General features: G+C 42.1%; 1 protein-coding gene across 2 annotated transcripts; it reads left to right on the forward strand.

The window, feature by feature from the left end:
- The first annotated feature begins 18,629 nt into the window (after positions 1-18,629).
- Positions 18,630-57,284, forward strand: LOC147458015 (calcineurin B-like protein 1). 2 transcript variants are annotated; one of them, XM_086512767.1, is made up of 11 exons: positions 18,630-19,033; positions 19,552-19,696; positions 20,014-20,096; positions 20,206-20,265; positions 20,365-20,473; positions 20,555-20,607; positions 56,123-56,203; positions 56,298-56,410; positions 56,482-56,536; positions 56,624-56,687; positions 56,924-57,284. In XM_086512767.1, exons 1-11 carry the CDS (start codon positions 18,935-18,937, stop codon positions 56,983-56,985), a joined length of 924 nt encoding a protein of 307 aa, XP_086368893.1. In that variant the 5' UTR covers positions 18,630-18,934; the 3' UTR covers positions 56,986-57,284. The 2 variants fall into 2 exon arrangements, with proteins under 2 accessions (XP_086368893.1, XP_086368892.1); XM_086512766.1 differs by having other exon boundaries at positions 18,654-18,953; positions 56,482-57,284.
- The last annotated feature ends 14,805 nt before the right edge of the window (positions 57,285-72,089 follow it).

Raw genomic sequence — 72,089 nt, forward strand, 5'->3', positions numbered from 1 at the left:
ACAATAAGCATTATCAACGCCTGTACTAATAGTTGAAAAAACAATTTAAGCTATCTATCATGCAGGACACATGCCATCAACTGTACATGTGCATCTTTTTTATAAAAAACTGCATAATGAGCATGCAATTCAATGCACGAGGTGTAGGATAAAAGGTGAATGGTGACCTTCATAGATAGTATATTTGTTTAAACCATTTTTTTAACCATATACAATCATTACGAGAAGTCTCCTCCAAATTTCCTACAAATTTTCCAAGTAAAAAAACTCTTCAAAGCGATAACTAGTACTAGCTAGTATCATCAATTCCTAATAAAAATGTACTTATATAGGTGTAAATTTGTGTGCATACAATTTTGAGGATAAAAATGCTTTACCAAGATTAAAAAATGACATGCAAATCAATACATGATAGCCAATGCCTTGCATATGGGTAGATTTTAACGATGCAATAATGATCCATGAATCTTTCCACCATGATAACCCAGTTTAATGAGATCAGATAGAAAGTTAGATAGCTATATTGCTAAGTCAGTGAAAAGGTCAATGTGATAAATGTGTGTGTGTGTGTGTGTGTTTTACGCACATACTTCCCCAAGGTCATAGATCTTAGAACCATAATCGAGTACAACAAGCAATTTTGCTTACGCGTGAGCTGCTCAATTTTGGCTTTCAAATTATGAGCAAATGGTGTGTGTTGAATACGCACTTTTCCTTGGTTTTTCACCAGCGTTGCCTATTCTTTTTGGGAATGTTGCTCGCTTGCAAAGATTTTTCATGTTGCTCAATTGAACACATTCTCCATCTCTACCCCATGAATCTCAACCTTAAGAGGGCATTTTGATTTCTATAGACCTACTCCAATAAACTCTCCATATCCACCTATATATGCAATTAATTTTCTTACCACGCTACAACAAGCTCCCTTGCAATGGTTCCCTTGCTTGCAACTGAAAACACTGATCGCATCTGCTGGCTTCTGATTTTTGGTTCTCTACACCTTAGGCTTGAGCCTTAGCCAAGCTTGAGATTGTTGCACACACAAGGAAGCGAGAGGATATCTCCAAAGCTCTAATACTAGTTGAAGAGCACTAAGCAGAAGCAAATTACTTCTCTAACTGACATGGCTAGGAGAGAGTGAGGAGGAGGTAAGAGTACGGACAGAGAACAAAATGAAAATTAGGTTTTGGGCCTTATACAATGTGTTCACACACATTCTTGGGTGCCCAAGTTTACAAACCATACAAGTTAAATGTAACATTTGATGGTCTAGTAACTTGTGTGTAGTGGAAAAAAACATAGACATTGTGAGCATTTCATTAGAATAGAATTCTAATGAGCATAGCAAGAGTGCTTGGATGGAGAGAGCAACAAAAGCATAACACCTAGTTAGATAGGCATGAACAATACTTCAAAAAGAGAGAGAAATTAAGCTATTCACAACAGTTGAGGATCGGATTTAGATGGAGCCGGTCCCCCTCCAAAAGGCTTTGTATTATAGGTTTCCCCCATCAAGGGAGACATTTTACAATAGAATACTTTGTGTCCTTCAATAACTTGCTGGTGCAATGAAGATTGAAGCTTCAAGCACCAAGCTTACACTTGAAAACACAACATCAACTCCCTCATGGTCTCAGACCCAAGACCTCACACACCTTCGAGATGGTGAGGGCTAGCGGGGTATGAGAGTAGATCGAGAGGAAGAAGGGGTATTCTTACGAGAAAGAAGTATTTCTCCTCACATAATCACTCATAATAGCTTAGCATAGCTTAGTAATTAGCATGGTAGAGGAGATGAGCATGCATTGAAGCTTGGCTCTTGGTTGGATTTGCATCCCAAAGCCAAGAGTTGTTGGTGTAGGCCTCCCTTCTCAAAAGCTTGGAGAAGATGATAAGATTTCCATTAAAGCTTGGAGAAGGAGATAGTCTTCTTTTCTTCACACATGAGATTGTGTGAGTGTGTGTGCGCTAATTCCTTGCAAAAATCATCCCCCTCTCTCTCTTGGTCGACCCCTCTTACTAATTTCACATGCTGGCCTCCTATTGGCCCCTGCAAAGCTTAGCCAATGACAATTAAGAAGCATAAGTGATAGCCTTGTGACATGTGTCCCCCTTTCCCCTTTTGTGAGAGCTTTAGGTATTTAAATAATGTACTTAAACTCTCATTGGACCTCTTAGTCTTCTAGCCAATAGGAATCAGGCAAGCCATTGGGCTGTTGAATGCTCATTGGACCCCTTGGGAGATTGTCCAATAGTCTTCTAAAGAGCTTAATTTATATTGATTCTTTTGTCAAATGTTTTTAAATGAATTAAAATAAATCTACTCTAGCCTAATTCTCATTGGTCCACCTCTATGGCCATCCAATAAGATTTGAATGCACCTTGGGGGCAACTGGTCTAGGAGCTGACATGTATCCACTATACCCTTTGTGTAAAGGGGGCTTGCAAGAGAGAGTGTGTGTGTGTGTGTGTGTGTGTGTGTGTGTGTGTGTGTGTGTGTGTGTGTGTGTGTGTGTGTGTGTGTTCCTCTCTCAACCCCTACATAAAAGGCTCACCCCCTCAAGGATAGGGATGTGGAAAGACTTTTGAGTCTTCCCACAAGCATCCAATTTACCCTAAGGCTGGACCCTTGGACATAACCTTTAAATTTTGGAACCTTAATATTTTGGAGGTCTTAATGGGCTGAGAACCTTAGGGTCTTTTAAGCCCATTGATGCACATTTCTCTTTTGTAGATGGCCCCCCCTTTGGATCCCTACTGTGACAGGTCTGCCAACTTAACCAATATCCTAGCTTTTTCTCCCCTGGTACTTCCCCATATTAAATGATCAATTTGACATGAGAAAATCATTTAGGAGAATTAGATATTAGTTATTATGACATTAACGACATGTAATTTTTTTATTTTCAAGCTTTTCATGGCAATTGTAAGATCCATACATATGTAAATTGAGCTTTTCTTAATTCCATATGTAAGAAGTTTCATGAGGTTTTGATGTTACATACAAAAGTAGTGTCTCATTTACTAAAATCTATGATTTAAGCAATTTTTGTGGCTCAAGTGTGTTTTGTAACTCATTAAAAGTTTTGCATCTGAGACAGACACAGAGAGAGAGAGAGAGAGAGAGAGAGAGAGAGAGAGAGAGAGAGAGAGAGAGAGAGAGAGAGAGAGAGAGAGAGAGAGATAGGGAGGCGCGGGGGCAGGGCGGGGGGTTGTGCAGTTGAACTTTAAATTTGTGATGATTGATATCCAAAGTTCAATACCTTAAAGGAAAAAAAAATAACATTATATTGTGAATGAAATATCAGCTTTACAATAAAGTATGTTAACATGATAGAGATCGTTGACAAAAGAATTAATTGATAATCGACAAATATTTATGATTATTTCTTTTAATATAGATGCATTATGATTGATACGAGATACTTTGACAAAAAAAATCAACACAAACGTTTTTATAGACATTATGAAAACTTGTATACAAGATACTCTCCATGGCCTCGTTACCGACCAAGTATTTCGTGTACATAGTACTCAAACAAACACTATATATATATGCACATACGATTTATCAGGCGTTCATATGACCAGATCAACAACTTGAACGTCATATGTATGCATAAACACATGCTTCTAACAAACGACACATAGTAGGCACATTACCAACCAAGTGCTCCTCGAATCTAAGACTGCTTAAGTACGAGCATCAAATGGCCATGTTACTGATCGATGCCCATATGTTTCCCTTACGTTGGGAAGGGAAGTTGACTACCATAACAATACTAGTATCGCAACATTACCGACATAGTATCCATACGATAAGCCAATACTTAACACAAGGACATGATATACCGAGGTGATGCCCTCGTTGTAAGCACCATTCCATAGAACGACTAATGCACACATGCAAGTTGTGTGGCTAGTTACCTTGCTATTGTCATGTGCCACGACACAAGGTATGCTATCACACAATACAAACGCATGAGTCGTGTGGTATGGCACTCTCCTATTGCCCTGCATTTGAATGCAAATCCCACTCACACAACCCCCTCACTCTCTCCCTAACTTGCAAAGATCATTGTCCTCTCTCTCTCTCTCTCTCTCTCTCTCTCTCTCTCTCTCTCTCTCTCTCTCTCTCTCTCTCTCTCTCTCTCTCTCTCTCTCTCAACATGAGTCCTCGTGGGCCCCCCTTTTTATTATATTGCAGGCCCGCTTGGGTTTCAAGTTTCGCCAGTAGGCCCGCACGACTTTAATTTTCCCCGACGTATGTATGAGAGAGAGAGAGAGAGAGAGAGAGAGAGAGAGAGAGAGAGAGAGAGAGAGAGAGAGAGAGTATTTAACAATCTAGGGAAAATTTCAAAAGCACGCTAGGATTTTTCTTTCCACTCTCTCTTGTATATACAAACTTGCATCAGAAGCACTCCTTTTAAAGACAAGCTTTTTGAAAAACATATCTATCGTACCATACCATGCTCTTGGTGACTGCTTTAGGCCATATAAATAATTTTTCGATATGCAAACCTTCACTTTTGAATGGGGCAACTCAAACCCTGGTGATTGTTCTACATAAACCTCCTTCTTTTGAGAATTCCATTCAAAATAGGTGATACTACATCTATTTGAAAAACAACTTAACAAAAGATAGCAGCAAGAGCAAGTACAAGGCGAATAGTGGTCATTCAAGCTGTCCAACAAAGGTTTCACTCACGTCAAACCGTTTAATTTGTGAAAACGTTGTGCTACTAGTTTGACTTTGTTTGGTATCGATGACCTTTTTCTTTAGTGGGCCAATGGCCAATCCACTATTTGCCATGAGTCATGCTTTGTTATGCTATCATACTCTGATAGAATTGCTTATGTCCACTTTGGATCATCCATGACCTTTTTTACGGAAGCTAGGTCCTTTACAGAGCCCACAATTTCAGTCATTATAACCATGCTAACGATGTGTTAAGAGGCTTGTGTTTGCTTCTCTAGTCTCTTTGACCTTTGCAAACCATCTACTTCTTTACGAGGATTGAGAACATGAGTCTATATCCTCATTTGAAGCTACATAAAGGATTTCAAAGGAAAAGCACCTCAAGAAGTCTATTTTGGTAAGAAACCTTCATATCCTTGGCTTTGAGCATGCATCGTGCCATCTCTACCACAGTTCCATTGCGACATTCCACAAATCCATTCTATTGTGGTGTGTAAGTAGAAGTAAGGTGACGCTTGATGACATGCTAATTGTAGTAGCTGGTGAACTCATTTGAAATAAATTTTCCTGCTCTATTTGTGTGAAGCTGCTTAACCTTCTTTCCTGTCTCATTTTCTACAAGCTTGTGTAACACTTTAAATTTTCCAAAAGCTTCATGCTTCTCAGTCATTGTTATCTATATGTAGATGAATTAATTGTCGTAATAAGATCATGGAAAGTTCATTCAACGAACTCAAAAGAGTTTGAGTTGTTGAAATTAGGGTTGCAAGAAAACACACACTACTTGGAGAAGACAAAGGAAGCTCGGGACACACAGAGAGTGTTTTACTTAGTGTGCAATGGAAAGATAGATAGCCCTAGAAAGATGGGCATTATACAATGCACGGGGGAAAAACCTAGTGAGGAAAAGAATGCCCCGACGTTCCTAAGTGTGCACACACATCACTACTACATGTATATGGTTACAGATCTCCCTGGGAGTGATGCGGTGAACGAGAGCTGGCACCTAGAGTAGAGGGAAGTGCCATGCCCTCTGAGGACATGATTAGTCCACAAAGGGGAGTAAGCCCAAAGATTTGTGAAAAGCTTCGAACTTGTCATGAGACAATGCCTTTGTGAAAAGATCTGCAAGGTTTTCCTGTGTTGGCACATAAGCCAAGTTGATCTCTACTATTGAGAGCCTCTCCCTGACATAGTGGTAATGCACCTCAATGTGCTTTGTGCGAGCATAAAAAATGGGTTCCTCGCAGTTGTTACTGCGCTTTGACTATCAATGTAGATGGTGTTGGCAGTGTCATGTCCAACACCCAAATCAGCCATAAGGTGTCTGAGCCATACACACTCAACCGTAGCTGTGAAGACTACCATGTACTCAGCCTCACAACTAGAAGTGGTCATAGTAGATTGCTTCTTGCTCAACCATGATATACATGAACTACCAAGCATGAAACCAAAACCGCTTATGGACACTCGCGTGTCAAAACAACCAGCCCAATCTGAGTCTGAAAAGGCATGTAAGTCTGGCAGCAATGATCCCCCCTTGGGATAAAACAAGCCAAGATGTAAAGTGCCACTCAAGTAGTGGAAAATCCTTTTGATAGCTTTCCAATGCTTAGACCTTGGGCTATGCATAAATTTGATGACCTATGCAATTGCAAATTGAATATCCGGCCTCGTGTTGCATCCATAAATGAGGCATCCAACAACAGTTTGGTAAAGAGTGACATATGCAAGATCACCAACATCATGAAGACTCAATTTCAAACCTATTTCCATGGGAGTGGCAATAGGTTTGCAATCCTCAAGTCCAAACTTACATTGCAATGTCTCTATGTAACTTTTTTGACACAATGAAATACCACCATCACACTGCTTAAATTTTATACCCAAGTAATGATGCAACAGCCCCATATCTTTCATCTTGAAAGTAGCATTCAAATGAGCCTGAATTTCAGCAATATGTCTCTCATTTGGTCCAATGATCAGCAAATCATCCACATAAAGAACCACAATGAGAAGTACATCACCCTCACGCTTCACATACAATGTGCTTTCTGTTGGATTGTTACAAAAGCCTCGTTTGACCAAATGAGTGTCAGCCTTCTCATACCAAGCACGAGGAGATTGCTTCAACCCATACAAAGCTTTCTTACATCTACACACTTTATCCTTTTGTCCTTTCTTGACAAAACCGTGAGTCAGTGTTACATAAACTTCCTCAAATATGTCACCATTGAAGAAAGCAGTAACAATGTCGGATTGATGTACATCCCAACCAATTTGAGGTGCCAATGCACATAGAAAATGCACATCATACGACAAGTGGGAGCAAAAGTCTCTTCAAAATCTATGCCTTTTTGTTGTGCATAACCTTTTGCAACAAGTCGAGCCTTATGGCGATCAATCTCACCATTCGGCTTGCATTTCAACTTGTCAACCCACTTCGTACCAATGGCCTTTTTTCCAGGAGGCAAATCACATAAAGTCCATGTTTCATTTTCTATAAGTGCATCATATTCTTATTGCATGGCAACCATCCAAGTTTTTGAATTATGTGCTTCATCATAAGACAGAGGTTTCTCGACATCATGTAGGCTAGACACAGCCAGAGCATAACAATCTGATGCATAAGATGCATGGCAAGAACCTGAATGAGTACAACTAGACAAAGGTGCATCCAATTTACTTCACACAAAGTATGCACCAGCCATTTAGGCATACCTCTAGCCTGCTCATTTTCAACCCTTTCCTCATCAAGTACTCATGTATATCTTCATCAGTAATAGGCTGATCTGTAACATTTTTAGAAACCCCCATAGGTTGTACATTTGCCTCATTGGAATTTACATTTGGACTTCCACCATTGAAAAGAGGCAACAACAAAGTTTCATGAATGTCCTGTGAGCTGACATTACTGTCTCTAGTACATGACAACAAGGGCTGAATAGAATCTTCCACAAACACAACATCCCGTGAGACCAAGATACGCTTTGTTTGCAAATACAACTTGTAACCTTTGCTTTCAGCACTATAACCAACAAAAATATATTTGACAGCCTTATCATCCAATTTTTTGCACTGTTTTTGTGGCACCAAAGCATATGCCAAATATCCAAAAACACACATGTGCTCAATAGAAGGCTTTATATCATGCCATGCTTCATATGGAGTAATAGAATGCAAAGCTTTCATAGGACACATGTTAAGTACATAACTGGCACACACGATGGCTTCAAGCCAAAACGAATGCGGCAAAGCTTGACTTTTGACCATACATCATGCCATTTTTGTAAGTGACTTGTTTTTCCTCTCAGCAACACCATTTTGCTGAGGCGTATAAGGCACTATACATTGGTGTTTGATCACGACTAGACAAAAATGCATTAAATTCATGAGACATATAATCCCCCCCTCGATTGAAACGGAGAGTGCCCATAGTACATTTCGAGACATTTTCAGCCATAGCCAAAAATTGTTTGAAGCACATAAATACTTCGGACTTCGCTTTAAGCGGAAATACCCATGCATACCTGGAGTAATCATCTATGAAGTCACAAAGTAAAGGTAATTGCCCAAGGACGGAGTTTGCATGGGCCCACAAAACATCACTATGCACAAGCTGCAACCTGCATGTGGCCCTAATTGAACCATCCTTTGAAAACTTTGAGTGCTGCATCTTACCCAAAATACAGCCTTCACAAAGATGTTTGACAGGTGCTTCAAGAGGCGGCCAAAAAGCAACCATACCAATTTTTTGCAAACGCAGCAAAATTCACACGTCCAAAACGTGCATGCCAAAGTTTTGCATCTGAAATAGCCTTAGAATCCACAACTGCATTTGCAAAATTCTACTCACACTTGTCATACAAAGTGAGCTTCCCGCTGCATAAAATGCAAGATGCAACAATTTCATCACCAAAATTGAGATCAGGTACTGTACATGTATCATCCACAAACTTGACTACAAGCGCAAGTCTAGCAAGTCCAGATACAGACAAAAGATTCTTCTTGATCCCAGGTACATAAAGTGCATTTACAAGTGTGAAAGAACTGCCATTTGCAATAGTAAGCACAATCTTTCCAATTTCCTGAACTAGATAAGAGGCATTGTTGGCACAATTGAATTCCCATGAGGGACAGACACAAGAGAGGTGAACAAATCACGATGTGAGGTAATGTGCTTTGTAGCACCACTATCAAAATACCACACGTGAATCTGCAACAACTGACATGCATGCATCATGGACAATAGGATTATACTGCACTAAAAGCCCATTCTACATCAACATCAGCATGATAGTCTCCTTTCACAGAAGAGTCAACAATCGCTGCATTTGTAGTGGAACCAGCCTCTTTCTTCTTAGCCTCTTTGGCCTTCAACTTAGGACATTGCTTGATCAAGTGATCATTAGCTTTACAGTAATGGCAATGCATCTTATTTTTGCCCTTATCCCCAGAATCCCCAGACGAATTGTTGGCATTGGAAACATGTGTTTTTCCACTCCTAGAAGGACCATGAGAAGTGGTTGCATTGCTATTACCACCTTTTCTTTGAGCAGCAATAAAAGCATGTTCAATTCCACACTGTCTAGTCCTGTTTTTTTTGGAAAGTGACTCTTGCAGCATCAATGTGCACAATGCATTGAACTTGACAACTTCAGGATTTCCTTGGGTCATGAGTCTCGAAGTACTAGCAAAAGTCTGGTAAGAATCTGGCCAGGCATCAAGAACAGTCTGCACAAGGGAACTATCTGAAATGACTTCTTCTACAGAAATAAGTTGTTCATTGATATCCTTGACACCAGCAAGTAAAGTGTCCATGTCATCTTCCTCATGCATAATCTTCGACTCCAGCTCTTTACAAAACAATGAAATTTTTGCCTCATTATGACTTGCATAAAGACCAACCAAAATATCCCAAGCCTGTTTTGCAGATTTTGTTGAACGAATTTGAGGAGTGATAGTGCGCTTCACAGACAATGCAATCAATGCATGAACCTGCACATCTTTTACATCCCAACGAGCTTATTCTGTTGTAGGCAAAACGACTCAAACATCAGCAAGTCTTACAGCAAGACCTGCAACATCCTCAACATCACCTGTATCCTCAGAACCAGGATGTACACCAATGCCCTCCTTGCACAATGTTCCAAACGCCCTTCGACACAATAGGCCGAAATGAGCCCGAATCAAAAATCTGAGCAAACGCTCGCCAAAGCTCACTGAAATCGGAGAAAGTGAGCAAGCGTGTGTTGGAGCTACTGGCGACTAAGCCCGGGAGGATGCAACACCTGCTCTGATAGCAATTGTTAGAATTAGGGTTGTAGGAAAACACACAGCTTGGAGAAGAGAAGGAAGCTCAAGGCACCCAACAGAGAGTGTTTTACTTAGTGTGGAATGGAAAGGTAGATAGCCCTAGAATGATGGGTGTATATACAGTGCACGGGGGAAAAAACCTCCTAGTGAGGAAAAAAATGCCCCGGCCGTCCTAAGTGTGTTCACACACATCACTACCACCCATGTATAAGGTAACATGAGTTTCAAGTGTGAAATGATAGACTTGGGACTTTTACATTATTTCTTGGGGATTGAAGTTTGGCAATCCACAAAGGCCGTCCTCATCTCTTAGCCAATAGAAACACTAAAAGCATTTGAAAAGATGAATTATAAATGTGTGAGCACTCCAATGGAGGTGAATGTGAAACTCTCGAAGGAGGATTCTTCTCCCTTAGTTGACATCAAGAAGCATAGGAAGCTTGTGTTTTCTTGTAATACAAGACCAGACACTTATTTTGCAATTGGTATTTTGAGCAGGTTTTCTAATTATCCTAGGGAATCTCATTGGAAGGCCAATATGCAAGCTCTAAGGTATATTAAAGTTACTTTGTGTTATGACATTTTCTATGGCATTGGCACAAATACCCCTCAAATACCCTTAGTGGGTAATGTGACTCTAATGGGCAAGAGATTGTGATTCTAGAAAGTCAATTTCTAGATATTGTTTCTCACTTGGTTCCGGAGTGTCTTCTTGGATTAGCAAGAAGCAGTCAGCCATCACACTTTCTTAAACAAAAACAAAGTATGATGCTACTTGTTTTTCAGTGTGTGAAATAGCTTGGCTCAAGAGAATTCTTGTGGACTTAGGTATTCTTGTCGATTCAACAATAAAACTTCAATGTGACAACCAAAGTTGCATGGAAATTGCCAAGAACCCTGTCTTCCATGTATGCACACAGAATATTGAGGTTCAATAACATCATGTTTGAGAGATTATTGAGGATGAGATTGTGGAGCTTGAGTCTTGTCCTATTGTAGATAAATGTATCTTCACCAAAGCTCTTGGGAAAGACCAGCTAAAGGAAAAACTTTGCTATACAATCATCTTTTTATTTTTACATGGACTTGTGGTTCATTTTATGTGATTGTTTTTATCTAAACTTGGAATCTTTTATGCTATGGGCCTCTCTTTCATTGTTTTGTGAGTTTTGTGAATGTATTTAGAAGGTACAATCAAAGTTAATCAGGATCACGCACATGATGATTGAAGAAGGATAAGAAAAAGAGAAACGAAAATTTGAAATACCATATAAGACAATTGTAAGTCTTTCTTCCTCAAATTTAATGAGATTTTGTATTCAAAATGGTAGCAAATGTGCATACCTTATACCTTGCTTAGTCCATTGGTCACATGTACACAGATTCTCCAGCTTAGGCAGCGTACACTTTTCGTGTAGATTCACCGGTTTTAATTAACACCGACTTATGTCAATGTAGATCCGTTGGTTTAGGAAGCATTGGTGCATATTTGTCAGTTTAAACAACATGACCATAAATACAAATCCACCAATTTAATAAAAATAATCATAAATATTTCGTTTTATGTAGCACAAGTGCACATTTATCAGTTTAGGTAGCACGCCCAATTGGTATCAATTTGCCAGTTTAAGCAACACTGATCACAAAATCATACTACAATGGATAGCCACCATTACTCTTAGTGTGATTTTGGACACTCGGATAGAAATGATTTGGATTATATGGACTTAGTTTATGATAATGTTTATGGTTTTAGATTTGTCATTGATGGAACTTGGTTATTGAACGAGGGGTTGTGACTAACGATATCCTGCTACGTTAAGATATGACACATATTGCTTATTCTCATGGTATGGGACACTAGAATATGCACTATGTGGATGACGAAAGGCGTAAGTAAATTATTTTGTTTGAGTTTGTGAGATTTTATCTTGATACATGATGTTTTTTATATATAATTTTAACCAATATTTACAAATTCATAATATAGCAAATGAGGACAATTGCTTCCTTAAGGTAGATATATGTGATGAGATTTAGTTATGATGTTTAACCGGTTATTTGTTGTAGAAAGCAGCAGAAACCATTGGACTACTTAACAGACTTTATGGGTATCTTGTTAATGTGAGCTCTTTATGAGCAATAACTATTTTCCTGTCCGAGTGGAGAGTTGTAATCACTTTCAAGCATTGGCTTAAATCTATAAATAAATACATACACAAGAGAAATACTTACTCTTGCACGGGGGAGATTGTACACAATGCTTTGTGTCTCTCTTCTTCTCTCCTCTTCCCTTCCCTCTCCATATATGTGTAGCACTTTGCTCTAGGACGTGCACATGCATGAACTTGTACTCTCTCTTGATCTTTATCTCTCTCCAATCAATCTTGCCTTGGATTAAGTGTGTATATGATCTTTCAGGTATGCAGATCTATGGTTCTCTTACTCATGGTATGTTATCTTGTATTTTTTGCAAGGACTTTGCGATGCCGTTTTGTAGCCTTTCTATTGCATGGTTCACAAAAAATTTGCCTAGAGAAGATTATGCACAAACCCCATGCACCTCCTTATGCAAGGCACCGTGGAATTCAAGCCACAATCCAAGCAATATAAACATATTTCTATTGGCCTATTATGTGACATGACCTTCAGGACTATGTAGAGCAATGCATAGAATGACAAAAGGTCAAGCATGATAAACACAAGGGCCCTAGATTGTTGCAATCTTTGCCAATCCCAAAAGGTCCATGGGAGACTATTTCTATGGACTTTATCTTTGTCTTACCAAGGTCCATAGATGAAAATATGGACATTTGGACAATGGTTGATTGATTTAGTAAACATACTCATTTTATTTATGTTAAAAAAACTATTAAAATGCATCACATGACTACTTTTTTCATTTCCTAAATTTTAGGTACCATGGTATGCCAAGTTCAATAGTCTTTGATAGAGATCCACATATGACGAGTCTCTTTTGGAGAGGGCTAATTGAAAACAGGGACACACATCTTGATTTCTTTTAAGCATATCATCCTCAAATGGATGGCCAAAGTGAAATCGCAAATTTGACTATTCTTGATCTTTACAAAAACTATTTGGTGAGAAGAACCAACATAATCAACGAGAAAAATAATTACCTTTGGTAGACTTTGCATACAATAGCACATTGCATACTTCTACAGACAAGTCTCCATTTGAGATAATTGAAGGCTTCCCCAAGCCTCTAGATATCTTAAAAAAGCATTAAAAGATATTTGCACCTGATGAAAATGTGCATGACATTAAGATAGCTTTTCAAAAGGATAAAATAAGCTAATCAAGCATCATAATAGAAGCAAAAAAGAGCTAGTGATAAGTTAGAATGCCTTAGAGTTTAAGCAAAAAGAATGGGGTTTTCTTAAATTTCCTAAGGCCAAATTATATCAAAAGACGGGTGAGAATTGGCGAGGAGCTAACAAGGCAAACCCACAAGACATCAAAACTTCTACCATTCTCTATTTTGGAATGAATCAATGGTATAATAGCTTATATATATACCCAAGTTTCATGAACACTGATATATACATAGTGCATTTCATGTGGATCTACTTAAGTCTTTGAGCATACACCTCCAATGGAGCCCATTGAAGAAGATCCTCTAGAGTTTGAGAAAAAGAGGAGATTTCTACAACTTGAGGCTATCCATAAACATGAATACAATTTTTTGTGAGGTGGAAAGGTGATATGTAGGTATTTGATTAAGTTTAGAGATTATCCACTTGAAGATGCTAAATAGATGCAAGAACCAGCTAAAGGATTCTCTTCCTTTATTGCAAGACTACAAGTTCCTTCATAGCTACAATGTAACTAACATATTAATATGCAAAATATTCAATGATTTAATGCAATGCTTACTTTTTCTCAATGTGCCTCAAAAGGTTCTTTGTGTACACTAATGTTTTCAAGAAATAAATTTTGCGATCACTATATCACCAAAATTGCTTCTACACTTGCTATCTAGTTCAAAGAAAGTATTCTCACTTAAGTGTGGAAATCAGTTAAAAATGGGCTACGTTCTGCTTGATCCATGCATAGTTGTGGGTGACTATGATTTCAAGGGAGGAATATGTCATCAAAATTTAATTTTAATGACTTTTAGGCTTTACCTTAGCCTTTCTCTCTAGTAACGACTATACTGGAGAGAGCACATGTCAAAAGATAATGATACATGCAAGGAAGTGCACTCATGACTAAGGAAGTGTCAAAAATGAATGCCACTTTATAAGTGCATGGAGAATTCTCTTAAGATCTCACAAGAACTCCACGAGATTGAAAACAACAAAATACGGCTAGAAATGGGAGATGGAGTGGGTAGAAGGGTATGATGTCTTAGAACATTAATATGCCTCTTCAAAGATCCCAAAAGAGACCAAACCTCCACGTTCATACTCCCATACTTTGGACTCTTTCACTTTCTCTTAGAAATTCAAAGTTATTATTTTTGAAGTGGGAGGGGGGAAAGTAGTCTTCACTAAATCAGACATAACTCCCTCATACAAGGTTGAACTGAAAAAGTTTGTTTGAAAAAAAACTAGATCTTTTTAACCCCTACAACTTTGTAGAAGAAACCAAAAGCTAATTTTGCAATTACAAAAGTCATTTAATGGGATTTTTAGAGACTATCTAAAGTTTCAGGAGTGTCTCTAGTATTCTTTATACTACTATGCAATGGAGCTTATTATTGTCAGCCTCATAATCAAATCCCTATGGATTCCATTCCTTTTCTCTGGTATATACTTATATTGAGCATTCATTCGATGCTTTGAAGAAAACGAGAATGACATATGACTATCAAGGAAGTCGCTAAGTTGCTTGGGTCATGAAGATCTTAGCTTCCACGGTTCTATGTACATTCAAGCTTCTCTTTGTGTAAAGAGCTCCAAGAGCATGAGTAATGAAAAGCCTTTTGAGGTGGGGTTGGCCTTATGAAATTAGGCCCTCATGGTCTTCTCCTTCATTTTGGTTATAAGCATGCTACTTTGAATATGTATGTGGAAATGATGCTTGGCTATGCACCTAAAAATGTAACTTATGCTGCTAAGGTGAGCCTAAGAGAAAGCTAATTAATAGGTTTAATGTCTGGTTGTACATCTATACTATGTTGAACACCCTGCTCAAGAGCTAACCCGGGAGGCAAATCATCATGAAATACATCTTCATTATCGTGTAAAATTTAATAAGATTCATCACTTTGAAAAAAAGAATCAGACATAAAACTTTTATCTTCATGTGCAAATAAGAGAGACACACAATAATACAAATAAATTTCTCTATTCATTTTCTTATCGCAATAACCGTAGCTTGACTATACATTTGAGAAGAAAAGAGGATACATAACACTCTCCAAATGCAAAACGTGGTTTCGATCAGCTTCGAGCTGAATTTTATGTAAATAATCTACATTTAAGAGTAGGCCGTCCAAGGTCATATATCCATTCATGTCTAAGAACCACATTAGCTCTTGACATGTTCATAACCTGAAAATTAATGTCACCTTGAACCTCCCACGGAACATCCTTAAAAATAGTACCCCAAAAAATCTGATAAACTAAAAATTTAATGTCACTTTGAACCTCCAACAGAACATCCTTAAAAATAGTATCCCAAACATCGGAGTCTTGCAGGGTGCTTGTCTGATAAACATTTGAAACACAAATTGCCTTGAATTCATGATTAGAGGAGCACCCAAAGGATGATGCTACCTTCACAAGTGCCTAAGGAATTTTTGCGGGACTAAGACATGATTTGTCGGGATTAGAAATGGTTAAAAACGGGTTTTGGAGCTTCCAAAGATGGGCAAGATGGCCGAACGGATTGGGAATGTGACAAGGAGGTGGATAGCTTGGAGGACAAAGGCAACAACAATAGGATGGATAGTGAGGAAGGGTCAAGATGGAGGTGGACCCAATTGTGTGTATTGCAAGCAAACTAATTAGGCCAAAAAAGCATGCCTTTTGGCCTAAAATAGGACTCACTTGCATGCATATGCTTCGTAAAACTAGACGAGTCAATTTTTTTAACCATAGTGAGTTGATTTGAGCTTAATTTGACAAACCAAATAGCTCACCTTAAAGCTCTTGCTCTCTACTTTTTTTGCATACAAGATTTTATAGCTATTTATTGTTGTCAGGTCATATACGGGATACATAGGTTACTATGTCTATCTCATTCGATCTTTCTTCCTTTTCTCAATCTGTTCTAAATATTCATAGGTCTCTTGGTTGTTTGAGAAATTGAGATTGAGAATTCTGCCAAGCAACACAATTTTTTTGCACATGCTATGCACCCGATTAAGGAACGAAGTTTGCCTACTTTGATAAATTTATAAGTAAATAAATAGAAATTTATAACTATATTGGTTTCTATTTAGGAATTAATCGTTCTTTTGCAGGCCTTTGCTTACTTCGTTGTCGGTCCCTCCCTCACTCTTTCCATACTACATGTACAAAATGGCATTGTTGTATTTCACCATCCTTCCCTATGGAGTACTACAATGGTGCCTCTTGATTGGAGTGTGATGTTATGCAAGCATAACAAAAGCACCTTTTGCACACAATAAAGATACTTTATAAATAACCAAAGGCAAAAATAGCGTGGGGAAAAAGAGAAAGCAGAACAGACCAACAAATATGTACTCTATGCCTGTATATGTCATAATTGAGGGAGACCAGTAATTTCTTCTTTCAATTTATTAAAAATTAATCACTTTAGAGTGGATTATCACCAATAAAGTCGGTGACTTTATTTTCCTTGAATCGGGATGTCCATGATATGCTCGGCAAAAGGCATATTAACCCTAAGTCTCCTCAGAGAATTAATAACACAAGTTTCTTTTTTTTTTTGGGGGGGGGGGGGGGTCGGACTATCGGCTCCCTATATGTCTGTCTTTATCTCTCTCTCTCTCTCTCTCTCTCTCTCTCTCTCTCTCTCTCTCTCTCTCTCTCTCTCTTTTTCTATGCATATCAGTTCATATGTAAATGAGAGATTGACCTAGCGACGTTTTCGTGTTTATTGCCAATTGTTTTATACACATAGAATAATCTACTTAATTAATTTAAAATTTCGTTGCATAACCATTAACCCCATAAAAATATTGAGTATTCCTCAAAACTTTTAAAATGTAACTGCATTTAGTGTATCTTTTGGCAAAACAATTTTAAATTGGAAATGTAAATGCATTTAGTATCTTTTGGCAAAACAATTTTAAATTGGAAATGTAAATGCATTTAGTATCTTTTGGCATGACAATTTTAAATTTCAACCTTCATTTGATGACCAAAATAAAAAAAGCGTCTATATTGAAATATGCAAGTTTCTGAAAAACAATTTTGATGTTGGCTTGTGGGAAATTGGAGGTTCCTATTTCAATAGTTGGGTGCTCTAAGGCTATGTTCAAACAGGATAGCCGTAGAGGTTTTCTACTTGATGTGGGTGACACGAAAGCTCACTTGCCTACCATTCCCCTACCCCCTAGGCAGAAGAAAGAAGTCACAACTTCACAATAGCATGCATGGGCAACGTGCTAGCAAGGTGTCAAGTCTTCCTCCAACCAACCAATGGTGGTGACCTCCCTTCTTCTGTTGTATGCAACTTGGGAACCCACCCTAACTAGGGTAAAGGGGCCAACATAAGGCCACCTAAGAGAGGGAGCCTAGATCTTCGATCTCCGAGCTCAACTGTAACCAGTGAGTAGCTCATTTGATTCGCCTCATTGAGTGTTTTCTAAAAAAATTGATCTCAACTTTTTTGACGATCGGAGCCAAAAGTTACAATTCCATTTGTGCATTCCCGTGTAACAAACATAGGTGTGAAAAAGAAGACACACCAACCCCAAAAGAGAGATATGGGTCCCAACAAGGCTTAAAGTCACCCATTGCCCAATGAAAATGTTTAATTTCAAAATTCAAATAAAATGGACGGTTGAGCATCTTTTTGAATTGCACAAAGTGAGTCAAACTTTGTTATTTATTATTGTAGGTGACGTTCCTCGGGACTAAGTGGCATGGGCATGGGAGGGTGGGATCTACGGCAGGGGCATTGTGAACCATAGATCTGGAATGCGGGTACTCTATGTTACTTTTGTAATCTAAGGCAAAAAGTAATATATGGTACCCGCATTTCGAAAGTAATCTAAGGTATCCTATTTTACTGGCGTGGGGTTTAAACCCATGACCTCACCCATGAGAGGGAGGCGCATGCCCTAACCACTTCGTCATGCGCGCGTTCTGAAACGTGGAGGCCCTAATTTACTTAAAACATGTATGCAAAACGACGGACGTCGAAAATAATCTAAAGTACCTAAATTATTTTTTATTACAAAAAATAATATAGAATACCTTAAATTACTTTGGTGCCCTAGATTATTTTTAGCGTCGCCACTCCACAATGCCCTCGTCGTAAATCCCACTCTCCCATGCCCAACATTGTCCATGCCACTTAGTCCCGAAGGGTGTCGTTGTCCTTTCTTTGGTGTGAATAGAGGTCGCTGCATGCAACTTGGAGATGAGCGATAGAAACAAACTTCCAAAGTACCCTCGACCTCAGTTTACAAAGGTCCTAGGTTGGAACTTGGGGCCCTGCCCTAGAGACTCGAGAGTGACATGTGTTAGGACCGTATTTTATGATACAGGATACCGACCGACTTACGTGCTTGAAGTTGAAATAGGACAATGTACATTGTCGCCATAGCCGAGAGAGAGAGAGAGAGAGAGAGAGAGAGAGGGCAAACACACTTGTAGCTTTGCTTCTTATATCCCCAATTCTTCATCAGCGTATCTCCATTGTCGGCCGGAAGTGCATTTTGAGCTTCTAACAATCTGTGTCAATAGCCAGGCCAGCCTCCTCGTGCGAATAAAAGGCTTTGCATCTCTTATCGTCATGGGGAAACGTGAATCAGGTTGGTCGGGTGTATCTGCGGTTGATTGTCTCTGTGTCTACAAAGCTTATTCCGGACACATAAAGTATACGAAGCATACGGTATAAGTAGCTTATTTCGGAAGCGCTAGCCAGTCTTTTGATGAGTTTGACTGTATGATTGCTACGAGATTGCCTCCAACGCATATGAACTAACCGGCTCAGATACATTTTTCGCTGAATCTAGGCCACTTCATCTACTGGCCTATGGCGAATTTCTGTGAATTAGGGGCTACACACCTTTGAAATAAGGCAGGCCTTATTATTTGGCCGCCTCATGAGCAGGCAGTTTAGCTTTATACCTACAGTTGTTTAAGTCTGGATATGATGCCCTTGGTGTAGGAGTAGTGCAGAGTAATCTCTGTGTAATCGTAACTTACCGGGGCTTGCCTTCTGTCAAGCAGAAGTGGTTTATGAAAGCAATGGTGAAGGTCTGCTTACAGGAGCGATACTTTTAACATCAACTTTTCTGTTCTATCATTTGGATGACTGCAAAAATGGACATGTCACTGTTAATGAGAGAGCCTTCTTGTCAATGAGGGTTGGGGTAGACTGTTCACTTGAATATTTTCCTTTTGAAGGTATCCAAGCTTGAAGAGTATCTGGAGAAGCCTTATGGTTGGCTGGAGTGTGTCACTGATATTCACATGGGGTGCTGTAAATCCAAATTTTCAAAGCGACCACAAGGGTACGAAAGCCCTGCAGATCTTGCAGCAGTCACCACATGTAAGTGATATAATAATCAAAGGTCTATGAAGGTCCAAAGTTTACGTGGGCAAGCAATAAAAGTGATTACCATCCTAGTTGACCATGTTCATTATTATATTTAAAGAAGCCCATTCTGCCAGAAGAATGTAATGATCCGTTGTGCATGGTGATCACTCCAGCACAGTTAGTAATGAAAATTAACTCTTGATTTTCTCCATGAATTTTATTTTTTTTGTATATTTTTGCTCTATGATTCTCTTTTGTTCTTCCTGCATCGGCACATTTCAGGATTGTTTCTGTTCTGATTTTTTACCTGGTTTCAACCTTGCTTGCAGTCAGTGTGAGTGAAGTTGAGGCTTTGTATGAACTCTTCAAGAAGATTAGTAGTTCTGTCATTGATGATGGCCTAATACACAAGGTAATGTCTCTGCTTTGATAAAAGTTAAAGTATTTTGTCTTCTTTTTATTGAAAGGGGTTTCTCTCATGTTCTTATCTCTTAATCAATTTTTACGGTAGTGATGTTCAGGAGGAGTTCCAGCTTGCTCTGTTTCAAAACAGTAAAAGAGAGAGTTTGTTTGCTGACAGGGTAATTTTTCCTTTTGTTATTGAGAGTCATGTCATACTTGTTAGAGGACAGAAATATAATCGTAACTGAAAATTGTTTACCTTTTACTTACATTTGCAGGTTTTTGATGTATTCGATTTCAAGAGAAATGGCGTTATAGAGTTTGGGGAGTTTGTCAGAGCCCTTAGTGTCTTTCATCCAAACACAGACGTGCATAAGAAGATTGATTGTAAGATGTTACTTGTGTAAGATGAACATTTTGATAAACCTTTTCTGTATGTTAACTTGTGTAAGTTCTTGAAACCTGCAGTTGCGTTCAAGCTTTATGACTTGAGAAACACCGGCTGTATTGAACGTGAAGAGGTAGGCGTCTTATTCTTCTGGTTCATCTGTTGTCTCATTTTCTTCTTTCTTTTGAGTGAAATGAGTTCTGCTATGCTTTTGGCCATGGCTTCTTTGACCTCTTCTTGAAATTTCAGTGGAAGGGTTTTGACAGTTTTAAGCAAGAAGTCTAGAAACTTTTCAGGGTCAACACCAAATTTCTGAAGAAATCTCATTATAGCATTCAGGTTCTATAGTGTCAAGCAGTACTTGAAAAAAACTTTTCCCAAAAAATTTGGCAAACCTACACATGAGAAATGTTGAATTGGCTAAATTTGAAGGTTTTAACACTTAATTTCTCTATATTTTGTAGGCTTCTCTCCTTCAAACTTAAAATTTAGAGGTGAATCTCAAAATTTGTAGGTGGGATGACACTAAACCTAGGTTTTTTTCAAGCATTGTCAAGCGTATCCTTCTCAAATGCTCGCTTTTTTTCCAAAGAGGCTCATGTGCTGGATAAGTTCTTTGTGTTTGATATGTTACATTCGTTACATTGTCATGAGGACAAATTACCAAAAATGATGAAGGCTTACCATTGCTATGGAAGAGAATGTTTACACAACCCAAAAACACTGTAGGAACCTCTTTATTATGTGGAGCACTTCGATGGTTTTCTTTTCTGTGGGAACTTCTCTATTAGAGACCAAGCGGCATTCAATCCGTCTCGAATCATTGAAGTAGCATATCTTATTGCTAAAGTAACAAACGAGAGTTGTTTGGGTTTCGGGCAGCAGGTTAGATGCTTCTCTGTGCCCCCACATATCATTTAGTCTGCCTTGCACGATCAGAGCCCTTCTCTAAACGTCTCCCTAGGTTTCCTTCCGGTGCACATTGTAGATAGGGAAGAGGAGGTAAGTGTTTTACCTAGTACAATGTTCTATGGATTATGGTTCTAGATTGTTAGAATATCGAGAAGGGACGCCAGTCTTTGGGGCCAGTACATCTAGGCGTAGAACTCCGCTGTGCCGTGTCGTCTCTCACTCTCAGTTTTGTTCAGTTGTTCCAGTTTCTCTCATGTTTGTTACATTAGATCATTGGCTTGGGGTGTCCAAGTCTATCACAACGGATGTCTTGATCCATGAAATCTTAAATTCATATCTTTTCTCACATTTCAAGCTCACATGCCAATGACCATCCCAAACAAGACAATACATTCACAGAGCATGCATTTCACAAATAAAACATTGAGTTCACACTGAATACCGAAGTACATTCATTGTGGTCATCTCATCTAGTGCAGAACTTTTGATAAACCTAGATATTTGTGTAGGCATCTCCTTCTGGAAGTCTTCATTCATTCGCAATTGTTTCCAATAATCTCATCGAGATAGAAATCTCGATGCATTAGAATGACATTCACTTAGCCATCACATCCAGATCTCGCTGATCTCTAACAGAATGTTTAGATGCGCTAAATTCATTAGAACATTCATCAAACAAAATGCTAGACATTTTGTTACAGACTTGGGCATCCCAAGTCGGAAATCGGGCACGACTGTTACGGGGACGTGGCAACTGTTAACTACGTCACGAGGACGTGGCAACTGCTAACTTTAGTTGTTGGTTTCTTTCCAATGGGTTTTGTTTTATTTTTGAGACCCTCTTCTTGAAGTAGCAAACGGTCGGACATTGTATGGCCAATGTAAACGGTAGTTTCACCCGCAGATGGGTAGTGGTCAGCACTGGAATTTGTATGGTAAGAGGATGTCTAGGCTCAGAGCAAGATCATATAGGTGCCCCCGTCGCACTTAGCAAGTTGGTGGATACTAGGAAGTGAACTCAATAAAGGCCTAGAGTCAAGGTGTGACTACCAACAGAAAGTATCCGACAGTTGGGCCACATTGCACTTTTGAATGCGGTCCCAATGAGGATAGATGGTCAGATGACCACAAGGAGCCCAACGGAATCATTTCTTAAAATTTAGGGAATTGCTATTTTGGGCCACGAAATGTGTTCGCGTCATTACCTCCAGTATGACTAGGGGAACACTTTATAACTCTGCCGCGAAGTCAACTGGGCGATCAGTCGTGAGATTTTTAAGCAGCGAACTCGAAACGGGAAAATGCTTGTAAATGCGCCAAGTGGCAAAATTTCATGAACTTGCCTCTTCCAGAAAAATGGACGCTGAATTTTTAAGTTGGGAAGAGCCTCCTTTTGCATTTTGTCACAGGTTAAGAGCTATGGAGTGCTTCCTTTCCCCCTCATGTACAGTTCGGTGCCAGGAGTGATGCCTTGCACGCTATGCACTACTCTCTTCCCCCCCCTACGAGCAGTATGTTATGCCCCACTAGTGGGATTTTCATTTGACCAATGTATAGTTATGTGGGTTCATGCACGATTGCCGAGGCAAGAGCCTCTTGCACAGGTATTGGATTAGCTAGCAGCTAATCCCTTGCAGCAGGTACAGGTGAATTCGGAGAGGTTTCACGTCAGAAATCTCGTCCGATTCAAAGGGCAAGTAGCCCTACAGGTGCGGGAGCTCGAGGTCTTGCTATAGATGGGACCGGCACGGGAAACGGAGCCCAAAACAGGGAATTACAGCCTGCTGTGTATTTTTGCAGGTTTAGGGTTTCGGCCCTAAACGGACCCTAATACCCCCAGGAGGTTCGGGGAGGCGAGGGGACCGTTGTATAGGTGAACTGGCGCATTTTCGGGGCAGAAAACAGAGAATTCAGCGTGCTGCAGATTCTCGCCAGGTTTTGCAAAGTGTCCGTATGCGTCGGGAAAGTCACCTATTGCGTGGGGATACTGACTGTGAAGCGTCCTAGTACAGTTATGCTGCCGAATCGGGCCAGAACAGGTGTTTTTTAGCCTAGATTACGCGGGGCAGCTTGTAGGAGATCACAGGTTTTATTCCCTCTGTTAAAGAATAAAGAAATACCGAAAGGAGCGCCAATTTTGGGGCTTGCAGGTTGTCAGCGTCTACTCGGAGCATTCTAGCTTCCGAGCCGTGTGTGTACTTAGGTGTTAATCCCCGTTACAGGTTACCTTTGCGAAGTACTCTGTGTGTGTCTAAAGTAAAGAATTTCGGGTGGAAGCCAACGCCTACTGCTCTACGGGCCGGTTTCATGGTTCCATTGCCGGGATATCAATCACTTTTTCCTTAAAGAGTGAGCCTGGATTGTTTTGGGTAAAGACAGAGAGTGCGGGGAACGTGGGGATTACACTATGGCCGACAAGGGGAAGGGCATTATGGAAGAGGGTTCCTCTTTAAAGGATAGGCAGGAGATCCCTATGGTTTTTGAGATTGGCGAGAGCTCACGGCCACGTCAGTCTGTACCTCTTGTCAATGTGAATGTCCCCTCAGTAGTACAGGGCTTTATGACTGGGCAACTTGAGGATGATGCGTTCAAGACTCAGTTAGTTGCCACAGTGAATGTCTTTTCATAGCTGTTGCAGAATCCAAGGTTTATGGAGTTCTTGCAAGCGCCACCAGTGCAACAGCAAAATAGGCAACCTACACCGCGTACGGAGCTTGTTGATGCTCAAGCCCAGGTACTTCATGAGGCTCAGGAGGAAAGGGAACACTCGCATGTTGCGGAGTCAGGGGCTCCAAAACAGGTTCCTCGTGTGCTTGAACAGGTGGCTAGAGCGCCTATTCCATAGGTTATGCCAGTTCAGCCCGCCACCTTTCAGAGCCAGCATGCTGTCTTGAATGGACAGGTAATTGGATACCACGCTATGCACTCAGTTTTTCCACCGCCCACGGTACATCTTGGGTATTTCGGGGGTGGATCAGTGTTCCAAAGTATGGCTGGTTATGCGCCTGGAAGTCAGCCGTACATGGCAGGAACAGTGTTGGGGGGTATGCAAGGCATCATGCCAAACCCCATGTATGGTAGTATTGGCATGCAGCAGGGTTTTCAGAGCAACCACGGCCAGTTCGGGGTGCCACAGGGTCATTTTGGCATGGCTGGTTTTTCTGGACAGCAGCCAGATATCGCACCTCTGACGCAAAATGTGAATGGCCAAGATGTGCCGATCATGCCTACTACAGTGCCCATGTTGCAGACCATCCCTTATGACAACTTGGGGGCACTAGAGAAGCCAAAGGATTACAAAGAAGGTGGTGCAGCTGTAAAGTTCAGTACCTTCAGTGGTTTTGAGGATAAGGCAAAGGCTCTTACCTTCTTCCAGCAGTTTGATACAGCTTATGCGGGAGGGAATTTTACAGAGGCCTCGAAGGTCAGGAAAGCTGCCACTTTCTTAAAGGACAATGCGCTTACATGGTGGACGACATTGTTAATGCAAGGATAGGCACCCGCCACTTGGGTTTACTTCAAGCAAATGTTTGCATCTGCTTGGCTATCAAATGAATTTGAAGCTGACATCATGACAAATTGGCACCAGCTTACTTCAGCTTCGTGCAAGAGCTTGCTGGAGTACAATGGGAGGTTTTGTAAAGCGTTACTCTCAGTGACCTCCTACAGATTTGTGCCATTGACAGAGCAGATAGAGAAGTACTGTTGTGGGTTGCCTAAAGGGCTTCGCGATTACTGTACAAAGAATAGTGGCTACTCTCACTCAGCTTATGGAAGTTGCGAACACTGGTCTTGCCTTGTTGAAAGGAGAGGACAATGGATTTCCGAGCAGCGACAAAGGAGGGCAGCAAAAGAAAAATTCAGCGAAGAAGCCCTTTGTGAAAACGGCTCGTGATGCGTCAAAGGGGCAGAAAAGGCCACCAAAGACAAGGATTCAGCCGGGACTTCTGGAGCACAGGCAAAGAAACAGAAAAAGAAGCCTTTTGTGCGCAAGTCGCTCGAGGAAAAGAAGGTCCTAATGGCTGAGAACAAATGCTTTATATGCGAGCAGCCTGGTCACTTTTCTATCAATTGACCAGCTGACTCAGAGGATAAAGAAGACCAGAAAGGCAAGAAGCCTAAACCCACGGCAGGTTTGGTGCCAGACATGGTGGGTGACAGGCCCAGCACAGATGTTAGTGAGTTATGCAGGTCATGGGGTAAAGTTAGGGATCAGACGACACTCGTCTTCTTTGATCCAGGTGCCAAAGCCAACTTTATCTCACCAGAGTTAGCTATGAAGCTAAGCTGGGCATCAAAGCTGAAGAGATGGGGTACACAGCAGAGGCAAGGTTGGCATGTCCTGGCCACTCAGAGTGTGTTACTCCCATCATTGGAAAACTGCGTCTGCATATCCAGTCATATGTGGACACAGAAGAGTTCTACATCATGCCGTTGGAAGGTTGTGACGCCTTGTTGGGGATCCCGTGGATGTTCCGAGTTCATGGAGTCTTGGATGCCTACAACAAAAAGATCACTGTACAGCATAGGGGCAAAACTCACATCTTGGATGTAAAGCTTAAAGGAGAGTCAAATCCCTATTGTATCTGCTTCTGCTATCACTTCTGTAATGAAGAATCATCTTTTTGTGTACTTGATTTTTGCCTGTGATGTCTCAAATAGTGATCAGTCAAATTTATCTGTGTTAGATAAAGAAAGGTCAGCATTTTGCAAAAGTTTAGTAACTGTTTTTCTGATTCATTACCGCCGCAATTGCCGCCAGAGAGACCTGAGGACCATCAGATAGATTTGGTGGCAGGGTGTAGCCCACCAAATAGACCTCTCTACAGGGTTAGTGCGGTGCAGCAGAAAGAGATTATGGGCCAAGTTGAGGAGTTATTAGAGAAGGGGCTGATTCAGCTTAGTTCTTCACCCTTTTGCTCCCCAGTGCTCCTAGTGCAGAAGAAGGACGGCTCATGGCGCATGTGTATTGATAACCGTGCGTTGAATAAGAATACCATCAAGAATAGGTTTCCTATTCCTAGAATTGATGATATTCTCTATCGTTTAGAGGGTGCTGCAATTTTCAGCAGGATAGACCTTAAGAGTGGCTACCATCAGATTCGTATAAGGCTAGAGGATGTGCACAAGACTGTGTTTAGAACGACATTTGGTCTTTATGAGTTTCTAGTGATGCCGTTTGGGCTAACAAATGCTCCTGCCACATTGAACAGAATGATGGACCGAATTTTCCGCTCGCATCAACAGTTTGTTGGGACGTTCTTCGATGACATGATAGTGTATTCGAAGAATGAAGAGGAGCATAGGCGTCACTTGACCATTGTGTTCGAAGAGCTGCGCAGTCACAGGTTACTTGTCAATCCTAAGAAAAGTGAATTCTTCTTCAAAGAGATCCACTTTCTTGGCCACATAGTCTCAAAGGATGGTGTGAGAATGGATCCCGCAAAGGTCGAAGCTATCAAGACATGGCCAGACTTGAAGACTGTGCACGATGTCAGAAGCTTCTTGGGATTGTGTTCCTACTATAGAAGGTTTATCAGAAATTTTGCAGAGATAGCATCGCCTCTTCACGCTTTGCAAAAGAAAGAGGTCACTTTCAGATGGACCTAAAAAGAGATTTCAGCTTTTAATCTCTTAAAGGAAAAGTTGACTTCAGATCCGGTTATTGTTGCTAGATCTGAGGAAGTCATTTGTGGTCCAGTGTGACGCGTGTGGCAGTAGCATCGGAGCAGTGCTAATGCAAGATGGACGGGTAGTAGCTTATGAAAGCCAAATTTTGCAAGGGCCAGAGAGGACTATGCAAGTCTATGAGAAAGAGCTCTTGGCCGTGATTCATGCGCTTTCTAGCTGGAAGGAACAATATTCTGCTAGTGAAGATTTTGCAAGGATCTTTGAACAGTTACATGAGGGGCAACATCACGAGCACTACCTCCTCAAAGATGGCTTTATGATGATGCATGGCAAACTTTGTGTCACTAGGCCACTGCGACATAAGGTCATGGAAGAGAGTCATGTCCCACTGTATGCAGGGCATCGTGGCATTAATGCAAGAGTTAAAGCGGTAGAGACATTCTTCTATTGGCCTACCGTGAGGAGAGATGTGGATGCCTTTGTGCGAGCATGCATAGTTTGCCAAAAGGTCAAGTTTGACAGGCAAAAGGCACCAGGGTTGTTACAACCACTGCCGATTCCGGATAAGCCATGGGAAAGCATTGCTATGGACTTTATCTTTGATCTTCCAAGGATGCCAACAGGGAATGATGGTATATGGACCATTATCTGCAGGTTCAGCAACCAGGCCCATTTTATCCCTGTCAGGAAGAAGATAAAATCTGATCAGATGGCACGCTTGTTCATGTACAATGTGTTTTAAGTACCATGATATGCTACAATCGATTATCAGTGATCGTGATCCTCGCATGACCAGTTTGTTCTGGAGAGGATTGTTTGAGAACATGGGCACTACGCTGGTTCTCGTCTTCGTTTCATCCACAAACTGATGGACAGTCAAACGAGGCTAATTCTACTGTCTTAGATCTACTGAAATGCTATGTGTCAGATAATAAGGGCAAGTGGGAACAGTATTTGCCTATGCTTGAGTATGCGTACAATAATACGGTGCATTCGTCTACTGGCAAAGCACCTTTTGAGATTGTTGAAGGCGGCAAAAAGGTTCCTCCCATTCTGCATACAAAGGACAAGATCTTTGAGGCAGATCGATATGTTGAGAACATGGATGAGATGTATAAGAAAATTAAAGCTGCCTTGGAGAAGACTCAGGCAAAGCAGAAAAAGGCTGCTAATCGTCATCGTCGTGAATTGCTGTTATTATCTGGTGATTGGGTTATGTTAAGGTTCGAAAAGGCAAGGTTAAAGAAGATGAAGGGCAAGGAACGGCTGTTTCCTAAGCTCAACATGCGTTACTATGGGCCTTTTCAAGTGCTTGACAAGATCAGCGATGTGGCTTACAGGCCGAAATTGCCTGAGGCGTGGAAGATTCATAATGCGTTTCACGTGAGTCTTCTAAGACCCTTCGTGGGTGATGTGCCAGAAGATATGCCAGATGAAGATCAACCACAAGTTGAAGAACTTGATGAGATCCTGGTACTGAGCAAGTTTTGGCACATAAGGACAACAAAGTTAAAGGACAAGTTGCAAGACACTATTTGGTGAAGTTCAAGAACTATCCGCCTATGGATGCAAAGTGGATGGAAGAGCATGAACTATTAGAGTCACCAAATGTATTGCAGCTTTACCTTGAAGCCTTTGGGTTACAGCCTACTTATGCCCCAACCCAACGTGTGCAAAGGAGGGGTAATGATAGAGCTAGTACATCAAATGTACATATGAATTCAGTGTAGTAGATGCAAATGACAAAAGTATGAAAGCCTCATTAAGTCATTTGGAGTGTTGATAGCACAAGATCATCAGTGGCGTGTATTTATGGTATGCAATCAAGGACGTTTGCGATTTCAAGAGGGGGGTATGTCACGGGGACGTGGCAACTGTTAACTATGTCACGAGGACGTGGCAACTGCTAACTTTAGTTGTTGGTTTCTTTCCAATGGGTTTTGTTTTATTTTTGAGACCCTCTTCTTGAAGTAGCAAACGGTCGGACATTGTATGGCCAATGTGAACGGTAGTTTCACCCGCAGATGGGTAGTGGTCGGCACTGGAATTCCTATGGTAAGAGGATGTCTAGGCTCATAGCAAGATCATATAGGTCCCCTCGTCGCACTTAGCTAGTTGGTGGATACTAGGAAGTGAACTCAATAAAGGCCTAGAATCAAGGTGTGACTACCAACAGAAAGTATCCGACAATTGGGCCACATTGCACTTTTGGATGCGGTCCCAATGAGGATAGATGATCAGATGACCACAGGAAGCCCAACGGAATCATTTCCTAAAATTTACGGAATTGCTATTTTGGGCCACAAAATGTGTTCGCGTCATTACCTCCGGTATGACTAGGGGAACACTTTACAACTCTGCCGCGAAGTCAACTGGGCAACCAGTCGGGATTTTTTAAAGCGGCGAACCCGAAACGGGAAAATGCTTATAAATGCGCCAAGTGGCAAAATTTCATGAACTTGCCTCTTTGAGAAAAATGGGCGCTGAATTTTTAAGCCGGGAAGAGCCTCCTTTTGCATTTTGTCACAGGTTAAGAGCTGTGGAGTGTCCCCTCATGTACAGTGCGGTGCAAGGAGTGATGCCTTGCACACTACGCACTGCTCTCTCTCCCCCCTACGAGCAGTATGTTATGCCCCACTAGTGGGATTCTCATTTGACCAATGTACAATTATGTGGGTTCATGCGCGATTGCCGAGGCAAGAGCCTCCTGCACAGGTACTTGATTAGCTAGCGGCTAATCCCCTGCAGGTACATGTGAATTCGGAGAGGTTTCACGTCAAAAATCTCGTCCGATTCAAAGGGCAAGTAGCGCTACAGGTGCGGGAGCTCGAGGTCTTGCTACAAATGCGACCGGCATGCGAAACGGAGCCCAAAACAGGGAATTACAGCCTGCTGTGTATTTTTGCAGGTTTAGGGTTTCGGCCCTAAACGGACCCTAATACCCCCAGGAGGTTCGGGGACGCGAGGGGACCGCTGTACAGGTGAACTAGCGCATTTTCTGGGCAGAAAACAGAGAATTCAGCGTGCTGCAGATTCTCGCCAGGTTTTGCAAAGTGTCCGTATGCGTCGGGAAAGTCACCTATTGCGTGGGGATACTGACTGTGAAGCGTCCTAGTACAATTATGTTGCCGAAATCGGGGCCAGAACAGGTATTTCTTAGCCTAGATTGTATGGGGCAGCTTGTAGGAGATCACAGGTTTTATTCCCTCTGTTAAAGAATAAAGAAGTACCAAAAGGGGTGTCAATTTTGGGGCCTGGGGCCTATAGGTTGTTGACGTCTGCTCGGAGCATTCTAGCTTCCGAGCTGTGTGTGTACTTAGGTGTTAATCCCCATTACAGGTTACCTTTGCAAAGTACTCTGTGTGTGTCTAAAGTAAAGAATTTCGGGTGAAAGCCAACGCCTACCGCCCTACGGGCCGGTTTCAACGACACACGAGAGAATCACTTAAAATAGTTCACAATTTTATCACACTTTTAAATTAGAGAGTCGACACTGCCCGACATAGTTCCGTGTCAAGAGTTAGTGGCCCCAAAATCTGGCGCGCCTTTCGGTAGTTATTTTTATATTAATGCTTGAGCAAAGTTACAACTCCCACGGGCCCTCTCCTCAGAGATGCTCGTCAACACAGAGTGAAAGAGGGGCCTTGGGTTCTTAATTAAAGGCCCTTGGCTCAAAAGCAGTACATAAAAAGCTACATCTCAAAAGCACTAGGCCAAAAGCAACCAACGGAAATCACAAATCCGTACATCCTGCCACATGGCATGTCGGCCAAAACACGGAGGTTTGTACTACTGCCACGTCAGCATGTCGGCGCAATTTTCGATCGTCCGTACAGTTTTGCCACGTCATCAGTTGGTCCTACCCGGGTGGTCATGCCACATCATCAGTTTGTGACATAACCCTCTCTTGAAAGAGTTGTAGTCGTCGTCGATTACGCTTGCAAAATCAGATATAAGCCATAAACAGCTCGGCAAACATTGACTCTTAAGTATTGACGCACTAGATGACACAAATCCAACACTTATACAAAGATGGCAGTCACATCACATCCCATCACATTCTAGTCATATCACATAAAATCCATCCAGATCTAGGACCATGATTCTTGGCAATGTATTTAGCAATCACATCTAGATCCACTCTGGACCTCACGGATGTTGGATTAACTAATTCTTATTGCGATCATGTCCATAGATTCTCAAGACCGAAATGCCGCAATCATTTCGTCAATCATTCCATCTTTCAATCTGCACTCAAGCACAATCACATGTGTGAGTAATTAAAAGTTAGATTTAGTTCCGGGAATCCTAGTTCCATCAATCACACATTGAGTTCATATTGAACAAAGTGTTTCAATCATTCAGTGCTAGTCATCTTATCACTATGTAGCCATCTCATCCTCGGGAACTCTTGATGTGCTCACCACAGTTTCATTCAATCATTCAAAATTCATGAATCTTATCTTGAATCGTGATCTGGTTCATTTTGGAGCTGTCATTGTGTCACAAAATAATTACGTGGCATGTCCTCCCGAAATCTGACAAGTTACAAGTTGTTCCAACTTATAGGGTCCGTTCGATGGGGCCCTAAGACACTAGGGTAATAAAAAGAGAGAGAGAGAGAGAGAGAGAGATCACGTAGAAGATGCTGACGTGGCCCCTGTACGGACGTTCCGTGTATTGCGCTGACTAATGAAGAAATTCCGCGAGTTGCATTGACAGCTTTTGGCGCCAGCTTTTGGACCAGATGCTTTTGGAACTTGAAGCTTTTGAATTGATTGCTTTTGGGGCTCTGCTTTTGGCATCCCTTGTACTCTTTAAAAGAGCCCTTGGGGCCTCACTCTGCAGAGCATCTGGACGCAGAGTCTGAGAGCCAGAGAGTTACAAAGCAACAGTCGAGCGCGGAAGAAAAGGAAGACGAAAGCAGGACTGGGACCAAATTTTGTGGGGATCGCCAACCTTGTTTAGATGAACAAAAATACCAAACTTTGCACAGCATGGGGCAAAGTGCGAGACCAGGAAACCCTTATCTTCTTTGATGGAGAAGCAAAGCCAAACTTCAACTGAATTGGCGACTCGATTTGGAATTACGCCGAAGGAAATGAGGCCACAGGCCGAGCCTGTTCTAGAGACACCCATGTCGGATGTTGCCATTACACCTGTCATTGGCAAACTACGTTTGCATTGTTGAGGTATTTAGGGCACAAGGACTTGCCTTTGGAAGGGTGCGACGTCCTCCAAGGAATCCTTGGTTCCCCAAGAATAGTGTCGTGGTCGGTTATAGGGCAAGGAAGGCCATCGTTAAGAATGAGAAGGGTAAAGATATTGTACTTGATGTAAAACTGAAAGGAGAGTCGGTCCCATTTGATGAAATCCAATCTTGGTTGAGGAAACGGAAGAAATACTTCAATCGGAGCAGATCATTCATCATCAGGAGCAGCCACCCAAGTCCGGAAGATTACACAGAAGTATTTGGTAAAGTTCAAGAATTATTCTACTCTAGGCGCTCAGTGGATGACCGAGCAAGAATTAGCATCTTATCTCGAGATTCTGAAAGGGTATGTACAAGCACTATATTTGAGGAAAATTGTTTAGAAGCTAGAGGGATGTTGCTAAATGGACTATTTTCTTATTTTTCAAAGTAATTTCTTTTTATTGAAATCAAGATATTTAAATGTGAGCACTTGAACCGTAAGATTAGGAATTATAGATCTACTGGAATTATTAAAAGGCCATCAGGAAGTTACCTATGACCCTCCATATGATGGGTGACATTAAGCATCGCGAAGGGGTTGTACCATTAGTTCGGTGGGAGAGACCATGAAACGAATATTCCTTGTGCGTTACGTGATGGGTGATGGGAGCATCGAAAAGGGAATTCTTTTGGCATGGTAGGAAATTTGAAATGCAAAAAGAAATACGCGTAAAGATGCACGCATGGCTTCTGAGAAGCTTTTTTGAAAAGCAGAATATTTTTAAGTGTTTTCTGGGAAAAGCAGATGCTTTCCCGCGAGGAATCTGTGTTTGCATTGCATTTGTGCCTGAGAACTGCATCCAGGGACGCCTAGAATGTGACTGAATAGCATCAATCTATAGCTCACTCAGTTTTATTGAGTTTTGTTCAGGTCCACATTCTATAAAAAAAAGTGATCGGCCATCCACTTAATAAGTGGGCAACCCACTTAAAATATTAAGCAAGGTCTAATAAAAACACCAGCGCTGGCTCCTTAAGGCTGGAAAAAAAAACCTATCGTACGACCTCTCTTTGTTTTTGCTCTCGCCGAAAGCAGTCGCCAGTCCCTCCCTTGTTCTAGTGCTACCTCTCCCCCTGCAAACCCCTATTCTTGCCGGGTGGAGAAGCCTATAAAAGCAACTCTCTCTCTCTCTCTCTCTCTCTCTCTCTCTCTCTCTCTCTCTCTCTCTCTCTCTCTCTCTCTCGCGCGCGCACAGAAGCCCTAGTGCTAGCAACAAGTAGTCCTTCGGTAGGGAGTCTGCAAGCGATCGAGAGAAGCCGGTGCACGAAGTTCGCTTTTCCGTACTCGGAGCGACAAGTACCAATTGAATACGAGTTGTTTCGTGTTTGTGCTTTTGTATGTACTCCATCACGGAGAAGGAGCAATGTAACAAACTTGGACACCCGAAGTCGCCAAGAGAGATTGGCCCCAGAGATTGGCGTCCCTTTCGGTATTTCTTTTTATATTAATCTTTGAGCAAAGTACAACTCCTGCTGGTCTCGCTCTTAGACTCTACGTCCAGATGCTCTGAGAAGTGGGCCCCCCCTTAGGTATTTATTCTTACAAGGGATGCCAAAAGCAAAGCCCGAAAAGCATGTTAACTCAAAAGCAAAAGGCCCAAAAGTAACTAGCGCTGCTCGTGGAAATCCGTACAGTAATGCCACGTCAGTAGCATGAGTTGCGGGTGTCCGTACAACTGCCACGTCAGTAGATCGTAGGCATGATTTTAATGCCTAGATATCCCTCAAGCTCCTCGGTAGTTGTCTATAAGTCGGCACAACTTAGTAGCTGGTCATGCCAGGTGAACAGTTTGTGACATACCACCCTCTTGAAAGAATTGTAATCGCCCTCGATTACGCTTGCAAAACAGAGAGGCCATAAATTATTTCAACAGACGCTAACTCTTAAGTACCGATGCACTAGATACGACACATTTAGCACTTGTACAAAGACGACAGTCACATCATTGCACATGAACATCACTGCACATGACATCATAGGACATCACATGACAAATCAATCACAGAAAAGTTCATTCCAAATCTCAGACCATGACTGCCAGTAACATATTTAGTAACCGCATCTAGATCAACCCCGAGACCCGGATCTCATTGATGTTGGATTAACTAATCCTTATTGCGATCATGTCTATAGGGATTTATGAGACCAAAATGCTGCAGTCATTTCGTCTTTCAGTTCCTGTACTCAAACAATTCAGACGAGAGAGTACAAATCAATTATATTCAATTTCGAGAATTCCGTTTCATAAAGTCATACAACAAAATATTGTCAGCCCAGCAGTATCCCTAAAACCCAAAGTACATCCAGGTAATCTGTGACAAAGGAGCGGAGTGACTCCCCTCTTGTGCAATCCTATGGCACCATATTCAACCCTTATGATCTGCGGGATCTCTCGGAGTAGATGTAGCTAAACCGAATGCTTCAAGGTAAAGTTCCAAATCTGAGGAGTATTTGTTAGGTCCTCCTCCTCCATCCACTTCGCATCTAATACCGGATAGTTCTTGAATTTAACTAAGAACCGCCGAATCACTTTACCTTTCATCTTTCTTTCCTTGTGTGCCAAAATCTATTCAGGAATGAGTATCTCCTCGCTCTCTTCCACTTCGGGTTGCTCATCAAGCTCCCCATCAACTTGCACCTCATCTTTAAAAGGTTTCAAGAGACTCACATGGAATGCATTTGAATCTTCCAAGTATCGCGCAGCTTGAGTCAACAGGGGACATCATTTATCTTTTCTTTAATCTGGAAAGGGCCATAATACCTCATGCTAAGCTTTGGGAAAAGCCGCTCCTTTCCCTTTCGTTTCCTTAGGCATGCCTTCTCAAAACATAAGAGCTCCCAATCGTCTTCCTTTAATTTCAAGTCTCGTCGATGTCGATCTGTTGCCTTCTTATCTCGTTCTTGAGACTTCTCTAAAGCCTCGCGGATTTTGGCAAAAGCAGTGTCCAAGTAGAAGTGTGCTGGTCGGCTTAAAAAATCTTGTCGTTAGTGGTGAGAAAGGGTGGAACCTTATGAGCACCTTCAATTATCTCAAATGGTGCCTTTCCCGTCGAAGAGTGAACCGTGCTATTGTAGGTAAATTCCACCAAAGGCAAAAAACATTCCCATTGAGTCTTTAGATTAGATATGTAAGACCTCAATAAATCCAGAACAACTGAATTCGCGATCTCAGATTGCCCATCTGTCTGCGGGTGGAATGATGACTAGAATTGCAACCGCGTGCCAATGTTCTTTCAAATAGCCCTCCAAAACAAACTCATGAATCGGGGATCTCTGTCGGAGACTATTGTCTTAGGTATGCCATGTAATCGAAATATCTGTGCAAGAACAATCTCGTTAAATGGCCCGGCTTGACTGTTTTCTTCACTGGAATGAAGTGAGCTTACTTGCTAAATCTGTCAATAACATTCCAAATGCCATCCTTCCCACTTTGTGTCTTCGGGAGATCAAAGATGAAATACACTGCATTACTTTCCAAGGGGCGGGTGGGAATGGGTAAAGGTTGTAGTAATCCTTGTACCTTATGCATGTCAAACTTGACCTTGTGGCATACTAAACAACTGCAAACAAAGTCGTCCATATCCTTCTTGATTCTCGGCCAAAAGAAATAACGCTCCACCCCCTTCAAGATGGTGTCGATGCCACGATGACCCATAAATGGTGGACAGTGGCACTCTGACAAAACCTTTTCCCTCAATGGTTGTGTAACACACAACATTGTTTTCTTCATCAAGTAGCCATCCCGTATGGAATATCCTGTCACTATCTTCCCATTTTGTATCCGAGTGAAAACATTGGTAAAATCCGGATCTGTGGCGTAATGATCAACCATATCCTCGAAGCTTCTATGATGGATTGCGGAAATAGCCAAGACAAGGGGCTTCCGAGGCAATGCACCTGCCAGTAAATTTTTTTGTCCTTGAACATGGACAATCTGGAAGTGGAACTGTGAGAAGATGTTAGCCCATCGCATTTGCTTTTCCGAAAGCTGCTTTTGTGACAAGAAGTAGCGTAGACTCTGATGATGAGTAAAGACCGTGAAATCGGCTCCGAGTAGAGAATGTCGCCACTGTGTAAGAGCATGGATCACTGCCAATAGCTCTGATACCACTATAAAAAACTTGGACACCCCAAGTCTAGATTCTGTCGCGACACAAAAGAGTTTCTTAAAATACTTCACAATAACTGAGTCGACACGGCCCGCGTATTTCCCTGCCAAGAGAGATTGGCCCCAAAGACTAGCGCCCCTTTCGGTATTTCTTTTATATTATTCTTTGAGCAAAGTACAACTCCTGTGGGTGCTCGCTCTCAGACTCAGTGTCCAAATGCTGTGAGAAGTGAGACCCCCCTTGGGTTTATTTATTCTTTTAAGGGATGCCAAAAGCAGAGCCCCAAAAGCATGTAAACTCAAAAGCAAAAGGCCCAAAAACAGCTAGCGCTGCTCGCGGAAATCCGTACAGTAATGCCATGTCAGCAGCGTGAATTGCGGACGTTCGTACAACCTGCGACGTTAGCAGTGTGAATCGCGGGCGTCCATATAGCAGCCACGTTAGCAGATTTTGTGCATGATTTTAATGCCTAGGTGTCCCTTAGGCCCCTCGGCGGTTGTCCATAAGTCAACACAACTTAGTAGCTGGCCATGCCACATCATCAATTTGTGACAAGCGAAGAGGCCTTGGCATATGCTCAGAGATTCCGTTCCCACAATCGGGAACAGTCCCAGGGCTTCACACTGTAGGAACAGACTGAAACAGAATTGAGAGCTTGTCTCTCGGGAATTTCCTGCAAGGGAAGGAATATTGAGTCTGATGATTTAGAACGGAGGGGTCGTTCCGGTTCTTGTTCTTGTAAAAAGATTCTCTCTAATAAAGATCCTCTTTAGGAGGAGGGGGACCAGCCCATCTTCTGGTCCCAAATGCTATGTTGATCTTCTCTCTCATCCCTTTTGAGTTGGAAGTTTATTCATTTTCAGCTTGTTGATTATTTGTGTGTGCTCTCGTTTGTGACAAGGGCTGCCTCGTAAAACGCGAAAATCCATACATTGTGCCATGTCAGCATGATGCCGCAAATTCCGACTGTTCGTACGGAAATGCCATGTCAGCACTTTCTACCCAATTTGGATAGTGGCTTGGTCTTTAGTGGGGTTTATGCCCCATTGCCAAGTTTTGCAAGTTGGGTAGGGTTAGGCTTCTAACCCCTTTTGGGCCTCTCGGCCAAAATATTTGGAGGGTTTGCCATTGGTACATATTTGTAGAGATCAAGTAGTGTGTCGCACGTGGACCTGACATGTATTGTCTCATATTTTGAGCTATATGCCTACACATGTGGAGAGCAAGACCGCACCATGGTACATATTTGTAGAGATCAAGTAGTGTGTCGCACGAGGACCCAACATGTGTTGTCTCATATTTTGAGCTATATGCCTACACATGTGCAAAGCAAGACCGCACCATGGTTTCGTGACTTGGGGAGCAGCTGCATGGCTTTTGCAATTTCCAAGTTTACACTAGCTATAGGAGGAGACAATAGCGGCCCGAGAAAATAGAGAAATGGAGGAGGATTTTTCACGAGAAAGAAATGAAAGATAACTTTAAGAGTGGGGTTGGTGTCACATTGCTGACATGTCAACCACTGAAGATCTGACCAACTTACTAAAGACGGCTGAGGGGCCTCAGCCTGAGAAGCAAAAGAAGAAAGCCCAAATTTGCAGAAGATGCCTAAACACCTCAACTGAAGACCACATCTCACCTGAATTGGCGGCTCAACTTGGAATAACACCTGAAGAAATGGGGCCATCGATGGAGGCGGTTTTAGCGGTTACAAGGAGGGACATTGCTATTACACATGTCATAGGAAAACTTTGGTTGCATTGTTAGGGGTATCTAGGGCACACAGACTTCTACATCATGCCTTTGGAGGGGGGTGATGTTTTGGGATCCCTTGGTACCACAAGAAACCACGTCGTGGTCGACTATTGGGCAAGAAAGGCCACATTGAAGAAACACAAAGGCAAAGAAATCAATTGATGTAAAATTAAAGGGGGAGTTTGTCATGAAATCCAGTCTCTTTGTTTACTCAATCTACTTGAATGAAGTTGATGAAAATATGAAGTCAATTTGTTAGAATTGCAAAAAAGAATTCTTGCAAGCTCAAGTTGACTGTTTCTTTGAGAGTTTGCCTAGAGAGCTATCTTCTGAGAGACCTAAAGATCACACGATTGATTTGATTCGCGGCGGTACGCCACCGAACCGGCCACCTTATTGAGCAAGCAGAGCCCAGAATGAGGAAATTGTGAACCAAGTGAAGGAACTTCTCGAAACGGGTCTAGTCCAACCGAGTACATCACCTTATTGTTCATCAGTGCTTCTAGGGTTAAAGAAAGATGGATCATGGAGAATGTGTGTTGGAATTAGGGTTGCAGAGAAACGCACACAGCTTGGAGAAGACGAAGGAAGCTCAAGGCACACAATAGAGTGTATTACTTAGTGTGCAATGGAAAGATAGGTAGCCCTAGAGTGATGGGCGTATATACAATGCACAGGGAAAAAAACCTCCTAAAGAGGGAAAAAATGCCCCAGCGGTCCTAGTGTGTTCACACACATCACTACCACATGTATATGGTAACAAATCCCCCCTGGAGTGATGCGGTGAACGAGAGCTGGCACATGAGTAAAGGGAACTGCCATGCCTTGAGGACATGATCAGTCCACAAAGGGGAGTAAGCCCAAAGCTTTGCGGAAAGCTTCAAGCTTCTCACGAGACAATGCCTTTGTGAAAAGATCTGCAAGGTTGTCCTGTGTTGGCACATAAGCCAAGCTAATCTCTCCTGCTGAGAGCCTCTCCCTGACATAGTGGTAATGCACCTCAATGTGCTTTGTGCGAGCATGAAAAACTGGGTTCCTCGCAACTGCCAATGCGCTCTGACTGTCAGTGTAGATAGTGTTGGCAGTGTCCTATCCAACACCCAAATCAGCCATAAGGCGTCTGAGCCATTCACACTCAACCGTAGCTGTGAAGACTGCCCTGTACTCAGCCTCACAACTCGAAGTGGCCACAGTAGGTTGCTTCTTGCTCAACCATGATATACATGAACTGCCAAGCATGAAACAAAAACCACTTGTGGACACTTGCGTGTCAAAACAACTAGCCCAATCTGAGTCCGAAAAAGCATGTAAGTCTGGCGGCAATGATCCCCCCTTGGGATAAAACAAGCCAAGATGTAAAGTGCCACTAAGGTAGCGGAAAATCCTCTTGACAGCCTGCCAATGCTTAGACCCTGGGCTATGCATAAATTTGCTGACCTGTGAGACTGCAAACTGAATATCCGGCCTCGTGTTGCATACATAAATGAGGCAGCCAACAGCTGTTTGGTAAAGAGTGACATCAGCAGGATCACCAGCATCATGTAGACTCAACTTCAAACCTGTTTCCATGGGAGTGGCAATAGGTTTGCAATCCTCAAGTCCAAACTTACATAGCAATGTCTCTATGTAACTTTTCTGACACAAGGCAATACCACCATCACAATGCTTAAACTGTATACCCAAATAATGATGCAACAGCCCCAAATCTTTCATCTTGAAAGTAGCATTCAAATCAGCCTTAAATTCAGCAATGTGTCTCTCATTTGGTCCAGTGATCAGCAAATCATCGACATAAAGAACCACAATGAGAAGTACATCATCCTCACGCTTTACATACAATGTGCTTTCTGTTGGACTGTTACGAAAGCCTCGTTTAACCAAATGAGTGTCAGCTTTCTCATACCAAGCACGAGGAGATTGCTTCAACCCATACAAAGCCTTCTTACATCTACACACTTTGTCCTCTTGTCCTTTTATGACAAAACCGCGAGGCTGCGTTACATAAACTTCCTCAAATATGTCACCGTTCAAGAAAGCAGTAACAATGTCTAATTGATGTACATCCCAACCAAAATGAGCTGCCAATGCACATAGAAAACGCACAGTATTCATACGACAAGTGAGAGCAAAAGTCTCTTCATAATCTATGCCTTTTTGCTGTGCATAACCTTTTGCAACAAGTCGAGCCTTATGGCGATCGATCTCACCATCCAGCTTGCGTTTCAACTTGTAAACCCACTTCGTACCAATGGCCTTTTTACCAGGAGGCAAATCACATAAAGTCCATGTGTCATTTTCTATAAGTGCATCATATTCTGATTGCATGGCAGCCATCCAATTTTCTGAATTTTGTGCTTCATCAAAAGTCAGAGCCTCCTCAACATCATGTAAGCTACACACAGCCAAAGCATAACAATCTGATGCATAAGATGCATGGCGAGAGTCTGAACGAGTACGACTAGACAAAGGTGCATCCAATTTACTGTCACGCAAAGTGTGCACCAGCCATTTTGGCATACCTCTAGCCTGCTCATTTTCAGCCCTTTCCTCATCAAGTACATCATGTACATCTGCATCAGTAATAGGCTGATCTAGAACATTTTCAGAAACCCCCATAGGCTGTACATTTGCCTCATTGGAACTTACATTCGTTTTTCCACCACTGAAAAGAGGCAACAAAGTGTCATAAATGTCTTGTGAGCTTACATTACTGTCTCTAGTACATGACAACAAGAGTTGAACAGAATCTTCCACAAACACTACATCCCGAGAAACCAGAATACGTTTTGCTTGCGGATGATACAACCTGTAACCTTTGCTTTCAGCACTATAACCAACAAAAATACATTTGACAGCCTTATCATCCAATTTTCTGCGCTGCACTTGTGGCACCAAAGCATATGCCAAACAGCCAAAAACATGCATGTGCTCAATAGAAGGCTTTCTATCATGCCATGCTTCATATGGAGTAATAGACTACAAAGCTTTCGTAGGACACCTGTTAAGTACATAAGTGGCACACATGATGGCCTCAAGCCAAAAAGAATGCGGCAAAGCTTGACTTTTGACCATACATCGTGCCATTTCCGTAAGTGACCTGTTTTTCCTCTCAGCAACACCATTTTGCTGAGGTGTATAAGGCATTGTACATTGGTGTTTTATCCCACTACTAGCCAGAAATGCATTAAATTCATGAGACATATACTCCCCCCCTCGATCTGAACGGAGGGTGCCCATAGTGCATTTCGAGACATTTTCATCCATAGCCAGAAATTGTTTGAAGCACATGAAAACTTCAGACTTCGCTTTAAGCGGAAATACCCATGCATGCCGGGAGTAATCATCAATGAAAGTCACGAAGTACAGGTAATTGCCCAAGGGCGGAGTTTGCATGGGCCCACAAACATCACTATGCACAAGCTGCAACCTGCATGTGGCTCAAACTGAACCATCCTTCGGAAACTTAGAACGCTGCATCTTACCCAAAATATAGCCTTCACAAACATGTTTGACATGTGCTTCAAGAGGTGGCAAAGAAGCAACCATATCAGATTTTTGCAAACGCAGCATGGCAAAATTCAAATGACCAAAACGTGCCTGCCAAAGTTTTGCATCTGAAATAGCCCTTGAATCTGCAACAGCATTTGCAAAATTTTGTCCACACTTGTCATACAAAGTGAGCTTATACAGCCCACGGCACAAAAGCCCAGATGCAACAATTTCATCACCAAAACTGAGATCATGAACTGTGCATCTGTCATCCACAAATTTGACTACAAGTCCAAGTCTAGCAAGTGCGGATACAGACAAGAGATTCTTCTTGATCCCAGGTACATAAAGTGCATCAACAAGTGTGAAGGAACTACCATTAGCAGCAATGAGCACAATCTTTCCAACTCCCCAAATTGGATAAGAGGCGTTGTTGACACAAGTGACTGAATTCCCATGAGGGATAGACTCGAGAGAGGTAAACAATTCACAATGTGAGGTAATGTGCTTTGTAGCACCACTGTCGAAATACCACACATGTGAATATGCAGCAACTGACAAGCATGCATCATGGTCAGCAGGATTGTAAGTACACTCTGCACTAAAAGCCCATTGTGCATCAACATCAGCATTACAGTCTCCTTTTACAGAAGACTCAACAATGGCTGCATTTGTAGTGGAACCAGCATTTGCAGTGGAACCACCCTCTTTTTTCTTAGCCTCTTTTGCCTTCAACTTAGGACACTGCTTGATCAAGTGATCATTAGCTTTACAATAATGGCAACGCATCTTCTTTTTGCCCTTATCACCAGAATTGCCTGACAAAGTGCTGCCAGCAGAAGCATTAGGAACAGAATTTTTGCTACTCGCAGCAGAACCATAAGAAGTGGCTGCATTACTGTTACCACCCTTTCTTTGAGAAGCAATAAAAGCCTGTTCAACTGCACGCTGCCTAGTCCTCTTTTTTCTAGAAAGTGACTCTTGCAACAGCAATGTGCATAATGCATCAAACTTGACAACTTCAGGATTTCCTTGGGTCATAAGTCTCCAAGTACTAGCAAAAGTCTGGTAAGAATCTAGTAAGGCATCAAGAACGGTCTGCACTAGGGAACTGTCTGAAATGACTTCACCTGCAGAAATGAGTTGCTCATTGATATCCTTGACACTAGCAAGGAAAGTGTCCATATCATCTTCCTCATGCATAATCTTCAACTCTAGCTCTTTACGCAACAAAGCAATTTTAGCCTCATTGCGGCTTGCATAAAAACCTGCTAAAATATCCCAAGCCTGTTTTGCAGATTTTGCTGAACGGATGTGAGGAACAATGGTGCGCTTCACAGACAACGCAATCAATGCATGAGCCTGCGCATCCTCAACATCCCAACGAGCTTGTTCTGCCGTAGGCAAAACAACTTTAACAGGAGCAATCCTTGCAGCAAGACCTGCAACATCCTCAACATCGCCTACATCCTCAGAACCAGGACGTACATCAATGCCTTGCACAATGTTCCAGACACCCTTTGACAAAAGAACATGTTGCATCATATAAGCCCACATAGGGTAGTTGTCCCCATCCAACCTGTCCTCAGCAGCAAACATCTTGAACACATCTGTGTTGTTGTTGTCAGCCATGGCAAATGCTGCACCTGATGTGAAAACTGTCCGAAAATAGGAGAAACAGAGCGGGAACAACCTGTGCTATATAGCACAAACCGTAGAAGACTTTAAGGCACCTGTGTTATGCAGAAAACGGCACTGACATAAATTCTGCACAAAATGACGAAATAGCCTGTGCAGTACTGCTTGTAGTGGAAACGGAGGCCGAAATGAGCCCAAATCAAAATTCTGAGCCCAAAATATTTGTCGACCTGCGAACACTCGCCAAAGCTCACTGAAATCGGAGAAAGTGAGCAGGCGTGTGCTGGAGCAGCTGGCGACTAAGCCCGGGAGGACGTGACATGCTCTGATACCAATTGTTGGAATTAGGGTTGCAAAGAAACGCACACAGCTTGGAGAAGACGAAGGAAGCTCAAGGCACACAACAGAGAGTGTATTACTTAGTGTGCAATGGAAAGACAGGTAGCCCTAGAGTGATGGGCGTATATACAATGCACGGGGGAAAAAACCTCCTAAAGAGGGAAAAAATGCCCCGGCGGTCCTAGTGTGTTCATACACATCACTACCACATGTATATGGTAACAATGTGCATTGACTATAGAGCTCTCAATAGAATCACCATCAAGAACAGGTTTCCAATACCAAGGATCGGCGATATAATTGACAGGCTATAGGGTTCTACTTGTTTTAACAAAATCAACTTGAAAAGTGGCTATCATTAGATCAGGATCATTGTTGAAGATGTATACAAGACCGCGTTCAGGACGTCCTTTGGTTTGTACAAATATCTAGTGATGCCTTTTGGTTTCACAAATGCTCCTGCAACGTTCAACAGGATGATGGACTGGATTTTTTGAGAGTACAGGTCACCTTTTCCGATGACATCGTCATATTCTCCAAGAGAAGCGAAGCATTGACACCGTTTTTGACAGGTTTTTGAGGCACTATGGTGGCATTCTTAGTAGAGGGTGTACAGATTGACCCAGCCAAGATAGAACCCATACAGAACTAGCCAGATTTAAAGATGTCCACGAAGTTCAAAGCTTGTGGAGATTGCTTCTCCATTGCATACCCTGACTCAAAAAGGGGTTGCCTTTGCTTGGGCACCCTCGGAAATTGCAACGTGCAAGGCACTCAAGATGACTGGTCCTGTTTTGATTTATTCAAGGAAACGACCTCTCAACCATGCCATATGGATGGTTTCTGTTGCTAATTGGACTATTTTCTTATTTTTAATGATTAATTTTTTTAAGGATATTTTATTATGTGCACTAAGAACTGTTAAAAGATTGTAGCTACAGGAACTGCCATCAGGAACGGACAACTCTGATGTGTCATTTGATGGGTGACGGTAAACATCGCGAAGGAGTTTCCGTAAGTTCGATGGAAAGGGCCGGGTTACGAGTGTCCCTGATGCGTCACATGATGGGCGACGGGTGCATCAGTAAGAGGGCATCCCGTAGGCTAAGAAGGAAATCCGAACTGAGTAAGAAAATACACATAAGAACGCAAGCACAAGAATAAAGATGGGTTCAATGAAGCTTTTTACGAAAAGCAGGAACAATCGCGGGAAGGCAGACGCTTTCCCGCGAGGAATCTATGTTTGCATTGCATTCGTGCATGTGGTTGCATCCAGGGACGCCTGGGAAGTGTTGTTAAATGCATTGGTTTTAACTTATAAGGTTTTATTGAGTTTTTGGGCAGGTTAGACCAATTTTAAAATATGCCGGCCGCCCACTTAATAAGTGGGCAGCCACTTAGAAGATAAAGCAACAAAACCAGCCAGCGAATTCTCTCTCTCTATTTCGGGTAGAACAACGCAAAAAAAAAAAAAAACGGCCGCGATCTCTACACGAGCAGTTATTCGTGCCGTGGCCAGGGAGCTATAAAAGCACCACATGCCCTCACTCACGGGAGATACCAACATCAGCAAGAGAAGACTCTGCCGCAAGAGATCGCGAGACTACGAAGCACGGAAGTCGCTTTTCCCGCGCAAGAGCGACAGGTATCTATTGTGGATTCGCCATACGAATTGTTGTCGCGTGTTTGTGTGGTTTGTTTTGCAGGAATCTCCCGTCTTACGGGAAGGCCCTTCACAGGAAGTACGGCTTCACGCCTAAGTTGTCACAAAGTGATGACGTGGCGGACAACAGAAACCCTGAAATTCCTGCAAACCCTAATTTTTGCAGAAACCCTAAATTCCGGAAATCACGGAGGCGGATTATTAAAATTTTAAAAAAAATAAAAAATTTTGGAAAATGATGAGCGACGCGAATTTTGCTTTTGCTTTTTTTTTTAATAAAAAAAAGAGAAAAGACTCTCTAGGAGAGAGAGAGAACTGATGCTTTTGATTTTAAAAGCTTTTGGGGCTCTGCTTTTGGGCATCCCTTGTAACCTTTAAATTAGTGGTGAGGGCCTCACTTCTCAGGGCATCTGGACGCAGAATCTCAGAGTGAAACCCTAACCGCTCTCTTGTACTTTGATGATTGATTAATATAAAAAGAAATACCGAAAGGGGCGCCAGTCTTTGGGGCCAATATCTCTAGGCACGGAACTCTGCCGGGCCAGTGCAAATCTATTGTGATCTGTGAATTGTTTTGAAGTGGTTATTTGGTGCTGTCGCGGTTGATTCTTGACTTGGAGTGTCCAAGTCTGTTACAGTGGTATCAGAGCACGGCCGATTTCTCTTCTATGGGAAATCCGATCCCCGAATTTTTTTCCGCGGCATCTATGGCTTCAAGCAATGATTAGTCGACTCCCTCTGCATCTGGAGATGTGGGCTGGGATCACAACGAAGTTTCAGGCAGAGAGTATGGCCCGCCTTGGCCTACTTAGGCGGAGCGGCGAGAGATAGAGCGTCGCCAGTTGATGAGCGATGCAACAAAGATGATGCTCAATTTTGCCAAGGACCCGAAGATGGCAAAATATATGAACCAGATCTCTTTGGAAGAGGTACAGATGGAGTGGCAGAGAACCACAACACCACTCCCGAAACCCGCTCTCAAGAAACCTTCTGCCTCCAAGAAATATACGGAGAAGGAACTGGAGAACGTGGTTGATCCACGGATTGCTCAGCTTTTTGACACGCAAAAGAAAGCCAAAAAGCACGGCAAAAAGCAGAAGAAAGGCACTGACTTCCCTGGATATTTAGGTCGTCGGTCGACATTTGACAAGGCAAAGAAATTGAAGAAGCGCGTCAAGTTTGAAGACCTACCCAGTTCTTCTTCTTCTTCTTCTGACAGTTCTTCTAGCTCCTCGGATTCGAGTGAAGAAGACAGAAAAGGTAAAAAGCGAAGCAAGAAGCAACGCTTTGGAAAGGGCAAGAGAAAGGCAAAGAAGGCTAAATCTCGCCCAGAGACTGACAGTTCTACTGAGGACTCGTCTACAGACAGCTCAGATTCCGATGACGGAAAGTTTTATGCGAACAAGAAGAATTTTTACAAAGCCTACCAGTATGACTTTCTCGAAGATAAAAGCAAGAAAGTCCGAGAGTTTAAGGAAGGTGGCCACTCGATCAAGTTTGATACTTTTCAGGATACTCAGATGCTTCGAAGGCTTTGTCTTTTATTCAGCAGTTTGACATCGCTTTCGCGGGAGGACGCTATTCAGAGCACTCCAAGATTCAGAGAGCTACCTCTTACCTTAAGGGGAATGCTCGTACTTGGTGGTCCACGGTTCTTTTAACAAGAGTGCGCCAGTTAAATGGCTGAAATTTAAGAAGCTTTTTATTTCTTCTTGGTTGACGCAAGAATATGAACGAGATGTACGAGCTGCTTGGAACCATCTTCGGATGACCAAGAAAGATACAATCAATGCTTATTGTGAAAGATTCTAGAGCTCTTTTCTACCCGCCTCTTCATTCAAGAAGATCTCGTTCAGAGAACAGATTGAGCGGTTTACCTTGGGTCTACCTACAGAGATCCGAGATCACTGCTTGGAACAGAAGTCAGCTTCTATTCAGGAGTTGATGAGTCATGCGAAGCGGGGCTTTGCCATTCACTCTGGCAGTTTGACCTACCCCACAGATAAGGCCATGACACAACGAGCCGAACAGACTTCTGGGAATGAAAGTAGAATGAAAAAGAGCAACCTAGTGAAAAAAAAAGGATACACGACCCAAGCTTACTCCTGAGGAGAGAGCTCGCTTCATCAGAGAGGGGAAGTGCTTTGGATGCGGGGAACATGGACATATCTCCGCAGAGTGCCCTGATACGGCACAGAAAGAACAGAATGATAAAAACGACGACAGGGCTAAGAGTTCGAGAGCAGTTGAGGAATGTGGCAGAAAAGGCAGATAGAAAAGCAGAATTGGTACCACATGGCGTGGGACCTACACCGAATCTAATGAATGAAAGTACAAACTTTGCCGCTTTCGGGGCAAAGTGAAGGATCAGGAAGCTCTTTTGAAGGAGCCAAGGCCAACTTCTTTTCACTTGGAATTGGCGGCTCGATTTGGAACTATGCCCGACAGACTGACGCCACAGGCGGAGGTAGTTCGACTGGCACCCGGATGGGATGTTGCCATTACACTGAGCATTGGCAAACTTCGTTTGCAATGACAGGGGTGTTCAGGGCACGCGAGTGACGTTCTACTCGGGATCCCTTGGTACCACAAGAACTACGCCGTGGTTGACTACCGGGCCGAGAAAGCGACTTTGATAAATGAAGGGCTTAGAGACCGTATTGAAGCCTAGTACTTCACCGTATTGCTCTCCAGTGTTGTTGGTTTTGAAGAAAGACGGATCTTAGAGAATGTGCATCGATTATAGCACTCTCAACGAAATCACCATCAAGAACAGATTTCCGATTCCTAGGATCGATGATATACTCGACAGGTTACAGGGATCCTCGTGCTTTAGCAGGATTGACTTGAAGAGTGGATATCATCAGATCAGGATAGTACCGAGAGATGTCTACAAGACAGCTTTTCGGACGACTTTTGGGTTATTTGAGTTTTTGGTGATGCCTTTTGGCTTAACCAATGCTCCTGCGACATTTAACCGGATGATGGATAGAATTTTTCGAGAGTACAGGCTATTTGTTGGCACTTTCTTTGACTACATCATTGTTTTCTCGAAGAATGAGGCAGAACACAGAGATCATCTGCTTCAAGTCTTTCAGGCATTACGAGATCACACATTAGTGATTAATGCTAAGAAAAGTGAATTTTTCCTACCAGAGATACACTTTTTGGGACACACTGTGTCAACAGCAGGAGTGCAAATGAACCCGGCCAAGATAGAGACTATCCGTGATTGGCCCGATTTGAGGAATGTCCATGAAGCTAGAAGCTTCTTGGGACTGTGTTCGTACTACAGGCGGTTCATACGAAAATTTGCAGAGGTTGCTTCCCCTTTGCATACCTTGACACAGAAAGGAGTACCTTTTTCGTGGGGACCCACAGAGGTGACTGCCTTTCAGACATTGAAAGAGAAATTCACTACAAGACCAGATTTGACTTTGCCGGACTTGCAGAAGTCATTTGAAGTATTTTGTGATGCTTGTGGTCGTAGTCTGGGTGCGGTCTTGATGCAAGAAGGCCATGTCATAGCTTACGAGAGTCGTTTGTTCTCTAGGCCGGAGATGACAACACAGATTTATGAGAAAGAGCTTTTGGCGGTTATCCATGCTCTTACTCAGTGGCGGCATTACCTACTCGGAGCGGATTTTACTATCTTTACAGACCATCAGAGTTTGCGCTACTTCTTGTCACAAAAGCAGCTTTCGGAAACGCAAATGCGGTGGGTGAACATCTTGTCACAGTTCCACTTCCAGATTGTCCATGTGCAGGGACAGAAGAATGTGGTGGCAGATGCTGTCTCGAAAACCGTTGGTTCTGGCTATTTCCGCGATACATCATAGGAGCTTCGAGGATATGGTCGATCAGTATGCCACAGATACAGATTTTGCAGATATTTTCACACGGATACGGGATGGGGAGACAGTAGCGGGATACTCCCTTCGGGAAGGCTACTTGATGAAAAAGACTATGTTGTGCGTTACACAACCGTTGAGGGAAAAGGTTATGACTGATTGCCATTGTCCACCTTTTACGGGTCACCGTGGCATTGCTACCACCATGAAAGGGGTAGAGAGATATTTCTTTGGGCCGAGACTCAAAAAGGATGTGGAAGAGTTTCTGCGCAGTTGCTCAGTATGCCAGAAGGTCAAGTTTGACAGGCATAAGGCACAGGGATTGTTACAGCCTTTACCCATACCCACCCACCCCTCGGAAAATATTGAAATGGATTTCATTTTTTTTTATCTCCCGAGAATACAGAATGATCACGATGATTTTCCGATTACATGGCATGCCTGAGACGATTGTCTCCCACAGAGACCCCAGATTTATGAGTTTGTTTTGGAAGGCAATTTGGGAGAACATTGGCACGCGGTTGCAGTTCTCGTCATCGTTCCACTTGCAGACTGACGGGCAATCTGAGATTGCCAATTCAGTGATTTTAGATTTATTGAAGTCTTGTATCTCGCATCAGAAGACTCAATGGGAAAAGAACTTACCTTTGGTGGAATTTGCCTACAATAACACGATACACTCTTCGACGGGGAAGACGCCATGAGAGATTGTTGAAACTGCTGCGAAGGTTCCATCCTTCCTGAGCACGAAAGATTAGAAATTTGAAGCAGATGAATATTCGCGAGATTTGGATACGGCTTTTGCCAAGGTTCGTGAGACTTTGCAGGAGTCTCAAGAACGACAGAAAAAGGCAGCGGATCGCCATCGTCGCGACTGGAAACTGAAGGAGGATGATTGGGTGCTCTTACTTTTGAGAAGGCACGCCTAAGAAAGAAAAAGGGAAAGGAGAGGCTTTTTCCAAAGCTTAGTATGTGATACTACGTACCTTTCCAGATTACTGACAAGATAAATGATGTCTCCTTCCGATTGGGACTGCCAGATACTTGGAGGATTCATAATGCATTGCATGTGAGTCTCTTGAAACCTGTTAAGGGTGATGTGCCTGATGATGGGGAGCCTGATGAGCAACCCAAAGTGGAAGAAAACGAGGAGATCCTTGTTCCTGAACAGATTTTGGCACATAATGATACGAAGAAAGGTAAAGTCCGAAGGCGGTTCTTGGTTAAGTTCAAGAACTTTCCTGCATTTGATGCGAAGTGGATGGAGGAGGAGGACCTAGCAGATACTCCTCGGATTGTGAAACTTTACCTCGATGTTTTGGTTTAGCATAGTCTACTCCAAACGGAACCCAGAATTCAGCTTGGCCGGAGATCTGGTGCAGCGGGATGCACAAGAGGGGAGTCACTCCACTCCTTTGTCAACAGATGCCTCTATTTTGATACTAAAGTCACTGATGTCTCTTTGAGCTTCAGGGATACTGAGAGCTGACAGTATTCTGCTGGATGACTTTATGAAATGGAATTCCTTATTATGATACTGATTTGTTCTTGACTTCTTGTTAGTGCAGGAACTGATAGCCGAAATGACTGCAGCATTTTGGTCTGATTGATCTCGAATAGACATGGTTGCAATAGGGGTTAGTCAATCGGACATCGATGAGGTCCCGATTGGACCTAGGTGTGATTGCTAGCTACATTGCCGATAAATCATGGTCTAAGATCCGAATGAATGTTGAATGTCATGTGATGTCTGGTGATGTTCTGTGATGTCGTGTGATGTGACTGCGATTTTGTACATGTGCTAGATGTGTGTTCCTAGTACGTAGGTACTAACAGTCAGTGTCTGCTAAGACGGTTTATGGCTTTTGTCGGTTTTGCAGGTGTAATCGCGGTCGATTACAATGCTTTCAAGAGGGGGGTATGTCACAAAGTGATGACGTGGCGGACAACAGAAACCCTAATTTCTGCCAGAAACCCTAAAATTCCTGCAAACCCTAATTTTTGCCAAAAACCCTAAATTCCGGAAATCGCGGAGGCGGATTATTATTTTAAAAAAATAAAAAATAAAATTTTTTTGATGAATGATGAGCGACGCGAATTTTGCTTTTGCTTTTTTTTTATAAAAAAAAGAGAAAAGACTCTCTAGGAGAGAGAGAGAACTGATGCTTTTGATTTTAAAAGCTTTTGGGGCTCTGCTTTTGGGCATCCCTTGTAACCTTTAAATTAGTGGTGAGGGCCTCACTTCTCAGGGCATCTGGACGCAGAGTCTGAGAGTGAAACCCTAACCGCTCTCTTGTACTTTGATGATTGATTAATATAAAAAGAAATACCGAAAGGGGCGCCAGTCTTTGGGGCCAATATCTCTAGGCACGGAACTCCGCCCGGCCAGTGCAAATCTATTGTGATCTGTGAATTGTTTTGAAGTGGTTATTTGGTGCTGTCGCGGTTGATTCTTGACTTGGAGTGTCCAAGTCTGTTACATAAGTCCCTTACGGGAAGGAACGGCCTTGTGCCCAAGCCCTTTACGGGAAAGCACGACCTTCGGGTCTAAGATTACAGAACGGAGGGGTTTCCTCGGGTTCTCGTGCTTGTATAAGAATTCTCCCTGAATAAAAGAATACTCTTAACGGGGGGGGGACCAGCCCATCTTCTGGTCCCCAATACTGTGTCGATCTTCTCCCTTCTCTCATGTTTTTCAAAGAATTATAATTTTCAGATTTTCTAAGTGCTCGTGTACGCTCCCGTTTTGTGACAGTGGTATCAAAGCTCGGACTCCTCTCTTTCTCTGCAAAGAAGGACCATTCCGGGAAGAACGGGAAGAACCATGTCGAGCCAAGGGAGAAGCGTTGAAGAGGAGCTTCAACAAGTGCATGCTCAGCTTGCTGAGTTGCAACAAATCTTACTGTTGCCAGACGTCCAAAAGATTTTGGGCAGAATGAAGAAAACGAATGGAACTGATGCAGCCAAGCATCCAGACAACACTGTTGGCGTGAGACCACAGGAGGCAAGAGAAGAAGAACGTGCCGAGGTGCACAAAGGATCTACGGATCGGAATGAACGGCCTACTTCAAGGAAAGGCCAGGAAAAAGCGCTCTCTTTGCTAGACGAGAGGAAGGACATCTCTATCTCATCTCCATCTTACTTCTCCTGATTATACTTCTACTTCTCGATCATCTCGTTAGAAGAAGGAAGCAGCTACTACCGCCACTACCATACATCAACCTAAAGATAAGCCTCGATTCAAGAAGCAAGGTCGCAAGTCTCAACATCGCATGAGAGTCTTCAAATCAGGCGACAAGGACATCAAGTTTGAAACCTACAACGGACGGAGAGACATCTCCAAAGCACTGTCCTTCATCAGACAGATTGAAGTCACCTTTACCAATGGGCACTTCACAGAAAAATCCAAATTACGCCATGTGGGGATGCACCTCAAGGAAACGGCAAGTAATTGGTGGTTAGCGAAGATTCTGGAAGGTTCTCAGGCCAGAACTTGGGAGAGCTTCAAATCTGAATTTTATGAACAATTTCTTCCGCTTGACTTCGAGCAGGACATACGGAAGGAATGGGACTGGCTTGCCCAGAAGAAACATGAAAGAGTAACGACCTATGTGGACAAGTATTGGTCGGTTCTTCTGAAGGTCACTCCCTTCATGAAGATTGCCGACGAGGAAAAGAAACGGAAGTTCGAAGCGGGTCTCCAACTGCAGCTTCGAAAGAGTATGAAGGTGTATCCGCATGATACTCTTCAGAGGATGATGGAGTCAGCAATCATTGCTGAGGATTTGCCCTCAACTAGGACGCCCAGAAAGATGGAGCATAGCACTTACCGTGCAAGACAAAGAGGGGTCTACGATGACCAAGGGGGCCAAGGAAGAAAACGTCCTCCATCTAGAGACGATGATCATTCTCAGAAGCCAAAGGGCACTGGCAAGCGAACTAAGTACCTTTCTCCTACTCAACTTCAAACTTTCAGAGAGGAAGGAAGATGCTTCTACTGTGGCGAGAAAGGACATATGAAACCGGATTGCCCGCTAAAGCAGCAACGACAAGAACAAGCCTCTACGAGGTAAGAGAAAGCAAGGAAGGAACCCGCACCACCAAGCTCGAACTCAATTCCAGATGTTCAAGGAAACACAGAAATGGAGAAAGGGAAGCGTCAACTTCTGAAGGGCTGGGGGTCTTTGAACAACCAGCTAGTACTGATTCTTTATGATCCAGGATCCACGGATAACTTCATCTCCCTGAGAATGTCCATAACACTGCTTTCCGCACAACCTTTGGACTATATGAATTCTTGGTAATGCCTTTCGGCTTGACCAATGCTCCTGCGACGTTCAATCGCATGATGGACCGCATTTTCAGCCCGTATCGAGCTTTTACGAGAGTATTCTTTGACGACATACTCATCTTCTCTAAGTCAGAAGAGGAACATCGGAAGCACTTGGACTTAGTGTTTCAAGAATTGCGAAAGCATGAGTTGCATGTGAATGCAAAGAAGAGCGAGTTCTTTCTCTCTGAGATACACTATCTCGGCCATATAGTCTCCCACAATAAAGTGAGTATGGATCCTGCCAAGATCCGAGTGGTAGAAGATTGTCCTATCCCACTACGGTACATGATGTACGTAGCTTTCTAGGATTATGTTCATATTATCGAAGGTTTGTCCGAGGATTTGCTCATGTAGCAGGACCACTTCATGATTTGACAAAGAAGAAGATTCCTTTCAGATGGGGATCGAGACAACAAGGAGCTTTTGATCGGCTCAAGTACTTGCTAAGCCATGATCTTTGCAGCAGATGAGTTTGTCCGGGATTTGGACACCGCCTACGGGCAAGTTAGGAGAGCTATTCTACGCTCTCAGGAAAAGCATAAGAAAGCTGCAGATAAGCACAGAAGGAATCTAGACTTAACAGTCGGACAGTTAGTCTTACTCAAGTTTGAGAAGGCAAGACTTAAGAAACAAGCATCTCAAAAGGGGAAGGTGGTAAAACTTTCTACCCGTTACTATGGGCCGTTTAAGATAACTCAGCAAGTGAATGATGTCACCTTCCGATTAGAGCTACCGCTTAATTGGAAGATCCATAATGCTTTCCATGTCAGTTTACTCCGGCCGTATGTGGGATCGCCTCCAAGCCAGCCTAGTGCTGAGGAACCTCCTGAGGTTGAGGAAATAGAAGAAATACTCCAACCGGAGCAGATAGTAAGTCATCAGGAGCGGCCTCTCAAATCCGGAAAGATAACACGGAAGTATTTGGTTAAGTTTAAGAATTACTCGAATCTAGATGCTCAGTGGATGACGCAGGAGGAATTAGCAGCTTATCTTGAGATACTGGGGGTATATGTCCAAGCACTACAGTTGAGGTCAACTGTTTAGAAGCCAGAGGGATGTTGCTAATTGGACTATTTTCTTATTTTTAATGATTAATTTTTTAAAGGATATTTTATTATGTGCACTAAGAACTGTTAAGAGATTGTAGCTACAGGAACTGCCATCAGGAACGGACAACTCTGATGTGTCATTTGATGGGTGACGGTAAACATCGCGAAGGAGTTTCCGTAAGTTCGGTGGAAAGGGCCGGGTTACGAGTGCCCCTGATGCGTCACATGATGGGTGACGGGTGCATCAGTAAGGGGTCATCCCGTAGGCTAAGGAGGAAATCCGAACTAAATAAGAAAATACGCGTAAGAACGCAAGCACAAGAATAAAGATGGGTTCAATGAAGCTTTTTACGAAAAGCAGGAACAATCGCGGGAAGGCAGACGCTTTCCCGCGAGGAATCTATGTTTGCATTGCATTCGTGCATGTGGTTGCATCCAGGGACGCCTGGGAAGTGTTGTTAAATGCATTGGTTTTAACTTATAAGGTTTTATTGAGTTTTTGGGCAGGTTCAGACCAATTTTAAAATATGCCGGCCGCCCACTTAATAAGTGGGCAGCCACTTAGAAGATAAAGCAACAAAACCAGCCAGCGAATTCTCTCTCCCTATTTCGGGTAGAACAGCGCAAAAAAAAAAAAAACGGCCGTGATCTCTACGCGAGCAGTTATTCGTGCCGTGGCCAGGAAGCTATAAAAGCACCACATGCCCTCACTCATGGGAGGTACCAACATCAGCAAGAGAAGACTCTGCCGCAAGAGATCGCGAGACTACGAAGCACGGAAGTCGCTTTTCCCGCGCAAGAGCGACAGGTATCTATTGTGGATTCGCCATACGAATTGTTGTCGCGTGTTTGTGTGGTTTGTTTTGCAGGAATCTCCCCTCTTACGGAAAGGCCCTTCACGGGAAGTACGGCTTCATGCCTAAGTCCCTTACGGGAAAGTACGGCTTCGCGCCTAAGTCCCTTACGGGAAGGAACGGCCTTGTGCCCAAGCCCTTTACGGGAAAGCACGACCTTCGGATCTAAGATTATAGAACGGAGGGGTTTCCTCCGGTTCTCGTGCTTGTATAAGAATTCTCCCTAAATAAAAGAATACTCTTAACGGGGGGGGACCAGCCCATCTTCTGGTCCCCAATACTGTGTCGATCTTCTCCCTTCTCTCATGTTTTTCAAAGAATTATAATTTTCAGATTTTCTAAGTGCTCGTTTACGCTCCCGTTTTGTGACAGTTTCAATTCAGATAAACGCTTTTCTCATGTTGTTATAGCTATATGAAATCTACATGATCCTCTTATCTCCTTCACAGATGAATTTGGGGATGAGAACTTTTGTCATTTAGCAAACCTTTTTTTCTTGTTGTCAAGAATGGTTTGAACTTGCTTTATGATTGTTGTAGCAAAAAAATGTATTCTAGAAATGTTTCTGGGCTTCTTATGAATTGTGTGTCAAAGGATGAGAGATTCAGTAACTGTGTAGACGATATTTTGCTTTATGGTATCCATGTGGTGAAGCATGAGATTCAAGAAACACCCTTTACTGAACAGTTAGATATTTTTTATGTAATGGTTTTCCTCTTTCAAATTTACAAATATGGGCATCTGATTGGTTTCAGACTGTCTTTGTGCAGGTAAAGATGATGCTAGATGCCATATTAATGGAGTCAGACATGAGGTTAGCCGACGAGGTAGTTGAGGTTATACTCGATAAGGTAAGGTAGTGATAATATTTTTAACTTATCGGCAAATTTTGTGAAGGCTCTCTTATGTGGTTTGCACTGATATACCAATCATGTCTTTTTTCAGACATTTGTGGAGGCAGACATAAACAAAGATGGCAAGATTGACATTGATGAATGGAGACAGTTTGTGTCCCGCAATCCCTCTCTTATGAAGATTATGACCTTGCCCTATCTAAAGTAAGGAACTCCTCTTACACCCATTTACTACATCTGCATTTTGCATTCTAACAAGACTTGGTATTGTTTAGGGATATAACAACGGCATTTCCAAGTTTTATTTTCAACTCTGAGATTGAAGACGGGGTCACTTAGTTTCTGCAGTGGTTAAAGTTTGTGTTGATGGCATCGTGTGTGAAGGGCATAGAAGCAACCTGTGCTGTGCCTTGCCAGCAAAGAGATACCGGCTTGCTACTCTTAAGGGATGCCCATGGTATTGAGGAGGAAGAAGATAAAGGTAGTAAAGATAAGTGCTATGTGAATATCTGTCTACTCTCTGAAATCTACTTGAATGTGATGAATACAATTGTCTGGGTGAATCTGCGGCCTTCAGTCTCAATTGTATAATATGTACTACTGAAGTGACCAGGGTGGTATTCTCCAAAGACGAAGTCCATGTACTGGCATCATGTTGAGTTTCCATCAACGGTGAAGACTCTTATTAAACTGATGTTCAGTAGTGGGGCCTTTCAGGTATCGTGATCTGGCCTTCTACTGATATAGGAAGCAGAATTGGTTGGAATCCATACTCCTAAAGGTCTAAGGTGGAAGGCTTTCTTGGTTCAAAAGCATGACCCTGTATTTCTATTCAAGTTTGATAGCACCTCCTTAGCGCAGGAGGTAATGGATGTATTGCACCTGTGTCCAGTGGATCTGATGCGTGCTCCTATGGCTTAATGTTGTCCTTCATTGAAATGCTATGTCCTTGGCTAACCCCTAGGGATATTAAGAGTGTAGAAAATAAAGAATTTGGGCTTGTAACTCTTCCTATTTATAATTATTTTCCTTGTATTACTATTTGTAACTGTTTATATCAACCGGACAGTTTGTTTTTCATGAGCATTATGCCTGATTGCCATACTCACGTGCAGGTTGTGTATGTGTGTTTTATATTGAATCACACGTCACAAAAAGGAACATCACAGAGGCATTAGACTCTTTGAAAATGTGCTTTGGCGTGGTGGATTTGTGTGTTTGAGCCACGAAAGAACGCTTTCACATGTTCAACAAAAGACATGATTCCAAACCTCAAGATAGTGAGTGCAAAACTATCATTGCTTCAGAATGGCAGGTTTTCTTATTTATTAACTACTCAAAATTACAAAAGAAAATATCGTTGGTCTTCATCTTCAATTTCAGTCAATCATTACTCTGATTATCCATATCAAGCTAAGAAACACCTAGACTGGTACAATCCAAAGTAGGGCATATCTTTTGTGATCTTGAGTGCTAAATGCATAACCTTGGGTCATCCAGAGGGAGTTGTTCAAAAGGTAGTGATTCTCTCCTGATGCATGTTAGAGTTCCAATGCGTTTTCAAGTATTCTTTGTATTTTATCTTTTTTGGTTATATACAGCCATATAAAAGTATTGCAATAACAAGGAAGCTAAATATTTGCACTTGTCAAAACCCAGAGTCACTCGTATTCTTGTCCAAGAAAGACAATTCTTTTAACATTAACCTTTTGAGTCTAGAATGCTTCAAGTCAAATGATATGCATGTATGCATGCCATTATCGTTGTGTGTGTTTGTGTGTGCATGTTTTTATTGCATGGGTGCTACACGAATGCTAAATAAATGTACAAACGTGTGGGATCCTTTTTCAGGTATCATTGGCAATGAGGTAGTAGATCCACTCTTAATGGGTCAATAATCTCATCAATACAAAGCTCTCCGATCACCATCTTAGTGAGTGTTATTTAGATTCTCTCCTCGAAACCTTTATAAGAATAAACAATGGTTTTGTGAACATTGTACTCCACTAGTAGTTTTAAGGCTTTGTTGAGGTAGCATTCTTATACATGTCTGTCACTTTTTTTCAACTAGAGAAAATCCTTCTTGAGTCAAAGTTAAATCGGTAACTCTTCCATCCTAAAACTAGTCAGGTCAAAAGATGCTAAAAATATCAGTCTGTCAAAATTCACAAGCGCTCATATTTTTGTCCGAGAAAAACACAATTCTTTTGTCAAAAATCTGAGTTTAAAATGCTTCTAATCAAATAATACACTTGTATATATGACATAATATTTATGTATATTTTTGTGCGTGCATGCCATTAATAATTGCATTGGTGTCACACGAATGTTAGTATGTGTGTGCATGTGTGTTTGTCCTTTCCTAGGTACTATACTCAATTAGGTAGTAGACCCATTGAGTAGTCCATTATTCTATCAGTATGATGAGTATATAAGTAAATCATGACATCAAACTAATGATTATCGACTTTAGTGAGAGCTGCTTAGTTTCTCTCGTGAAACATGTATATAAGAGCAAACAATAGTTTTGTAAACATTATATTGAGTAAGAGTTTGAAGGCTATGTGAGCTAGTAGTGGACTATCTTTTTGTGAACATTTTCTGTATGTGAGCCAACATTCACATGTTTTCAATTAGAAGAAATCCTTCTTCAGTCAAAGTCAAATTGGTAACCCATTTAAATTCTCTTAATCTAACTACTATCCTTTGTAGTACAAATTATGATCTAAGGTGTTACATATAAAACTAATTTATTTACGATAGGTCATCAAGAGGTAGTGACCTCGTCTTGATGCATGTTGAGGTTGCAACATTTTAAAGTATTTTTTACATTTCATCTTTGTTGATCATAGAGACCCACAAAACGTCTTGCAATAGTAAGAAAGCTACCTATCAAATCCCACAAACACTCATATTCTTGCGCAAGAAAACATAGTTCTTTTGTTCAAAACCTTTATGAGTTTAAAATGCTTCAAGTCAAATGATACATATGTATTTATGACATTATGTTTGTGTGTGTAAGCAACTAGCAAAACAATTAAAACCATTAAACATTCCGTATATTGGAAAAGACGTGACACAACGTTTCTATTTCAATTAGGAGTTGTAATACAATCAGTTTTACAAAAGTGTAGGTTGGGCTCAAATAAAAGGAAACATGCATGTAGGGTCAACGCCTGCCCATATGTCTCCCTAAGCAAGTTTTGCATATGTTATCTTCAACCGTCATGAACAAAACCATGTAGTAGTATTTCCTTCATCAATTGTTGGTGTCAAAATTGCAAGGCACTTTTCATCGATGTCAACTTAGGGCTACCGTTAGTAGGTGCCATAATGCATCTCACCATGTGTGGAAGACATGGTGACTCTATTAGGTTGAATATGGCCCAACAAACAAGTCCTCAAGTAGTCAGTTGTGTGGGTTTACTACCAACACCTTTATGTAGTATTACAATGTCTCCTCCATTGCGGAGTGGGAAAGTGGAAAGGGAGGTAATCTCTATAAACTGTTGTATGAAGTCACGACATATTCTTGTATATAAACTCTTGTATGAAGTCATGACATACTCTCAGAGCTTCGTCGCATGCAATGTGTGTGCAAATGCAGTGCATATGTGGAGAGGGAGAAAAAGAGAGAAAACATAGGATGCGGGTGGAGCAACACAATGTGTGAGAAAGAGCCCCTTATTCTTCTATCTAGCAAAAAATAAGGTGTGTACAAGTGATAGGTGATCAGACGCCTCGGACTTGTCCGACTAGGGTAAGAAGCATATCGTCTTTACCCCAACAATCTCCCACTTAAAGACGAATACATCGATAAATGGTACTACTATAGGACCTAATAGTATGTACAAAAGGTATAGGGAGGAATCTCGTATCAATCCATGCCACTTGGCTCTCTCGAAGTCTATGCATTCGTCGTATAGGCTCTAGTGGTGTATGAAAGCATATATGCCTGCTTGAATCAACATACAGACCCTGTAGGTATCCTGTAATGACTTGTACTACTCCATGATGCATCATGCTAGTGTCAATCATCGTACGATTAACAATTCGAACTGTAAACGCTCCCACTGCAGCTATTATATCGGGTCTCGACACTATGAGGATGTACATGAGATTCCCACAAAGGCTGATGATAAACGCGTAATCTCTACCAGCATAACCATGTCAATGGCATCAACGCCATGTGCAGTGACCTCTATCAATCTATCCGCAATAGATATCTCAATCCCCATTGCATCACCACTAGAACTAGTCCCGCATGGACGTGTCAATCCTGACTCTAGGGCAATCGTCACTCCCTCATCGTCCATAGGGACTATACCCTATAATGACTTGCACTACTCCATGATGCATCATGCTAGTATCAATCATCGCACGATTAACAATCCGAATTGTAAATGCTCCCACTGCATCTATTATATCGGGTCTCGACACTAAGAGGTCGTATATGAGATTCGCAAAAGGTTGATGATAAACACGTAATCTCTACCAACATAACCATGTCAATGGCATCAACGCCATGTGCAGTGACCTCTGTCAATCTATCCGCAATAGATATCTCAACCCCCATTGCATCACCACTAGAACTAGTCACGCATGGACGTGTCAATCCTGACTCTAGGGTAGTCGTTACTCCCTCATCGTCCATAGGGACTGTATCCATATATTCTCGCATCACCATATTAGCCTCTAGTTTAAGCATGTCAAAGAACCCCATATCGCTCATTAAGAGGCATCTCTTTCCTAAGAGGATCAATCCATTGTCTCTTGCTAGAGCATGGCCACTCTAACTCTGCATCTACAGGCACCTCAAATACATGCATAGGATAGACCAAGCCAAGTTTGACTTCTCTTACAATGACTAGCGAACCGCAATGCATCTAGAAAAACTGCTCTCTAAGCAGTATCTGACATCCGCTATCTCTCGATTGTTTCACCTAGATAAAACTATGCACGATCTCAAGAACGTAAAGCACATCTTGTAGCATATAAGATGCACCATTGGATAATGATAAGCATACATCTCCTGCACCCTCTATGTTATATGTTGATCTGTTAGCTAAACGCATACGATTCTTGACCACTATAGTCTCCGAAAGAGGACTCAAAACCATAAACCATAACACTGCTCAATGCCAATGAGTAAAAACACAAAAGTGGCTCCACAAATTCACATACAATGACAATTTGCACTCAACGCACATCAACGAAGTGACCACACGCATAAGCAAGAACTGAAAGAGTTGCGATCCAAAAAATTGATTAATGCGAAAGCAATGCTCTCAAAAGAGCTCACCAGCACTCAAAAGTGCTTGGCGAAATACATGTACCATGGGAATCAACCATGCACCATAAACATATGAAAATTCATCCGCAAAGACCATAGACCGAAGCACAAAATCACTACTAAAGTATCCTATGATAACCTGTGAAAGAATCTCCACCAGTATGCTCAAAAAATCGTGTCTCTCAAGAGACCAATTCGATGGTGTATACATGCCTCCGTGATTCTTTACCCAAATCTACCAAAAAATCCTCAAACCATAAGCTCTACACAAGCTGAAATTGCATCTTCAACTCAAAAATTTATGCACTTAACTTCGAGTACCTGCCATGCTTTCAAAAGTGCATCAAACTTGCACGCGACGCAAAAATAGAAAACTTGAAATTTTTTGCATACAGTCAGTTTGAGCTGAATATTAGCAAAAGGGTGAGGAATTTGCAGAAAGTTTCTTCTGCACAGTTGTAGACCACGTCAAAATGGAGAAACATGGAGGGAAAAATTTTCGTATTTTCTCTTTAGAAGGAGAAAAGTGAATTTGAAAACAATGGTGCCGTGCACACAATTTTTAGGGCAGCACCTTCATCTATACCCTATCTTCCACAATAGCATACATCACTCTCAGCTGAGCTCACAAGCTTCCATTGCATTCTCACAAAGATTTCAACTTTCTTGGTCTCTCCACCATCGAGAGTGAGCAGCCTTGGACCTCTCGACACTATCGTGCTCTCCATGATTGTCATGCGCTTTGATACCAATTGTGAGTGCGCAAATGCGCTGCATGTGCAGAGAGGGAAAATAAGAGAGAGAGAGAGAGAGAGAGAGAGAGAGAGAGAGAGAGAGAGAGAGAGAGAGAGAGAGAGAACACAAGACGTGGGTGAAGTAACTCAACACAACGTGTGAGAGAGAGTCCCTTACTCTTCTATCTAGTAAAGAATAAGGTGTGTACAAGTGATGGACGATCGGACGCCTCTGGCTTGTCCGACTGGGGTAAGAGGCACACCACCTTTACCCAAATACGCAAATATTCCTTAAGTAGAGGAATACTGAGTTTGAGCTTGACCCATGTGTTTTTGTGTGTGCATGCCATTACTGCATGGGTGTTACATGAACATGTGTGTGTGTGTGTGTGTGTGTGTGTGTGTGTGTGTGTGTGTGTGTGTGTGTGTGTGTGTGTGTGTGTGTGTGTGTGAACACTGAAGTTTGAAAGATATCGCTAGATATTGACCTTGGTCATTATTAGACTCCCTTTGTGGTAATCCAAAATGAGTTTTAAGTATTGCCTTGTGTTTCTCTCCTCTTGCTCTTTCATTTAAGTATGTAGATTGTCGGTTTGGATGAAGTTTGCAACTAATTGTGAGCTTAAATCTATTATTTTGATGGCATTTTCAAGTGATAATTTTTCGATAGGAAACTATTCATAAGCCTTAAGTGATTCTAATAGACCACTATGTTTTCTTGGCATGAAAAATGATGGATCGTGATTCATATACCTCTTAGAAATAGGATGATAGAGTCCAGATAGGTTCCATTAGCCCCTGCCTATAGTCTCGCAAGTTTTCACGGCATTTCGAGCATAGTAGGAGCAAGGATTTGTTGTAGACTGATAGAGATGATTTAGTGATTTCTCAAAAGTGTGTCTCTTATCACAATAACTTCATTGAGTATGATAAGATGCGTCTTTGTGTCCCATTCCAGTCGCTTCCCTGAGTATTGACATTAGAGTATGTTAGTGCTAGATAGCTATGCTATAGATTTCCATCACGACGGTCCACTAACGTTGATGCCACTTTTGGGGATCCGATCCTACAATGGGTAAGTGACCTTGTAATCGTATTTAATTTGACTAAAAAGCTACCATAAAATTATCCCATTTTTTTCTAGCAACATAGTTGCAAAACAAAGTTTTGTCACTTGGTAGAGTCTAACAGCTAAGGAGTTTCTAAAGCTGTCATTTGGTAGCAAAGAGTGTTATGATTGAGTGATTTCAAAGAATTTAAGTCATTTATTTTCTCATTGTTTCAGAGTGTTGTACGCACCACCATCACTAATCGTACTTTCACACTTTGTTCATTTTATTGCATGTTATCATTTTTAGTTCATAGGTGTAGGATTAGTAGTCGAAAAACTATCACTTTGGATGTACAAGTTAGAGAAAAATTGTTGGGAAACCGAATTTGAGTTAATAAAACCATAACTCTCTGAAATCCAAAGAAGCGTTGGTAAATAGGCCAAACAATGATCAATAGAAAAATATCATAAAATTAGTTTCCAAAGACCCTATAAAGGAAAAGTGAAAAATTACAATGCAGATTATGAGGGAACATGGATTGTGATCCATATACATCCATCCAGGAAGCCAGGGAAAGTGGGCAGACATTGAAACTATAAGACTTGCTAATACAAGAACCAACCCTTTGAGTGCAAAAAGACTATAAAATTCTCTTCAAATCAAGGAATTTAAAGGGCTAGCTTGAAAACTACAGTACACAAGCAAAATACAAAGGAAATCTAAAAATTTGGTATCCAAACCAGTCATAACTAAAGACAAAGGAAATTTCAAAATTTGGTATCCAAGCTAACCATAAGTTGAGAATACAAGAAAAATACAAAGGAAATCTAAACATTTTGTATCCAAACCAGCCATAAACTTGGGATTAGCACCAAATAACCTCTTCTTAACTGATGCGAAATTCTGAAGACCAAACCCTGCAAACCATGAATTGCGATCCATAGTGAACCCTGGCAGAAAGAGTGATATGTTTTGTGAGAGGCTCAAGGGGTCCAACAAAGGAGATTCACCAATAAAAAGAAGGTCAAGAATTCAAAGGAAAGGACCTAGGAAGTACAAGTGGAAATAGCTTGAAGACAAAGAGAGCTAGAAACAAACTAGGTTTTTGGTACTAAGGAGTAGGAACATGGATCGCGATCCATGGTACGTGGAAAACTAGAAATTTGGTTGTGCAAAAAGTGTTCACATACAAAGGGAAGTCACTAAGTGAAATATTAAGGCAAAATCTTACAAGGTTGGATTGCATGATCCATCATTTTCATCAAATTGTGTCAAGATTGATACCATGAGTAGGCCTAGTGATAAGAAACCCATTGGTGCATTCAAATTTGAATTTGGTTTAGTACAAATGTGTCAACCACTCTCAATAGAGTTTCAAAACCATGAATTGATAGTTTGCACGTCTGCTAAAAATTTAGTATAAATAGCAGGGAACTTAAGAACCCTAAGTGTTGGTGGGATTCAAGGAATTCAGCGGAGTTGTATCCCCAAGAAGGAGGCAATCAAAACCACAACATCCAAGTAACAGGTTGGGATTCTGCATTAATTCCTTGCTACAAAATTTTCATGGTTTTAAGGTTAGGATGGTTTTACTAGTTTGTTCTAGGCAACGAGACAAGGTTAGCATTGTGTCCATATAAGAGAGTCTCAGCCAAGGGGATGTAGACAATTAGGGACCATTTTGGAAGAAAGTCTATTATATACTTCATTTAACAAACCCTACCAAATCACGTTGGAAAGATCAGTCTGTGAGATTTAGGAGTGAAGACGAGATCATTGGAACCTCAAGTGCCAAATCTAAGATAAAACTCATGCAATTACAACATCTTTTTGACAGTGATCAAGGTGACAAGACCTACAAAGACCTGATGGAGTGTTATTGTATCAAAGTGGATGATAGACCCAATGAGTTTGGAGACTTTGTGCTCGTGGACTATAATGGAGACAGATGTGATGATGATGGAATGCAATATACGGGTTTTTTAATTCCTAAATTTTTGATAAGTGAGGCATGACGGGCACCAAGGTAAAGGTAGATAACGAACTAGAAGAGAAAACTCCCCTAATCCATAAGCCAAATATTACATTCATCCAAGAGCAACGAGGCCATGAGATTTCATACAATTATATCTATATGGGCCTCTAGGTTCATAAATGGGGATTTTTTTTAAAAAACTACCAATGCTTAGAACCCAATCCAGGGAACTATCAAACCATAAAACCTGTATGCATTCACATACTTGCATATCAAGGGAGTGCAAATCCTCTTGGTAGACAAGTATGGGAGGGAATATAGCATGGTGGTTGACCCAAAAGAGTTAGAGATACACTTGAATAGGATCTCCAATCTCTTCCTACTACCTTCAGCAAAGCATGAGCCCACCAGGTAGATCTGACCCTAATCCACAAGATTTAGAGGTTGAAACCACGATGAGAATGGGCTCAATGAGCCGAGGGAGCATACACATGTTTCAAGGGCTCAACCTACATGATCAATGGGATCACAAACCTCCAGAACAGTTGTCCATGGGAAACAACATACTAATCCTATAAGATAAACAAGGTCACCTACTATTACAATGGGATTATGAGGACCACATTTTGAGAATAGAGATCAAGACCGTGTAATGAGGAGGATTCCATTGGGATTCTTGAGCACAGGAAATAGGGAGATATACCCTAATAAAAGATTTAGGAATGATTAGATAGATGGTTGGACCATGAAAAACAAGACTATCTCAAGTCGCCAAATGCATAAGCAGAAAGTATGGTGGATTGGGGGATCCTCACGTACATGTATCTCTATTTATGCAAGTCCTAAGGGCAGAGCAAACGCATGATTTTCATATCCAATATAGGGATTCGCATTGACATTGGCATCCTTGACCTATTTCACTATTAAATCAATACGCCTTTGCTAGTATAGAAAACCTATCACATAACAATTTTTAAAACGGGAAATCAAGCATAACATTGTTTCATAGATATATGCATTCAAGTAGAGGGATAACAAAAAGGTGAAATCAAAGGTCCCACATCAAGACATACTGGTAGTGTTGTCCATTGAGGATCTTAGAACCCAAACACTTAAAAAATAGCTTCATTTGAAAAAAATTGCTTCTCTGGAAGAAGTGACAAAAGAAGCTTGTATCTTGTCGACAACTGCAAAGCATATGGTGAAGTAACAAAGGAAACCGACACCTTGACCACTGGTCATAGAGAGAGAGAGAGAGAGAGAGAGAGAGAGAGAGAGAGAGAGAGAGAGAGAGAGAGAGAGAGAGAGAGAGAGAGAGAGAGAGCACAAGCAACATGAGGCAAAACGGCAAAAAATTGAATCGGAACCACAATTGGAAGAGGAATAAAATGCCCCACCTTAGACTGTTAGTGAGTCCAAAATTCAACTTGACAAACACATGGTTGCAAACACCACAAATGACAATAGGTATCCCAGAGATCAAGGAACCATGGCTGAATGAATTAAGGGAAGCGATTACAAATGAAAATTAGGGAAGCATGACCTACCAATCCACCCCAATATTTGAGATAAACATGGAGCATAGCATCAAAGTTTGAATATATCGTCCCTTTACAATGACATTGGATCAACTGCAATTGAGGATAGCAAACCGTGCACCTTGAAGACCTTACCCTCTTACACAGGAGAACATGAAGCCAAATTAGAATTGAAAGTTGTGACATCACAATGGAAAGTAATTCCTAAAATGACTTCAGGAGTTTGCAAGAATTGATGTCTACTCCCAACTAGTGTACCATAAGCTTGTATAATTGATAAAAATTAGACCACGTGTATGGGCTGAAGTCAATAAGAACTTGGAAAAAATGTTCCTTCAAAACCATGGATGCCAAACCAAAGGAAACAAAATGTGGAAAACAAAAGAGCGCCGAGCCAGTGCCTAAAACAGAGTGAGATATTATTGTGAATAAGAAGAAGGGAACATCACCTTGCCAGTGGAATACAAAAATGTCAAAAAGACAGCTATTCTCGATAGTAGTAGGTGTAGCCACAGCTACAAAAGAAATTTGGAAATTTTGAGAAAAACCAGCTCTTAAAAAAAACACATGAAATTATAGTTGGAAAATGGCTATGTTGAAGGACCATGGGAATATTGGAGCAACTTGTATTGAATGTGAGCATATGTTTGCAGTAGTAATTTATTTTTATTTATTTATTTTGGGGGGGGGGGGATTGATATCACTTTTGGAAGTCCATTTATGAGATGACTTAAATGTAAGAAATGTAGAACAAAATAGGATCTTGTAGCAAGGAGAATAGAGAGAGATACAATGCAAAGTAGATTAGTGTCAAATCAAAATTTAGATTAGCACTATTACAAAGTGATGGAGTTGGTGCAACCAGAGTTGGTTGAGGCTAGAAGTGGTGCCAAATAGTGCTATGGGTATCCACATGTGCATGACCAAGTGCTAGATCAGGTATGCAGGCCATGGGCAGGCAAGCGGTGGTTGAAATGTATGATTGATGCAATTTTTAAGGCCAAAAAGGCTCCAAAAGGGTTGATTGGGTTGGCGGTTCTAGCTTTCCAAAGGGCTGAGTGGATGCTCTCAAATGTGATGTTTGAAGTGCTTTATGAGCCGATCTAGACGGCTCCTTGATCGAAGCTACAGGGTGGAAGATATGGTGGCTCAAAGATGGAGTGCATTACAGATCCCTGATGGACAAGGCAAGTGGGGACATGTGGCCGAAGGAGGGTTGAATCTAGTTTGAGTGGATAAATGTGAAGTGCTCATGTTGTAGAGCATGCCAATCTTTTTGGATCATCAATCGGAGCTAGAATGAGCAAGATATGGCCAATTGAAAGTTTATCGAGGGCAAGTTATGTGCCAGATTGATTGCATCTGTAGACTTTCCATCTAGTGTGTTTTTGAGTTTGACTAGGTTCTAGAAGATAGTGATCATCATGTGGAGTTGATAGGGTTTAATGTCTTGTCAATAGGAGTCACAAGCACAAGATCTGCCAAGTTGAAGCTGGATGCAATTGACGGTGCGGTGTGGACCGAGGAATTTTGCCCATTTTCATGGCCTTGGTTGGCAGGCTTAAGAGAGAGGAGATGAGACGATAATTGTGGAGTTTGGAGTCCAGGTTGGTGGCTTCCATTGGGCCTTTACTATAAGGAAATTGGGCAGGTGAGTGGGCAAGTGAGTGGTAAACCAGGGAAATTTGAAGTTGGAGCCAGAAGGGTTTTCCCTTGGAGGCATTGGGAAGGAAGTTTTTTTTGAGTTTGAAGGCTTGAACGCTACCGAGCTACAACGTGGCGATCGAAAGTCCCATATGCCCAGGCAAGGGTTTGATGGGCAGTCTATATAGGCTAGAGCATGAGCCTTTAAAGGTGTATCAACGGGAGAGGAGGGGCTCTTGTTGCTTGTGGTTGTAGGCATCCGTACCAGGTGCCACATGGCAGCGGCGGCGACGGGTGGTTTTGGACGGTGTTGTGGTGCCGGTGGCATAAGCGGCCATTATGGGCTATTGGCGATAGATGCTAATGTGGCAGTAGCGTCCATAAGGGCCCCGTCCCCATGACCATTGGGCCTCAATTTTTAATTGAAGGAGGGGTGAGCACTAGCGCTAGCCCTCGGGATCTTGTGGCACACACACACACACACACACACAGTCGACCAAGCAATGTCAAACTCGTCCAAGTTGCTAACTGAAGCACCGACAAGGACCAATGAAAATGGGGATTCTAAAAATGGCTGAGGAAGCTCCCTAAAAACCTTTCATAATTTTGAAGCGTCCTTCTTGGACTAAAGAGGGTCTTTTGGAGGCCACTCTTGCGGAAGTGTGTACCTGCAAAGCCAAGAGCATTGTGGAGCCATTGGTGTAGTAGGGAGCCAACGAGGGCTTGCCCCCATGGAGTCTTTTGCGAGTGAATCCTCGAATGTGTGTTGTTTGTCAAGCCGGTCATGGTTTTGGCACTCGTGCCAATGTAATGGTCTTTCTAATGGGGTGAAGCCTACATTGCCCCGTTTTGGTGCCGATTCTCCCCTTTGCCCCTTCTCTTTCTCTTGTTCTTGTTTTATGTCCGCATTATCGATTGTGTGGAAGTGTGTGCCCCCCTGAACGGACGGTTCTTCTGTGTGGAGAGAGTGAGTTAGAGTGTTGGTGTGTGTATTGAGAAGGTCGAAATGGACAATGGTGGAGTGTGAGTGTCAGTGCTGGCGGAGGTGTGGGCCCGCAAACCACTTTGTGGTGCAAAGAGAGTGGAATTGATTTATGGTGTGTGTTGGAAGTGATGAGACGAGCATTGGCAGTGTGTTCAAGTTGAATAGCGATCTTGCTCAGTGGGTGTCCGTTGAGAGGTGTGCAAGCGGTGGCCTAGTAATGTGTGTTGTATCTTTGGAAGGTGTTTCTGAGAGTATAGGGGTGATGTGAATGCTTGGAGCTATAGAGAGGCATTTGTGTGTGTGCTAGGTGTGTTCCCCATTCCCCCTCTCCATCCCTCAAGGTAGATCTTAGATGGCGATATAGACAACTAGAGCTACTAGCATGAATACAAGGGGCTGGTTATCCTTCAATATAGGATGCCATGGTTCATGGATATAACCTCCTTATATAGTGCTAAGGGTGGGTGGTGGTAGATAAGTGTGTGTGTGTGTGTGTGGCATGTGCAGTATTGACTATGCCAATCCACCAGCCACCGACCTGAGTACTATTGGCATATACATATGGCCTAGTATCACAAGGAATATTCTAGGAATATGCCAACCACCGACCACCGACCTAAGTACTAATGGCATATACATATGGCCTAGAATCACAAGGAATATTCTAGGAATATTCCTTGTGAGGGAATATTCTAGGAATTTTTTTGAGGGAATATTCTCTCAAAAAAAAATTCCTAGGGGCCGCTAGACCTCTAGAAGGCCTCTAGACCCCCAAGTTGGGGCTGCTCGCCATTCCTGAAACCCCAAGGTTGGACTCCCAAATTTACTCCATACCATTCACAATCATAGATAAAGATCTCATCTGCAAAGATCTTACCTAAAGAAACATTAGTTTAACAAGTTGTTCCATCGCAAACAACGGATATTGAAGAAACAACAAAGACACCATTGCTGCTATAGCTACAAATCAAAAAGAAGATCTGCAAGAATGCCCATTTGATATACTAGATATCTCTAACATAAAGACAAAATAAGAACACCAGGCTGATGTAGTTACACTTGAGCAAGCTACCATGCTTGAAGACACGCTTGCAAAGAAGCAATCCATAGCAAATCAAAAGAGAGCATGAAAAACCTTGCACAAATAAAAGAAGCTGATACAACAAAAGATGCAAGGCCCGCTAAAGGCTGTGGGAATTAGGGTTACAGAGAAACACATACAGCTTGGAGAAGATGAAGGAAGCTCAAGGCACACAATAGAGAGTGTGTTACTTAGTGTGCAATGGAAAGATAGATAGCCCTAGAGTGATGGGCGTATATACAATGCTCGGCGGGAAAAACCTCCTAAAGAGGGGAAAAATGCCCCGCGGTCCTAGTGTGTTCACACACATCACTACCACATGTATATAGTAACAAATCCCCCCTGGAGTGATGCGGTGAACAAGAGCTGGCAAATGAGTAAAGGGAAGTGTCATGCCCTGAGGACATGATCAGTCCACAAAGGGGAGTAAGCCCAAAGCTTTGCAGAAAGCTTCAAGCTTCTCACAAGACAATGCCTTTGTGAAAAGATCTGCAAGGTTGTCCTGTGTTGGCACATCTCTCCTGCTGAGAGCCTCTCCTTGACATAGTGGTAATGCACCTCAATGTGCTTTGTGCGAGCATGAAAAACTGGGTTCCTTGCAACTGCCAATGCGCTCTGACTGTCAGTGTAGATAGTGTTGGCAGTGTCCTCTCCAACACCCAAATCAGCCACCCATAAGGCGTCTGAGCCATACACACTCAACCGTAGTTGTGAAGACTGCCCTGTACTCAGCCTCACAACTCGAAGTGGCCACAGTAGGTTGCTTCTTGCTCAACCATGATATACATGAACTGCCAAGCATGAAACAAAAACCACTTGTGGACACTCGCGTGTCAAAACAACCACCCCAATCTGAGTCCCGAAAAAGCATGTAAGTCTGGCGGCAATGATCCCCCTTGGGATAAAACAATCCGAGATGTAAAGTGCCACTAAGGTAGCGGAAAATCCTCTTGATAGCCTGCCAATGCTTAGACCTTGGGCTATGCATAAATCTGCTGACCTGTGAGACTGCAAACTGAATATCCGGCCTCGTATTGCATATATAAATGAGGCAACCAGTAGCAGTTTGATAAAGAGTGACATCAGCAGGATCGCCAGCATCATGTAGACTCAACTTCAAACCTGTTTCCATGGGAGTGGCAATAGCTTTGCAATCCTCAAGTCCAAACTTACATAGCAATGTCTCTATGTAACTTTTCTGACACAAGGCAATACCACCATTACACTGCTTAAACTGTATACCCAAGTAATGATGCAACAGTCCCAAATCTTTCATCTTGAAAGTAGCATTCAAATCAGCCTTAAATTCAGCAATATGTCTCTCATTTGGTCTAGTGATGATTAGCAAATCATCGACATAAAGAACCACAATGAGAAGTACATCACCCTCACGCTTTACATACAATGTGCTTTCTGTTGGACTGTCATGAAAGCCTCGTTTGACCCAAATGAGTGTCAGCTTTCTCATACCAAGCACGAGGAGATTGCTTCAACCGATACAAAGCCTTTTTACATCTGCACACTTTGTCCTCTTGTCCTTTTATGACAAAACCGTGAGGCTGCATTACATAAACTTCCTCA

The sequence above is a fragment of the Adiantum capillus-veneris genome, chromosome 5, assembly GCF_014529385.1.
Source record: "Adiantum capillus-veneris isolate H3 chromosome 5, ASM1452938v2, whole genome shotgun sequence".
Classification (NCBI taxonomy): Eukaryota; Viridiplantae; Streptophyta; class Polypodiopsida; order Polypodiales; family Pteridaceae; genus Adiantum; species Adiantum capillus-veneris.

What these genes read in the sequence shown, in the direction of transcription:
- LOC147458015 (XM_086512767.1), top strand. Translation starts at nt 18,935, where the DNA reads ATGGGGAAACGTGAATCAGGTTGGTCGGGTGTATCTGCGGTTGATTGT. An exon ending in AGAGTTTGTTTGCTGACAGG is followed by an intron (nt 20,266 to 20,364) that starts GTAATTTTTCCT and finishes TTACATTTGCAG; the next exon opens with GTTTTTGATGTATTCGATTT. An exon ending in TGAGGAGGAAGAAGATAAAG is followed by an intron (nt 56,688 to 56,923) that starts GTAGTAAAGATA and finishes GGGGCCTTTCAG; the next exon opens with GTATCGTGATCTGGCCTTCT.